Source organism: Molossus molossus, unplaced genomic scaffold, assembly GCF_014108415.1.
Source record: "Molossus molossus isolate mMolMol1 unplaced genomic scaffold, mMolMol1.p scaffold_m16_p_12, whole genome shotgun sequence".
In the NCBI taxonomy this organism is placed as follows: domain Eukaryota; kingdom Metazoa; phylum Chordata; class Mammalia; order Chiroptera; family Molossidae; genus Molossus; species Molossus molossus.
In genome coordinates this window covers 15,885,076-15,952,353 of record NW_023425347.1, presented here as the reverse complement: position 1 = coordinate 15,952,353, position 67,278 = coordinate 15,885,076, and the positions used below count along the sequence as shown (strand labels likewise).

Genomic DNA, 67,278 nt, shown 5'->3' with positions numbered 1-67,278 from the left:
AAAACAGGCAGACACTGCAAGGCTGGTGAGGCCAACCACAGGGTTGAATACCTCTAAGACCGTTTAAAATAAGATCAGGGTGTGTGTGTGTGTGTGTGTGTGTGTGTGGCAGGTCAGGAAAAAGGAGCAGTGGAGAAAGGATAACCTATATTACATGAAGAGGTTAGTTCATGGACTGCATCAAAGAAACTTTGGAATTTGTAATCAAATGGCTGGAAGTTTGTGGTACTGGTCAAAGCAAGCCTGTGGCCTTATTGTTTAGAGCTATGTCTTGTCCAATTAGTTGAGTGGCTACTTTATTTCAAGCTTAACGTGGACAGACAGGCCTGCCAGGCACAAATTTCTCAAACAGATGATGTTAGGGAGGACAGAAATTATCCACTGCAAGACTGTGAGGACAGATGACACCCAGCAGGAATGGCAAGCCAAATCTGCAGAATCCATAATACAATTGGCTAGCCCTAGGGGTCCAGCCTCTTTGAAGTGGAAGAGACAGCACGAATGAGCCATCACATCAACTCACCAGGCTGGAAAGGATGCAGAGTGTTCCTTCTCCCCCACAAAGAAATGAACATTTAAAAGATTAAAATATTCCTAAAGCAATTGTGCTAACAGGACCAGAAATCCTTGAGACTAATAGCAAAAAGTGCCAACACCTCAAAATCTCCTGACTTCCTGTCTACCTTTTTTTGGCCTCATAAGTGAAGGATGAGTTTTGCTAGATTAGGTAGCAGTTGGAATTAGTTTTATTCACCAGCAGTATGGGGAATAAAGGCAGAGCCTGCAGGAATGTGGGCTTCAGCAACAAGTAATCATTATTACAAAATCAAATTCCCCATCTCATCTCTGATAAGCCTGTATGTAACCCTAGAGCTGGGCTTCACAGTGTTATAAATCCAGCATACAAGGCATGGAGCAGTGGGATATAGAGCCCCTCGTGTATCTAACCGCTCTGCTCGGCAAGAGAGATATATGATGGCAACTTTATCCCCATTGCTTTTGCAATAAAATTCACCTAGAGCTCCAGGAAGAGTTAGGAATGTAATTCAGCTTCAATAAATCAAGACTAAAATTAAGATGGCCAGATATGTAGCAGCCTGCTCAGGTGTATGGAGAATTTGAAATTTAGTGCCCTGGTAATGGGTAGGAGCAGATTATCTAATTATGGAGAGGAAGAAGAAATACTGCTCTCTGGGGTAAAAAGCTAAATGCTCTAATCCATTAAACCTCCACATCTCTGCCAAAGCTAGATTAATATTAAAGTCCATGTAACATCTAATTTTTTTCAAAGAAATAAAGTCAAATGTTAGCAAAAATACATAAATGAAAAAGCTTTACTTCACAAGAATTCTAATTTGGCTACCTACCACTTATACACTTAAAATTTTAACACAATTTACAATTCTAAATCGACTACTTGACAATAAACAAATTACTTATGCATGTAATCTTTTGGTGTGATGTGCATATGTACCTGATTATAATAGTTTTATTCTTTCCTAACAATATCTGCTTAAATTTTTATTAACACACCTTGAAGCTATTTTAGGACTTTCAGCAGGGCTCTCAGATGACACACTGGCCATGGGTGACCTTTCTATCTATTCCGTGACTACCTTCTGCTTCATCCCTGCAGGAAACCTAACATGCCTAATTACTGGCTTCAGGAATGACTGGGTGGAGCCAAGGTTTAACAGGAAGTAAAAATGAGAATGCTCACAAATATGTTAAAAATCTCAGTGCAATAATCGTATAGCTGAATCTGCATGGAGATAGGGTAGAGTTTAACTGGGAAGTCAGGTCATGGATGGATGATTATGTCCTTCTTGAAGCTGTATTTTGATAGCAGCTACTTGAGATTTACAACCACAGAATTCCACAAAATACTTCATGACATCTTGGATGCTTTGAGTGTAACTGTCTAAAGACAAATGGCCTTTTGATATTGCCTGCAGTTCTATTGTTTGTTTTAAAACCAGTATGTATTTTAAGTAAGGAAAATGTCATGAATCTTTTTCCATTTGGAATTTTTTGTCTGTTCTTTAAAGTTGTATGAGGAATAGGGAGGTAAGATCAAGTAACTAGTCAGGGCAGTCAAATCAACCCCAGTGCACAATATGGTGACAGATTATGTCCTCGGACCCTGAAATCATACCATTCTCCTTCACTCCAGCCACGGTCTACTTGAGATGTTGGTTAGTATGTGGGTTAGTCTCTGCTTCCTCCCCAGCTCCTAAATTAACATGAGATAATGATTGTTGTCGTGTCTGGTATAGATCCCAGGACATAGTAGACACTCAGTAAATAGCATCTAATTATATTTATTTACTTTCAAAGAATGTTGAGTGGTTGTCAATCTCCCAAAGAATGCTTTATGTGTTGTTTGAGAAATTTGTTTACAGACCACTGCATTGTAATCTCTATGAGGGCAAAGATGTAATTGTGTTATTCCCAGGGTCTAGCACAGTGTCTAATACATTGTAGGTGCTAAATACATATATGAGGTATTACTGAATGATCAGTGCTGCAGGCTTCTGGGAATTACAGAAAGAAAATGGTTGGAAAAGGGCATACACTTTGCAGAAGAAATAACATTGACAAAGATGGCCCCACTTTGTTTTAGAGGAGTCTTATGATATTTGGGGAAAAAGAAAATAATATGGTCCATTTTTAGCTTAAAAGATGTGAGGACCAGTGATTTTTAAACTGGTAAGCAAATTGATGAATTCATGCTTTACCAAAAATCACAAGATGCTCTGCCAAGTTGTATTATCTCAGATAGGCTTACATTGAGCAGGTGCCTCAGGGAGGGCAGGTGGGAAAAGACTAAAGAATTAGTTTAAGAATTTGACCTTAAAAAATCAATCCTTTTTTGATCACTTTCTGTGTGCTAAGCACTATGCTTGGTTATGCTTATACATTGTCATTGCAAATTGAAAAACCACAAGGTTAGTAACCTTTATCTCTGTTTCATAAGAGGAATTTCATGTGCAGTGACTTATCCAAAGTCTCATAATTAATATATAATGAGATTGAGGTATTTGACTCCACTCATTTTTATTTATTTTGTGAATCCTCACTAGAGGATACTTTTTCCATTGATTTTTAGAAAGAGTAGAAGGGAGTGAGGGAGGAAGAGAGAAAGAAACATTGATGTGAGAGAAACATAGATTGCTTGCCACCCAACTGGGGCTGGGGTGGAACCTACAACCCAGGTATGTACTCTTATCCGGGAATTGCACCCAAGACCCTTCAGTGCAAGGGCTGATGCTCTAACCACTGAGCAACACTAGCAGGACAACTCACCTCTTTTTTTTTAATCCTTACCAGGACCTTTTTTTTTGCATTTATCTTCAGATAGAGTGGGTGTGGGGGGGGGGGGAGAGAAACATTGATGTGAGAGAGAGACACCGACTGGCTGCCACCCACACGACCCCAACCAGGGCTGGGGACAAACTGCAACTGAGGTACGTGCCGTTAGCAGGAACTGAACCCGGGACTCTCTGGTCCGCGGGCTGATGCTCTAACCTCTGAGCCAAACCAGCCAGGGCACTTACCTCTTTATTAAAAACATTGCTTTTGTGCTGTAATTCACATATCATAAAATTTACCCATTTAAAGTGTACATGTCAGTGGATTTTAGCAGAGTTGTGTAACCATCTCATTTATTCTTGAAGATACACACGCAAACACACACACACGTTTTATGCAATGTCTAGGGCAGCTTTTTCCTAAAGTTGGTTAAAAACTAACTTAACAAATTGATTGAGCAGAACTTTACTGCCACACCAGTAAAGTGGTTTACAGGTTAAGTTTGAGTCAGACACTTGTCTTAATCCCAGCCCGTTGCTACTGATTGTGTAACTTTAGGTAAAGTTTCATTATCTGCAAAAAGGGGATAAAAATTAAAGGGAATTTGCTTAAAATGCCTATAAATATTAGCTATTATTGTTGTTTTTAAAAGTGCACATTAACAGATCTTCCTGGTAACTGAATATCAAGGGATCCTGAAATAGCTTCTGAATAATGAAAATTGTAGTCAGTGAAAAAGTATTTCTTTTATTGTATTCTAATTCTTTGCAAATTGATAATCCAAGGAATGTCAACAATTTACTGGTAAAAATTATTTTACAAGTTGATTATTTGGTATTCAGAAGGTATTTTCCCAAACACTATTTACTGTGACAGAGCCAGCAAGCTGCCTACCCAGTCTTCCCTTGTTCCTTCTTCCTTATTGGCAGAGCACGGACTTGATTCTGGATGGCTGTGTTGGAGGTAAAGGACTACATTTCTGGACTCTGTCCCAGCTGGGATGCCAGAGATGTAAATAGATATTGCTCAATAGGACTTCCAGGACTCAGTTGGAAGAGAACTCTTTTTGGCCTTCCTCTTTTCTTCTTTCTCTGGGTCTTGATCATGGACTTGATGTCTGGAGCTATGATAGCCATCTTGGACCACAAATTGAACTTGAGAAAGAAAACTACTTGTTCAGTACGAAGAAGAAATGTGGGAGCTGGGTGCGTAATACCAACTGTGGACTCTTACCTTCTTTTACATGACAGAAGAACAACCTGCTTTATTTGGTTTTTGTGCTCTGTACAGCTGCACCTAATTCCAGTTCACACTTTTAGCTTTTCTTGGTCAGCTTAAAACGGACTTAAAAGAATACTACATTCTGTCAACAAGCGTGCACTGAGCACCTGCTGTGTGCCATAGTTCTGGGCAAGGGAAAAGGGAATTTCTACTCCCAGGGAATTAACAGTTTGGTGGAAGGAAGACTCATATAATCAGTGCCAGAAACAAGGGTAGGGAGAGATGGGTTGGTCTGGACAGACTTGCTTTAGGAACATAAGAAAGTTGAATACTGAAGAGGCTATCAAGGGAAAAGCAACGGGCATTTCAGGCGGAGAAGAACCTGACAGAAATGACCCATGATGCACAGCAGCATTTCTACGAGGAAATGTTTTTTTGATTTAGATACTGAGAACATTATCTAACCTTTGCCAGAAGGAGCCAGGCCTTCGTGTTTATGCCATCCCCTCATCCAGTAAGCTCTACGTTGGCAGAGGGAAGTCTTAGCGCATAGTGACACCAGGTAAAATCTGCTGAAGCAATGCTGTGTGTGTTAACAAAGAACTGGCTAACATATGTAAGGATTCAGAGGGTTAAGACTCACAAGGTGCCCTGGCCGGTTTGGCTCAGCGGTTAGAGCATCGGCCTGAGGTCCAGAGAGACCCAGGTTTGGTTCTCGCTAAGGGCATGTACCTCGGTTGCAGTTTGTCCCCGGCCCTGGTTGGTCGTGCGGGTGGCAGCCACTCGATGTGTCCCTTTCACATCGATGTTTCTCTCTCTCTCTCTTCCTCTCTCTCCCTCCCGCTCTATCTGAACAAAAAATGGAAAAATGTCCTCGGGTGAGGATAAAAAAAAAAAAAGACTCACAAGGTAGAAATGGGAAGAGGGGACATTTGGCAAAGAAGTACAGAAGTCCTCCTACACTTTCCTCACAGTGGACCTACACGGAAGGAAAAAAATGAAATGGTTGGGATGGGAAGTCTGGGCAGCTCATCTCTTGTCTACCCTGTCTGTGCTGCTCACCTGCCGTCCAGGGGGAGAAGAGCAGTGTAAGGTCGAGGAATAATTCGCAGCAGTGAAACATAATGTGGAATACTCAGACTCAGCAGGGGCACGAAGGTCATAGACTGGGCCTGCCTCTAGGGCACACATGACTCCAAAAGTGGCTTGAGCCCTTCAGTCTCTCAAAATGCAAACACAAGTTTACAGTTTCTAATTTAAAGGCCATTTTATAAAATTAAAAATACTTCCAAGGGCAATGAATAGTGAAATCTAATCCTGTAAAAACTGTCTTAATCTATTACAATATACTTACTTACACACTTGGCCCAGTAAATCTCTTGACCAGCAACATGAAGAACAAAAATGGGGGACTCTTCCAAACAAAAAGAGAAAACTTGACTGACAGTCATGGGATGTATGTTATGTTAGGCCTTTTCACATACATTCTCCCCTCCAATCTTCATAACTTACAGAGTTATCTTTAATTTTACATTTTATTTTTAATTTTAGATTAAGTAAATATGGTTAATTGATTTGATTAAGGTCACACAGCTAGTAAATGATGAAAGCAGGATTCAATCAAAGGGCTATGCCTGTCTCTGCTCTTTCCACTTGATCTTTGAATCTTATACTAGTACTTAGATTCAGCATCAAAACCCAAATATTAAACAACAGTGTTAGAAGACTATTTTTCTTATTACTTGGAAATATGTTTCTTTAGCTCTCAAAAATTGATTACATATTTACTCAGCCAGTAAGAGGTATCCATTGTGTAGATTTGTTAAAGTGTTTCTTAGTTCTTCACATATAGTGCTTCAACTGCAGCCTTTCTGTGAGAGTTGGCTTTTAATTTAGAAACATCTAGTAGTTATCAAGTCAAAGATTAGTGGGATAGAGGGAATTTCCCATCTCTTTTTATCCACTGCATATTCCACTAAGCCCAACAACAACAAAAAAGAACCATTAACTCAAGAGAATGTATCTTATTCTAGTTCCCTCTAGGGCAGTTCAGTAGTTAGTTTCACCTCAATGAATACTGACTACAGAAAAGAAAGAAACAAACAAAAAAGATATTTTTCAACCACATTTACTGGTTCACATAAATACTTGAAAACAAATACATCTATCTTCCCTTTTGCTATCCTTGGCACAATTAATTATAGATATTAATAAACAGACTACAGTAAATACTCCTAAAGGGAAAATGAATTGTAAAATATGAAAGATGGGTCAATAAATAGCCAGAGTGGTCAATCATTAAAAGGATTATTTAAAAATTAAGCCACTGATTCACAACTTTTATTAAAATAAATTTCATCTATAAAAACAAGGTAATTTATAACTTGATCTTAACTCAAGTTTAGACAGCAGTTGAATTTTTACATTAAAAAATTGTAAAATTTCAACAAAAGAAAAGTAAAACATTCAGACACAAGTTTATACTTTAAAAATTCTATCAACTTCAGCAAATAAAGAATGACTGCATATCAATTTACATTAGCCCTCTGGTCCAGAATACACTTTCCATTTAAAATAGTTTTAACCTCTCTTCTGTACGGCATGGGTAGCTTCTAGTGGGAATTAGTGTATAGTCTGTTCTTGATGAAGACAACACTAGACAGATGTTGCCTGATGCCTGGATAATGCTGAATGTGACAAAACCAGCGCGACACATTAAGATATTTCTCCTTTTCTTGAACTGTCAGGTCAACCTAAGTAGAGATTAAAAACACACACACAACACAGACATTACATAAGCACAACTATTAATATCATCTGAGTAGGAGATAGAAATTGGAAAAAAACACAAAAAAAACAGCAACCCAGTTCTCAAACCAACATGTTCAGATAGGAATGAAAAATTTCAGCCACTTGGAAGAGCTATCCATTTGTTTAATGTTTTTATGTTCCATTCAAAACCAGATGTGCTTTCTAGGGAAATCTCAAGTTTTCAACAAATGCCAATTTTATATTAAACCAGAATCTGGAAGCCCAGAGAGTTTGTTTTTTACTTTATTGGAAAGAAAAATAGGAGAAAGAAGACTAAGATATAATTCATTCTCTAATTTTTCAGCAAACCTAATGAAAGGTTTATTGGCATCTAATATACTTAACAAAGAAATACTATGTAAACTCAGAGAGGGAGGGAGGGAGGGAGAAAAGGAGGGGAGAGGGGAGGGAAAGAGAGAGAGAGAGAGAGAGAGAGAGAGAGAGAGAGATTGATTTATAGATTGTTGGTGCATATACGTGTGGCCTACTGCTTCCTTTCTACTGAATTTAGGGAAAATGTCACTCAAGAAGACAATGACCCATTTAATTTTAAGTAATTATTTCTTGGTACTAAGAAGGAAAGTCTATTTCCAGCAGCAAATGCCTTAGAAGAACAACAGACCTTCTAAATTCTGTTTGCAATGAAGCTGAACTCTATCTTCGGTGGATGTAACAGTTCACAGAATTTACTATCAAGCTACAAGAATACCCAGAGATTTGGTTGGAGAAAGAGGCAATAAAAACAGCTGGTGCCAATCATTTCACTGGGCTCAAAATCCAAAGTAGGGGACTTACAGACGTTTCTCTAAGACATATCTTGGATTGGAATTATGAAGAGTTGTCATGTAAACAGAAAGCCAATAGGACAGTAACTCACAGCCATGGCCCATGTTGTGAGAAAATTATGACTGACCTTGATGTGTTACCTTTGCTACTTTTTTGGTGGACTATCTTACTTCTGAACTTACTGTAAATAAACAACAGATTTTCTCCGCACCAAACTTGGTTTTCTTAGAACATTTGGATGGGATCCCCACCAACTATTTCACTTACAATGCTGGTTTTCCCTCATCCTTTTCTAATGGACTAGTTCGGGTCTCCTCCCCTACTTTGTACAACAGGAAACACAATGCAATTGTTCAAGTTACCACTTCCTGCTTCTTATTGGTCTACATGCCAGTGTGTCTACAGTGATGCTTGGCTCTCTTTAGCTAACCATTCCTTTCTTATTTCTATTGGCACTCTATAACTGGCTTGAACTTTAAAGCCAGACAGATAATATTCTTAGTCACTAATTTTCCATGAAGACATGTGAGAAACACTTGAAGGGACCCGTTCCAGATCAGGGAGAAATGCTGGTTTGCTACCTTCCCAACTGGCACCACACTGCCTGGGAGACATGCTTTGTGGCCAGCAGTCCTAGATTTCTCGGCAGCTATTTCTTTTACTTTTCCCTTCTTTCTAAAAGAATGACATATCTCCACTGGTGTTCTGAATTCCAAAACAAACGGATTTTTGTTGATAACAATCTTACACTCAAGCAGCACATAACGTTACAAAGGATTATAATAATCTTGAGTAACAGTCTGTTCACAGGGACTGCTATCTACTAGTGAAATCAGTTAAAGAAAGCAATGAGTCACTGGTGTAATAATAAACAGCCACACTAACTGGCAGTTTAACAAAGGAAGAACAACGTAATATTCCTCAAAGGGAATTTAGATAGATCAAATCTTAGAGTAAGTAGGCCACAACTAAGATTGGGCTCACACTGAAACAAAATAAAGTAAGATTATTTGATGACTTGAAGGTTCCCTGACTGCTGTTTTGTACACTGCACTGATTACATTTTAAGTATTTAATAACATGAACAAATAAATGAAAGAATGAGGGCAAAAATAAATATACTGCCAAAGGAAACAGAGCACGGGAACTGTCTGATGAATATGAGCAGGTAGCCAATCTGAACTTTACATCTACTCTCCCTGAATTTAATACCTAGTAATCATCTTTTTCTCATCTGGGTATACTTACACCTAACTCAACAGGATGTCACTTAACACCACAGCATGATTCTGTCACAGGTGTTAAGTCTGTGAGGCTTATTCCTGAGAAAGTATTTATTTCTCCCATGTACTTTGCCTGTACTTGGACCAGGGTGGGAGAGATGCTTTGTTCATGAACTCATTTTATGAACCCAAAAGGATGGTTAACATACATATTTTTCCACTCAATTATGTTTTTAAAAAGATAGCATGATAGCCTTAATTGTAATATGTTAGACACTGCATATAATGAGGATATGCATTTCAAAATAGGAACTATAACTAGGAACAGATCATTAAATGTCAATGTAACCCTAGAGGTAACATGCAGCACTGAATGAGACACTTCTAATCTGCTTGAAAACCAAACACCCTGGAAGGCACCTAGACTCATACATAACTCAGTAACTGTGCAGTGGGTGCTATGAATACTTTGCATTATGGAATTATGGCCTTGTTCACTCTGGTGGCAAAGAAATTCGAGACAAGCTCCCACCTTCTCAGAGTATTTCTTTTCCCTATTGCATGACCTGCGTAAGCCAGAGGAGAGAAAAATGTAAATATACACTTGGTTTGCAAGAGTTACATGTCATTATCATCTTTTTTTTTTTTTTTTTAATTAGATGGGAGAAATGCTCTCCTTAATGACAGCCTGATGCTCAACAGAGCCAGACCTCACAAAAGCCCTGACAGGCCTTCGTTAGCCTGCTGAGAGGCATCACATAGGGTTAGAGATGACATTTCTCTAATATTAACTTTAAATTAAGTAATGCCACATTTAAATATGTTTTTAAAATGTCAGTAAGTGTTTTTTTCTAGACATGAGTCGTTCTTATTCTCCTCTGTAAGATAGCTTTGCTCATAGCAGTGTAGTCTCACTCAAATCAAGTCACAGACTTCCCCAAGTTGAGAGACTCCTGGGTTTGCACCAGAGGGAAAGATACCTTAACAGCAAGCCCTCTTTGCCTGAAGGCTCTATGAGGTAAAACAAGCAAACAAACAAAAAACACAAACCACTAAAATATTTTGAATCAGAATGGAATAGAAAGAGGCTGGTATGATCAAAGCATTTCATCTACTTAAACTGTCTTCACCTTTAAATACTTTGGATTTGATTATATCGAAGTATATAATTAAAGATCATACTTTCACTACATAAAGTTATACAACCTACAATAGGAAATAGTAATAGGAAGAGAATGCTAAATATTGCTAATCTCAACTAGCATTTTAGCTGCACAAAGTATTGTGCTAAGAGCTGGGAGATGTACAAAGGGGAATGCGACACGATTCTCTTCAATCTCTTTATTTTGCTTAAAATTGAGTCTTATTCCTTTTCAGTGTGGGGAACCTTCATGCTATTTTGTTCCTGTTGAACCAGTGTAATTATTATAGCCCCACTGTCATGGACAAAAGTGTTGTTTTGGAAAATAAATCATATGGTCATCGTACTTATAAGCAATATTTAGAGTCATACTTATCATAAGCTTTCTAAAACAATAAAAATTTCCTTGGAGAGCCAAAGCCATCCAAATTCAGCAGATATTTTTCTGACGATTTCATGATTCTATACTCTACTTTTCTCTATATGCCTTTTTAATTGGTCTCATACTATTTTAATCAGAAATTAGCACTAGATTCCATTTTCTCTTACTCACTGTTTTCATGTAAAACAGTCTTATCTCTTCAATGAGATCAACAGTTGTTTGAAAATAGTTTTACACTTTTTTTTATGTCCCTCCAGTATAGTATAATGGGCACACATAGTAAACTCTTACTAAGCAAACTTGTAATAATAGAGAGAACTATGCTGAATTAAGGATCATACTAGGCCATTATAATAATATTACAGAACTTAACACAATCACTTAGGGAGCTTAGAGAAATAATGCTTAATAAGTCATGTAACTCCAAATTGAGGAATTATCGCTTGAGTGGGGATGAAGAACAACTATCATATATTACTATGGCACTGTCGTTTATGAAGGGCTTCCCCACACATTTTGACACTTGAGTCAGGAGATGGAGTTTATCGTGGCCTTTTCAAAACCTGAGTTCTGTGTCTTTGTATATAAAGGACTCGATGTTCATAAGCATTAGTTTCCTTTCTCTAACAGGAGGACAATTTGACTAGTCTTATCTCTTTCAGAGCTTTGAGGTACAATGAGAAAATATATATAAAACTCTGAAAAACACAAGAGATATGAGAATTATGTTCTTCAATGTTTATGAGGAGGACAGACTATCTATGTGAACCAGGAATTATGCCAGACAGTGGTGTTACAAATATAAATTGCTACAATCTCTAACTCAAGCAGTTTATAATGTAAAAGACAGACATTTTCCAAGAAGTCTTACAGTGAAAATGAGACCACGCAGAACTGAGGTAGTCTGCGAAGCACAAAAAGAAATGGAGGAGCATTGAATGTGCTTTAGGAGCCCGAGAAGACTTCACTAGGACATCAGTGCTAGAACCGAGGGACACGATGAAATACAAATGAATCCGGGAGGAAGACAAGGGCTGGGCCAAGTAGCAAACAAGGACCCTGAGCAGAAAGAGCGAAGACTGAGGAGACTCCAGGGAGTACGTTATGGCTCAGAGAGAGGCATGTGGGGAGAATGATGGCAAGCAAGGGAGGCAGGCCCACATGAAGAAAGGTCTCCTATCTAGGGAGTGATGAGCTACTTATTTTGAGAAAGACTAAGACACCTTCATGAGAAAAATTGCCCCAGTGGCAATAAAGATCGACTATAAGAGATGAGAGTGGTAGCAGGAGGCCACTGCAATAGCCCAGACAGAAGACAATGAATTCTGAAACCAGGGCAATGCCATCTAGGATCATAGCAGGAGACATATAGGAGAGATATGCACGAGGTGAAAACAAGATCTTACTGATTGAATGCATGAGGTGAAGAATACAGAAAAATGTATGAGTTCGATGGATATTGGGAGAAGATTTTAGGTAGAGAGATGTAAGAAAGCACAAACTCTGAGTCAAACTATCTGGTTTCCAGACCTGGTTTTGCCACTTACTTGGGTGATCTCAAAGATATTAGACCTTTCTATGCCTCAGTTACTTCATCTGTAAAATGGGAATAATAGTACCTATCTCACAGGGCTGTTATAAGGATTAAATGAGTTAACATTTACAAAGCATACAAAATAGTGCCTATATAGTGCCATATAATTGTTTATAAATAAATTTAAGGAACAATTTAAAGTAAAGAGATTTACCAAACAGAGAGAAAAATTGAAGATATGAGAAAGAAAGCATATAAAATTTGGGACAAGATCCAGAAAGGGGGCAGAAGGTAGAAGGGGAATTGAGATAAGAGGCCAGATGAATGGATAAGCTTAGGAAAACAGCAAGATGATTCTTTCTGAGCCCAGAAGAAGGAGACAAGATGAACGAGGATGTGCACATAGGCAGGGCTGAAAGGTGAGTGTATTCAAAGGCCAGCCTCTAGTTTCTAGCTGAATAAGGGAGGAAGGCTCTGTGATAATGACTGAAGATAAATGGGGAGGCAGAAGGGCTAAAGGTCTGAAATTGTGCCTGGAAGGAATAAAAGAGCGGATCAGTATGACAGCACAGATGAAATTGAATAGTATAAATTTATAGTGGTACCAATCATGGTGTTGTAATTTCTCCAACAGAACTCAGCGTGGATATAGTATTGAAGGCATTTATTTAGATTAACCAAGAGTTGGGGATTTCCAGGAAACGGTGGTGAACATGCAGTGGAACAAAGAGGTTGAAGATGCTGTAATGAAAGGATGTAGTTGAGGTTATACAAAAGGGGATCTAGGTTGGATTGGGAAGAATGTATACAGGTCAGAAAAAAGGGAAGGGGTTACTTCAGATAATGATAGGATTTAAGGATAAGAGGTCACAGAGAAAATGGGGTACTGGAATTAAGGTGGAGAAGTGGGGTCCAGGTGATGATGATGATCAAGTCCAAAGGGTGGCAAGAGAAGTAGTTGCAAAAAAGAGCAAGAACAGGAATCAAGCAGGTCAAGGATCAGAAAATAACTGTTTGATGGACACATGGAAGAAATATTTGCATAAGGTACCTTGTATAAAAATCATTCATTTCTATTTGATAAACTGAAAATTGATTAAATTCAAGACAAAAATAATCATCTGAACATTAGAGGAAAAAAACGCAGAAACTATTCAAATACTCACTACGAAGCGATGCAGTCCGTAGTACAACAGGATATCCGCTAAGGTAAAGTTATATCCTGTAAGGTAGACTTTATCTTCAAGATACGAATTAAGGTCCTAGAAAAAACAAATGTTTATTTAAAACACAGTAATACTAAAGTTAATTACTATATCATTTGACTTTAAAACATTGAAAAGGCTATTAGAAAACAAAATTCTGAAATTTAATTTAATAAATTATCTTTGACATTAATAGAGGCAGATTTATTAAAAAATCACAAATCATATACTAAGAACCTCTTTAAAAACAATAGGGCAAACTTTGTTAGTTTTAGTTTAAAGAAATAAGATAACATTAAAAATGATGTTCAAACTTATCATTTCAGACTCCCAATTTTTTTTGGGGGGGGGGGAAGCACATTTTGTAAATCATGCTCATGTTAGATTTATTTTTTTCATTAAAATATAAAAAGCTCCTCAACAATTTTTAACTCTTAAAATAATTATAATTTATTGCATTTTTATATATGTATATTTTTACATTTTTTCTATTTATCTTCAGATAAAGTGGGATGGAAGGGGGAGAAGAGAGAGAAACATTGACGTGAGAGAGACACACCAACTGGCTGCCTCCTGCATGACCCTGAATAGGGCCGGGGACAAACTGCAACTGAGGTACCAGAATCAAACCCTCGACTCACTGGTCCGCAGGCTGACTCTCTAACCGCTAAGCCAAATTAGCCAGGGCTGTTTTTACATTTTTAATTGTGGTAGAATACATGTAACATAAAGATTTACCATCTTAACCATTTAACTGTATAATTCAGTGTTAAGGGTATTCACACTGTTGTGCAACCAATCTTCAGAATTTTTTCATCTTGTAAAACTAAAACTCTATTAAACAACTCCCTATTTTCCCCTCACTCCAGGCCCTGGCAACTGCCATTCTGCTGTTTCTATGAATCTGACTATTTTGGATACTGCATGTAAGTGGAATAATACAGTATTTGTATATGCAATTAGCTTATCTCACTTAGGATGATATTTTTTCAAGGTTCATCCATGTTGTAGCCTTCCTTTTTAAGGCTAAATAATATTCCACTGTATGTATATACCATACTTTGATTATCCATCCATCTGTCAATGGACATCGGGGGTGTTTCTACCACTCAGCTATTGTGAATAATATTGCTATGAACATGGGTGTATATATATATCTGTTTGAGACCCAGTTTGGGTATATGTTATAAGTGGAATTACTGGGTCATATGGTAATTCTATTTTTAATCTTTTGAGGAATCACTGTACTTGTTTCATAGCAGCTATACCATTTTACATTTCCAACAATGCACAAGGTTTTTAATTTCTGCACATTCTCATCAATACTGTTCTCTTCTGTTTCTTTGGTAGTAGTCAATCTAAAGGAGGTCAGGTGATTATCTTCCTGTATTTTTGATTTACATTTCCCTAATAATTATTAATCTTGAGCATCTTTTCATATGCTTATTAGCTCTATATAATTTCTCTGAAGAAATGTCTATTCAGGTCCTTTGTTCATTTTTTAATTGAGTTTTCAGTTTTTTCTTGATTGGGTTTTAGGAGTTTTTTATATATTCTGGATATTAAGCCTTTATCAGATATATAATTTGCAAATATTTTCTACCATTCTATGGCTTGCCTCTTTACTGTTAATTGTGTCTGTTGATGAACAAAATTTTAATATATAAACTTTTAATACATTTGATGTAGTCCATAATTTTTACTTTTGTTGCCTGTGCTTTTGGCATCATACCCAAGAAATCATTGTCAAATCAAATGGTATGATATTTTCCCCTATGTTTTCTTCTAAGAGTTTTATAGTTTTAGGTCTATGTTTAGGGCTTACCATTTTGAATTAATTTTTATATATTGTGTAAGGTAAGGGTCCGACTTCATTCTTTTGCAATAGGGTATCTAGTTTTTCTAACACCTTAAAGACTCTAGTTTTAAAAACCATTTAAAGCTACAAAAAGTTCTCTGTCACGTGTTCTCCAGAAAATTACCATCAATATTTTAAAGATTATGTTAAGTATACATAAAAGAATAGTTCATTTAAAATCATTACAAAAAAACAACTACTAATAAACAATGAGCTCCCTAAATAGTCAATAGGTACTTTTGAAGAAAAAAATATTTAAAGTACATGTTTAAAAAATGATTAAAAAAATCATAACAGGTCCTAATCTAAATGTGAAGTATTGTCCAACAGACCAGCATAAATAAATCAATTAATTTCCCGAGGAAAAAAAAAATCTAAATAAAAAATATATAAATACTTTTGAGTCCTCTCAAATTTAACAGCACAGAAATTTATGTTGAATTACCTTTAAATTAAATAAGACAACATATTCATATAACCTTTAGAAAAAGGTTTATATTATAAATGGATTATATGAGGTTATTTGCAGATATTCTGACAGGCTCCTCTAAAGACTAGTTATAAAACACTGCCCAGTAGTCAACTGCCTTTATTTTGAAAAAATAAAGAAAGAGAGAGAGGGAGAGAGAGAAACATCAATGCGAGAGACAAATATTGAACGACTGCCACCTGTAAACACCCTAACCAAGGATCAAACCTGCAACCTGAGCATGTGCCCTGACCAGGAAACCCACAGGCAACCTTCCGGTGCACGAGATGGGATACTCAACAAACAGGGTCACACGAGCCAGGGCTGTTTATTTCCTCTTTTATCAAAGTCTTTCCAATGTTATCGCCAAACTTTACAAATATTCCCCCCTATAGAGTTTCATCTGATTCTTTTTTTCTCTAAACATCTCATAATATTGAAAAAGCAGTATAATAAACAACTATATATCCTCTATCCAGATTCAACAAATGTTAGTGTTTTACAATGCCTGCCTTTTGAAATTACATATTACTTGAATTATGACCCATTTAAACTCAGAATCGTGGTTTTAACAATGAAATGGAACTTTAGAGAGTAAGAATGAAACCCTTTAATAATACCAAGAGCTTTCAAAATAAGAAATAAAACGATAAATACCCAGTCTAAATGGGCAAAAAATACATATAATTTTTCTAATTAATGAAAATGCTCATAAGCATTATGAAAAAAATGCCATAGCATTAATAATTTTAAGAAGAAAAACACAAAGTAAAGAAATTGCTTTTTGGTTTGTTTTGGTCATAAAACTGGGGTGAAGGAAAAAAAGGGTAATATTCATGCCAGCAAGGCTTCTGTGGAAGAGGTTATTCTCACATACTACAAACTGTAACAATACACTTTTCTGGAGGGCAAATGAGCTACATAGCCTTAAAAATGTACATAGTTTTGGTGCAGCAATTTCCCTGTAGGAATAAACCTAAGGAAACAAATGGGAATGTGTTAAGATATTTAGCAACAATCTAGTAATTACATAGGGATCAATTATTTAAATTCTGGTACAAATATATGATGGACTACTAACAGGTTATCAAAAAGAGTATAGCCTTGCTGGTGTGGCTCAGTGGTTGAGCATTGACCCATGCACCAAGAGGTCGCTGGTTTGATTCCTGGTCACGTCACATGCCTAGGTTGTGGGCCAAATCCCCATTGGGGGGCGTGCAGGAGGTGGCCAATCGACGTTCTCTCTCATGGATGTTTCTATCTCTCTCTCCCTACCTCTCCCTTCCTCTCTCTCTCAAATTAATAAAGACAAAAAAATTAATAAAATAAAAAAAGTGTGAGTGAATATTTATGGGTATGTACACATTGACAACACATTGTCAGTAAAGAAAATAAAACAAGATAGTATCCAATAACTGCTAATTAAAAAAAATACAAAACATGTATACATGAAAAGAAAAAGCATGGAATGAACACAAAAGGGGTTCGATAAATATCTGATAACTGGACACAAGTGTTATTAACAGTTCTCTCTTGATGGAACTACACGTTTGAAATGTATTTCACTTGCTTATTTATATTTCCTAATTTCTATAATATCTATTGCCTTTGAAATAAAAACACCATCATAGAATAGCAAAAAGCAAAGCAAAAGCACAATATAACCCTTTCTCATCTCTGCTCAGATGGCCAAAAATCATATTGCAGTCCATTATCTATCTAATTGTCCCTGACTGGTACAAGCTCTGTGAGGGCAGGAACTGTCTAATGGGTCACTGTTATTTATCACCACCTCCTAGAACTGTACCTGGCACATCACTGTAGGCACAGAAGGCACAACCCAAATCACCCAGCTCCTCATACACTTCAAAATGGTGATAGTTTCAGTCAGATTGTCCCAATTGAAATTTCAGATATTTATACATCCCAGATACAACATTTTGGTGAAATTACTTTTTCTGCTCCTAATAGGAAATCTATCTTTTGAACTTAAAAGCCCAATTCCATGAAATTCTGTTCCTATCTTTCAGAATTAAGTACTCAGGTGAGGATTAAAAAAAAAGAAGAAGAATTAAGTACTTTATTACTATTTTTTTTGGGAAAACTATGAGAGATTGTTATATTTATTTTTATTTGCCTGAATTCTCACATTCAATTAGAGAGAAGACATGCTTGCTTCTGTCTGGAAATGTTGCTGAGCATGGCAGAGGGCAGAGGGGGTCAGTGTGGATATTAAGAATGACTAGTCACCATGACAGGCCTATAAAGGAACAAGGCCTGAAATTTATTTTCTACCAGTTCTATTGATGGTATCTATGAAGAACATAGTTTAAACCATTTTCCCCAGAGTGATAAATGAAAAACTACCAGGACTATAAGACATTCTTGCACAACTTACATGATCAATTTATATGATAATAGATATAAAATCAGGAAACAGAAGGGGTTCCTGCAACGATATTGGTTGTCTGGATGATCTCTAAGGTTCCTTTATATTTTAAGCTTTCATAAATTATTTTTAATTTGCTTTATTTTTATAAAAATAATTAACAAAAATAGTTTCATTTGGAATATTTTTCATTCCTGGTGACTCTGGAGCCATATTCAATCAATAGATTCTTTTATTCTAATATTTTTTAGAAAGAAAATATATATCCTAATGCATTTAAGTTTCAAGGGAGGAAAATGTGGGCTTTCTAATATCACTCAAGTTTTTTTCAAACTAAAACCCTCAAAGGTTCCGATTCCCCTTGTCTTTGAGAAAGTATTTTATTGATTAGGGAATCAGAATTGCCTAGTGGGAAAATAAACATAAAGCCATCACATTAAAAAAAAAAAAATCTTACAAAGTTATAATTATTGACTATGATAAGTGGTATGAAGGAAAAGTACAGGGTGTGGTATTATGAAGGATACTCATACAGAACAAGGAATAGCATCTGTTTAAGAGAGTAGTCAAGGACGTTCTGAGGAAGGGGTATCCAAGCTGAGATCTGATGGGGGAAAGCTGGCAGAGTCTGTTCAGGCAATGGTAATAACAGGTGCAAACTACCCTGAGGCAGAAGGAAACAAGAAGGCCAATAGCTTCAGCTACTAGTACTCAGGAAAGAGAAATTCCTGCTATTAATAGTTCATTCATTCAGCCTATAAAATGAAGTCACAATACCTTCAACAGAATGCGGATATCATCTTTATTGGAGTTTCCATCTACTTGAGTTACTCTGTATTCTAACCATTGTTGAACGACTGCTTTTTCTTCTGCAGTGCTCCCAAGCAAATATTCTTTGTTTGCTTCCTTGACTAGATGAGCTGCTATAGTAGTCAATCCTGTTAGACATGGACCACTGTTTGTTTGAAGAACTGGAATCTAAAAAAAAAAAAAAGTTCTTCAGATAAAATTTTATCTTTTATTTAAAAAATTTTTTTTTTCTTTATTGATCCTAGAGAGAAGAAGGGAGAGGGAGAGATAGAAACATTGATGAGAGAGAACATCAACTGGCTGCCTCCTGCATGCCCCCCACTGGGGATCCGGCCCACAACCTCAATCGAACCGGCGACCTCTTGATACATGGGTCAATGCACAACCACTGAGCCACAGGCTCTTCAGGTGAAATTTTAAAACAAATACTATCATGACTGTAATTCTAAGTAATCACTATATCCCTCAAATGTTTTTCAAATACCCCAAGATTTTAAGGGTTTTTCAAGATGGCAGCACAGTTGGTGGATCTTTCTAGTACCTCCAGAACCAAACTGGAAATAAAATTAAATTAGGGAAATATTTACCCTGAATTACCAACTGAAGACTAGCTGAAGAGGAGATTTTTAACAAGGAAGGGCAGAAACCACCATGAGCCTGGTAGGAAGGATGTAGTGGTGAGAGGCTTGCCTCGCTCCCACAGGTGGCAGGCTGAGGGTGAGAAGAGAGACCTGGCCTGTCTGGGGCTTTCCCTGAGCCTGGAACCCCATGTTATGCTCCCCAGGCTGGAGCAACAGAGCTGAGAACAGCATCTCACATAAAATCAGCCATGAAAGGGGGCGGGGCTTCTATCCTCCAGGGAGAGACGCAGCCTGTTGGAGACAGCCACTAAAAAAACCAACCAAATCAAAAAACCGCCAGAGCATAGCATTTTCATTTGTTGCCACTCACCCCAGGCTTTGGTGAAGGGAGGGAGGTGTGAACTGGAGTGGCCTGAGGAAAATCTGGGGTGGAAGGCACTGGGAGGAAGATGTGGAGGAACAGCAGCCAGGAGACCTGAGCTCCATGACCCCCCACCTATACCAAAACAGCCATTTTTCTTGACAGGCAAAAGCCTACACTCAGGAATCCCGCGCACTGCACCCTGCATTTTGATCCCTGCTGAGGAGGCTGCAACAGAGGCCAGGCCTAAGGTCTGGGCAGTCTCAGGGGGTGACAATGACTGCCTTGAGGTGGGGCCATTCCTCTGACTGTCCTGGGAACCTGAATGGTGCTTCTCATTGCAGGAGAGAACATAAACTCCTGGCTTGCAGCAGACCCCACCAGACTGCATACAAGGGGCTACACCTTGCCGAGGTCAGATTAATATTCCAGGACAGACTCAGACCAGTGGCTCTGGAACAGGGGAACACACACACCATCTTCCCTCAAATCAGAATGGCATCTCCCTCTCAAGGGAGACCCAGAGGTCATCTCATCCTCCTGATTCTGCCAAAAGGCCTTTCAAGAAACAGCTTATCAGTGACTAAGTTTGACAGCTGGATGGCAGGCAAAGGCGAGTGGAGGCAGAGCCCAAAATGCCTTAGGACATTTGCTGACATGCCCCTGGCCCCAGTGAACAGCTTGGCCCCTCCCAAGTGCGTCAAGCCCTGTAGAGGCATCCACAAACAGTGGATCACTTGAAGCTTCGAACAGGTTGTAGAGACCCAAACGTGGATAGCTTTTGACAATAAGTAGCAACAAAGTACCTCCCAGGAGTCCCCAAAACGACATATAAAACAACCTCCCTCAACATCACAGCAGAATACACAGAGAGTTCCCATAAGGCACAAAATGCCGTTGAGGCGAACTCCACTTCGCACATATTTGCAATATTTTCTTTTTAATTACACTGTTATTATTTTGACTCTGTTTTCCTTTCATAGCTCTTATTTTTCTCTTTCCCTTTCTCACTTTATTTTATTTCTTGTTCTCCTTAGTTTTCCCCATTTCTCAATACTTTACTTCTGTTTTCCTTTTCAAAAGATTTTCCTTCCTCTTTTCTATCGTTTTCCTTTTCCTATTCTTTATTCTTATATATTTTTCCCTTCTTTGTTTTCATATTCTCTTTTCTTCCCACTTTTTTTTTTTGGTAATATTTTTATTATTTTTGCTGTCTTTTCTCTTTCCTAATTTTCTTTTGTTTTGTGGTTGTTTTGTTGTTGTGGTTGGGGTCTTTTGTATGTTTTTGTTTTGTTTCTAGTTTCGTTTTGTTTGTTCTGTCAGCACCTACACAAGAGCTTGCACTGACGTGGTCAGGGTTGAATCTTGCAACCAGCCAGCCTGAGGGGAGATCATACTCATTAACAGGACAACAACCCATCAAGACCCAATTACAGTAGGAGAGCCCAAATAACCCCCACAAGGGACATTCCTAGAGCATCTAGCTCAGGAGATCAGAGACTGCACCACTGGGTCCCATAGGACACTTACTATATAAGGCCACCCCATGAAGACTAGGAGGCATAGCACTTCTATCCAATACATAGAAATAAACACAAAGAGGCAGCTAAAATGGGAAAACAAAGAAACAACCCCCAAATGAAAGAAAAGAAGAAATCTCCAGAAAAAGAGCTAAATGAAATAGAGGCAAACAATTAATCAGATATAGAGTTCAAAGTAATGGTTATAAGAATGCTCAAGTAATATAGTGAGAATTACAAGGAACTTAGTGGGAACTACAACAACATGAAAAAGGAAATAGAAACCATGAACAAGAACCAGTCATAAATGAAGAATACCATATCTGACATCAAGAATACACTGGAAGGAATAAAAGCAGACTAAACAAAACAGGGGATCAAATGATTTGGAAGACAAGGTAGGAAAAAACACATCCATTTAGAGCAGGAAAAAAGAAAAAAGAATTAGGATAAATTTAAGGGAACTTTAGGATACATGAAACATGACAACATCTGCATCATAGGGTACCAGAAGGAAGTAGGCAAACGAATAGAGAACCTGTTAGAAGAAATTATGACAGAAAACTTCCCTAACCTGGTGAAGGAAAAAACCACAAGTTCAGGGAAGCACAGAGAGTCCCAAACAATATGAACCCACAGACCCACACCAAGAGACATCATAATTAAAATGGCAAAGGTTAAAGACAAAAAGAGAAATTTAAAGGCAGCAACAGTAAGACAGAAAGTTACCTACAAGGGACTTCCCATCGGACTATTAGATGATTTCTCAACAGAAACATTTCAGGCCAGAAGGGACTGGCATGAAGTATTCAAAGTAATGAAAAGCAAGGACCTGAATTTAAGACTACTCTATCCATCATGGCTATCATTTAAATTGAAGGCAAAATAAAGAGCTTCCCAGACCAAAAATATAAATGAAAAAGACTAAATGAGTACATTACCATCAAACCAACATTGCAAGGAATGTTAAAGGGACTGCTGTAAGAAGAAATCAAGAGAGAGAGGAACATATGTATTTTAAAAATGCCATAAATAAGTACCTTTCAATAATAACCTTAAATTTAAATGGATTAAATGCTCCAATAAAAGATATAAGGTAGCTGAGTGTATAGGAAAACATGACCATAGAAATGCTATCTACAAGAGACCCACCACAGAACAAATGACTCACAGACTGAAAGTGAAGTGATGGAAAAAAATTTTTCTTTGCAAATGGAAATGAAAAAAAGCTGGGGTAGCAATACTCATACCTGACAAAATAAAACTTCAAAACAAAGGCCATAACAAGAGACAAAGAAGGTGACTACATAATACTAAAAGGACTGATCCAACAAGAAAATACATATATTCACCCTGTATAGGAGCACCTAAATAGACACATATATATTAAAAAAACTCTAGGTGAACTTAAAGGGAGAAATCAACAGTAATACAGTCGTAGTAGGGGGCATTAACACCCCTTTGACATCACTGGATAGATCTTCCAGACAAGAAAATCAACAAGGAAACAGAGACCATAAACAGCTATTAGATAAGATGGATTTAACTGATATATTTTTTTCTTTTTTATCCTTACCCAAGGACATTTTTTCATTTTTAGTTCTGATACAAGGGGAGGGAGAGAGAGAGAGAGAGAAACATCGATGTAAAAGGGACACATTGAGTGGCTGCCACCTGCACGACCCAACCAGGGTTGGGGACAAACTGCAACAGAGGTACGCGCCCCTAGCGGAAACCGAACCCAGGTCTCTCTGGACCACAGGCCGATGCTCCACCGCTGAGCCAAACCGGCCAGGGCAGATAAGATGGATTTAACTGATATTTACAGATCATTTCAACCCAAAGCTGCAGAATATACATTCTTCTGAAGTGCACATGGAATATTCTCAAAGACAGCCCAGCCAGTGTGGCTCAGTTATTGGGCATCAAACCATGCACCAAGAGGTCACTGGTTCGATTCCTAGTCAGGGCACATGCATCCCTAGTTGGGGGGCATGCAGGAGGCAACCAATCAATGTTCTCTATCATCAAAGACAGACCACATGTTAGGACACAAAATAAATCTGTTTTTAAATCTTTATTGTTGGATGTAAAATGTATTACAGATATTCCACATTTTTCCCCCATTAACCCCCTCCTCACCACTCCAGCCCCCTCCCACCTTTTCCCACACTATTGTCTGTGTCCATTGGTTATGCATATAAGTTCTTTGGTTTATTTCTTCCCACCCACCCCCAACCCCTTTCCCTTTGAGGTTTGTCGGTCTAGCAATGAATTTGTACTTCTTAATCCCTTCACCTTTTTCACCCATTCCCCGAACCCCCCTCCCAACTGGTAACCAACAAAATGTTCTCTGTATCTATGAGAATGTTTCTGTTCTACCTGTTCATTTTGTTTGTAGATTCCATTGTTGATAAATATATATTCATTGCCATTTTGTTTGTTCATACATTTTATCTTTTTCTTCAAAAAGACCCTTCATCATTTCATATAATAACGGTTTGGTAGTGATGAACTCCTTTAACTTTTTCTTGTCTGGGAAAGTTTTTATATGTCCATCGATTCTAAATGCCAGCTTTGCAGGATAGAGTAATCTTGGTTGTAGGTTCTTGCTTTTAATCACTCTGAATATTTCTTGCCACTCCCTTCTGGCCTGCAAAGTTTCTTTTGAGAAATCAGCTGACAGCCTAATGGGAACTCCCTTGTAGGTAACTAGCTGCCTTTCTCTTGCTGCTTTCAAGATTCTCTCTTTGTCTTGAACCTTTTGCATTTTGATGATGAAGTGTCTTGGTGTGGGCCTCTTGGGGTTCATCTTGTTTGGGACTCTCTGTGCTTCCTGGACTTGTATGTCTGTTTCCTTTACCAAGTTAGGAAAGTTTTCTGCCATTATTGTTTCAAACAGGCTTTCGATTTCTTGTTCTCGCTCTTTTCCTTCTGGCACCCCCAAGATGCGAATGTTGGCACGCTTGAAGTTGTCCCAGAGGCTCCTTACACTATCCTCATTTTTTTGGATTCTTTTTTTTGTTCTGATTGGGCATTTTTTGCTTCCTTATATTCCAAATCGATGGTTTGCTCCTTGGATTTACGTACTCTTATTATTGAAGCTGTGTAAATTATTCTTTATTTCAGTTAATGCCTCCTTCAATTCTAACTGTGTATCCATGATTTCTAACTGGCCCTTTTTTATGCTCTTGAGGCCCTCCCTAAGTTCACTGAGGTTCTCACTAAGTTCATTGAGCGTCCTTATAAGCAGTATTTTGAACTCAGCATCTGTTAGGTTGCTTATCTCCATTTCGCTTAGTTCTTTTATTGGGGTTTTGTTCTGTTCTTTCATTTGGGACCTGTTTCTTTGTCTCCCCATTTTGGCTGCCTCCCTGTGTTTGTTTCAGTGTATTACTTATCGAGAGGTATGGGGATCGCTGACACCAGATGCTGCTTGTTTGAAAGAATTTAGGAAAAACCTGAAGCAGAATCTAAGACAGGCCAATCCTATGGTTAAGCAAGTGGCAACAGCTTGGGTGGGCTTGAAAGTTGGGTGGGGCGGGGTGGGGCCTCAGGGGGTAACCAGGGAAGGGCTACCAGTGTGAGCCAGGTTGCTGGAGTCCCAGATATGGCAGCTGTCTGCCGCCCCCGGGAAGGGCTCACCAAAGGAACAAAGGCCTCTTACAGCACGTTTGTCCCAGTGAAAGCCCCCTCTCCAGCCCTCGCTCCAGTGCCAAACAGCTCAGTTCTTCCCTGTATGACTCTGGTGCCCCTCGAGCTGCCTCCCCTCCAAGCTTAGAGGGAGAGAGTCCGATAAGTCCGTGCGCGGGCCCTTTAAGGAGCAGCCTGGGGCTCCAGCCGCCAGCTTCCCTGAGCCTCAGTTCCAGCTGGTTTTTCCAGCCAGAAGTTATGGGGACTTCTCTTCCTGGCACTGGAACCCTGAGCGGGGCACCTGGTGTGGGACGGGGACCCCTCAGTCCTCAGGAAGGACCTTCCCAGCCAAGGGAGCCTCCTGATTTTTATCTGCCACACTTGGGTGTGGGACCAGCCCGTCGTGGCCGCCGCCCCTCGTGCCTCCGCCCCTCTTACCAGTCTGGATGTGGCTGCTGCTTTAATTCCATAGTTGTAGGACTTCCATTCAGCTTGATTTCAGGCGGTTTTGAATGATGGTTGTTCTGTAGTTTAGTTGTAACTTTGATGTGGTTGTGGGAGGACGCGATACCGCGTTTACCTACGCTGCCATCTTGACCGGAAGTCTCACAAAATAAATCTTAACAAATTCAAGAAGACTGAAATCATATCAAACGTCCTCTTGGATCAAAATAGCATGAAACTAGAAATCAACTATGATTAAAAAAAAAAAACTCAGCCTGGACAGTGAGGCTTAGTGGCTGAGCATCGACCCATGCACCAAGAGGCTTCTGGTTCAATTCCCGGTCAGGGCACATGCCTACACTGTGGGCCAATTCCCCAGTATGGGGCAGGCAGGAGGCAACCAATCAATGTTCCCTTTCATCGATGTTTCTATCTCTCTCTCCATAACCCTTCCTTTCTCTCTAAAATCAATAAGGAAAAAACCCTCAAAAATATTCAAAAACATGGAGTCTAAATAGCATGCTATTAAACAATGAATGTATTACCACTGAGATCAATGAAGAAATAAAATACACCTTGAAACAAACAAAAATGAACACACACATACAAAAACAACAAAATCTATAGGACAGAGCAAAAGCAGTGCTGAGAGGGAAGTTCATAGCATTACAGGACTACGTCAAGAAACAAGAACAATCTCAAATAAATAATCTCACCCTACAACTAAAAGAATTAGAAAGAGAATAACAACAAAAGCCCAGAGTAAGCAGAAGAAAAGAAATAATAAAGATCAGAGTGGAAATGACATTGAGACTAAAATACAATACAAAAGATCAATGAAACCAAGGGCTGATTCTTTGAAAAGATAAACAAGATTGATAAACTTTAGCCACACTTATCAAAAAATAAAGAGGACCCAAATAAATAAAATAAAAATGAAAAAGAATTTAACTGACATCACAAAAATACAAAAGATTTTAAGAAAATACTATGAGGAATTACATGACAACAAATTGGATAACCTAGATGAAATGGCAAAATCCCTAGAAACATACAATCTTCCAAAACTCAATCAGGAAAAATCAGAAAACCTGAATAGGCCAATAACATCTGATGATATTAAAAAAGTAACAGAAAAAAAACAACAACAAAAACCCAGGAAACAAAAGTCTGAACTGGACTTCACAACTGACTTCACAACTGAGTTCTACCAAACATTAAAAGAAGAACACCTATCCTTCTGAAACTATTCCAAAATGTTCAAGAGGACAGGAGACTTCAAGCTCTTTTTATAAGGCCAGCATTCTCCTGCCTAAACCAGATAAATACACCACAAAAAAGAAAATTACAGGCCAATATCCCTGATGAACATAGATGCCAAAATCCTCAATAAAATATTAGCAAATCAGCCAGGCCAGTGTGGCTATTAGCAAATCAGCCAGGCCAGTGTGGCTCAGTAGACTGAGCATCACCCCATGAACTGAGAGGTCCAGTTCAACTCCTGGTCAGAGCAGATGCCTGGGTTGCTGGCTCCATTCTCAGTTGGGGGTGTGCAGGAGGCAGCCAATCAAAGTTTCTCTCTCACAATGATGTTTCTATCTCTCCCCTCTTCTCTCTCTAAAAAATCAATAAAAACATACTAAAAAAATATTAGCAAATTGGATCTAGTAATACATTAAAAGTATCATACACCATGACCACGTGGGATTTACCCTAAAGATGCAAGACCAGTACATTTGCTAATCAGTAAGTGTGCTATATCACATAAAAAAAAATAAGGATAAAAATCACATGATCATATAAATAGATCTAGAAAAAGCATTCAATAAAATCCAGGACCCAAGACAACATGGAGGGACCTGGAGAGTATTATGCTAAGCAAAATAAGCCAATCAGAGAAAGACAAATACCACATGATCTCACTTATTTGTGGAATATAATGAACAAAAAATAGCTGATGAATAAAATAGACCCAGAGACATAAAAAGGAGTATGCTTCAGACTGATAAACTTCAGAGGTGGGGGGGCGGGGGAAGGGGGGTGAGATAAACCAAAGAACTTATATGTATGTATGCATAACCAACGGACATAGACAACAATTCTTGGGGGGAGGGGATAGGGAGGAAAATGTCTGGGAGGAAAAAGGAGAAACATCTGTAACAAAAATAAATTAATTAAAACTAAAAAAAATCCAGTACCCATTTATGATAAAAACTCTTAGCAAAGTAGGAACAGAGGGATCATACCTCAACATAATAAAAGCCATATATCAACACAATAAAAGCCATATATGACAAACCTACAACCAACATCATTCTCAATGGGCAAAAACTAAAAGTGTTTCCCTTAAGATCAGGAGCAAGAAAGCAATGTCCAATTTCACCATTCTTATTCAACATAGTACTGGAAGTCCTAGCCATAGCAATCAGACAAGAATTAAAAAATGAAAGGCATACAAATCGAAAAGGAGGAAATAAAACTGTCATTATTCTCAGATGACATGATATTGTACATGGAAAACCCTAAAGACTCCACCAAAAAACTGCTAGATTTAATAAATGAATTTGGCAAAGTAGCAGGATACAAAATTAACATTCAGAAATTGATGGCATTTTTATACACCAATAATGAACTCTCAGAATGAGAAACTAAAAAACAATCCCATTTACTACTGCAACAAGAAAAATTAGATATCCGGGAATAAACAATCAAGAAGGTAAAAGACCTATAGTCAGAAAACTATAGGACATTGAAAAATAAAATACAGGAAGATACAAACAAGTGGAACATATACTATATTCATGGATTGGAAGAATTAACATCATTGAAATGTCCATACTATCCAGCCGGTGTGGCTCAGTGAATTGAGCACTGTTCTATTAACTGAGAGGTCACAGTTCAATTCCTGGTCAGGGCACATGCCTGGGTGGTGGGCTCAATCCCTAGTAGGGGGTATGCAGGAGGCCGCTGGTTGATGTTTCCCTCTCACATCAATGTTTCTATCTCTCTTTCTAAAAAAATCAATAAAAACATATTTTTTTAAAAAATCAATAAAAACATTTTTTAAAAAAATCAATAAAAACATATTTTTAAAAAATGTTCATACTACCCATACAATCTACAGAGTCAACATAATCCCTCATAAAATACCAACAGCATATTTCACAAATTTAGAGCAAATATTCCAAAAATGTATATGGAACCAAAAATACCCTGAAAAGCCTCAGCAATCTTGAGAAAGAAGAACAAAGTTGGAAGGATCACGAGATATCAAATTATAAAAAAGACACTGCAATCCAAACAGCCTGGTACTGGCACAAGAACAGGCATATAGACCAATAGAACAGAACAGAGAATCCAGAAACCAACCCATGCCAAGATGGTCAATTAATATTTGACAAAAGAGGCAAGAACATATAATGGAGTAAAGATAGTCTCTTCAATAAACAGTTAAAAACTAGACCATCAACTTCCACCACACAAATGAATAAACTCAAAATGGATAAAAGACTTAAATCTAAGTCATGAAACCATAAAAATCCTAGAAGAATACATAGTAAAAATCTTAGACATCTCATGAAGCAGTATTTTCATGGATCCATCTCCTAGGGCATAAGAAACAAAAGAAAATAATAAACCAATGGGACTACATCAAACTAAAAAGCTTCTGCACAGCAAAAGAAATCAACAAATGAAATGGGAACTCACTGCATGGGAGAACATATTTGCCAATGATACCTCTGATAAGGGATTAATTTCCAAAATATACAAAGAATTCATACAACTCAACAAAAGGAAGACAGAGAACCCAATTAAAAAATGGGCAGAGGAGCTGAATAGACACCTCTCCAAATAAGACATACAAATGGCCAACAGACATATGAAGAAATGCTCAACATCACTATCATCAGAGAGATGCAAAATAAAACTACAAGGAGGTATTATTACCTCACACCTGACAGAATGGCTACCATCAGTAAATCAACAAACAACAAATGCTGGCAAGGATGTAGAGAAAAGGGAACCCAAGTACACTACTGGTGGCAATACATACTGGTGCAGCCACTGTGGAAAACAGTATGGAGTTTCCTCAAAAAATTAAAAATGGAACTGTTGTTTGACCCAGTGATCTCACTTCTGGTGCTTTATCATAAGAATCCCAAAACACCATCAGAATGAAGATACGCACCCCTATGTTCATAGCAGTGTTATTTACAATAGCTAAGATTTGGAAACAATCTAAGTGTCCATTAGTAGATGAGTAGATAAAAAAGCTGTGATACATTTACACAATGGAATACTACGTGGCTGTAAAAAAGGAGCTCTTACCTTTTGGGACAGCATGGTTGGACCTGGAGATTATTATGCTAAGTGAAATAAGCCTTTATAAAAAGACAAATATCACATGATCTTACTTATATGTGGAATCTAATGAGAAAAATAAATTGATGAATAAAATAGGTCCAGAGACATAGGTACATGCCACAGAATGACAGATCTCAGAGGGGAGAAGGGTGGAGGTAACAGAAAGAAATTAACCAAAGAACATATATGCATGAGCATAGCCCATGGACAGACAATCGTGTGGGGAAGGCCTTGGGTGGTGCAGGGGCTGGGCGGAGAGGGGCAACGGAGGGAAAAATGGGGGACATCTGTAATACTGTCAACAATACATAAAAAAAATTTTTTTTTACTTTACATATGTAATTTAGTATGTGATCTAAAACAATTACCTATCTCATTAACTAGGTGAGGACTGTGATGGTGACTTGGTTGTCATGGACTGCATATTTATCAATTTGAGAGTCATTCAGAGGAAGGTCACTCTAAATGTTGGTCTGTATTTTATATTTAAAAAGAACATTGCAAAATATAATTGGGGCTACTGATAAGAAAGTCTGGGCTTCAGGTAATCATCTTAAAAATAATCCTGCTGTTGATGTTTCTCCTAGTATAACAGCAATACAAAAGGTCAGATCATAAGAAATTGGTAATTGATATAAATGTTCTTGATGCACAACTAAGTAAAGCATTGTAAGAAATGGAAAAAAAAAGGAAAGTATCATACAAGGGGGAGACCAACCATTATAAATAACAAGAATACAGTCGTCCCTCGCCACTTCTCACTTCGACTTTCGTGGCTTCACCTTCACTCTATCGCGGTTCTTTCAAATATATTCATTAAAAAGTTGACCGAGACATAAAAAATGATATAGAGTGTGCTCAGTTGTCTGAGTCAATTATACATCCCTGTATTACAATTAAAATTAAAATGACTATGTATTCGAGCACCCCAGGAATCCTTCAACGCCAGGTGCAACCGCTAGAGTCTGGAATGGATTAACCTCGATAAAGGAGGGATGACTGTACAACCTAAATGACCTATGCAAACCAAATTAGTATATATTCTTGGGAAAACTGCTGCTCTTTTCAGCCATTAAATAGTATCTTATACTCGTCTAGTGATTTACACTTTTCCTACTTACATCTAGGTCATAGGACTCTGTGAAGTATAAGGGGAGATAATTAACATTTCATGGCTATAGAGTCAAAGGTTACGCCCTGAAAGTTAAAGGGAGTAACTCTCCACTTTCCACTTCCTCAACTAGTACTAGTTAAGTTTTTGATAGAGTCAAAAGTTAAACGTGGATTTTCAACTGTGAGGGGTTGGTGCCCTAAACCTCCACACTGTTCAAAGGTCAACTGTATTTCCCATTCACTACTTAGATACATGAATTCTCACTTTTGCCTTCATACTCAAATAAAACTACTACCTCTAAGATAACCAATAACTTCCTTTAAAAAATGTATTAAAAGAAAACAATATGGAACCTTCTAAAGGCGCTGGTATTGTTCTTTTTGACTATGTGATTATCTGGATGTGTTCACTTTATGTTAACTCTCTGAGATTTATATGCTTTTCTGAATGTATGTTATACTTGCATGAAAGAGAGAGAGAGAGAGAGAAAGAAAAAAACCAAAGAACTTGCAAATGTTGAATGTGTGTGGGGGTGGAGAGAATTAATTTTAAAGAGAATTATTAGTAAAAATAAATTATGCACAACTGTAGCACACTAACTCAAAAAATTCCCAGTTATCTTCTCATATAATCATCATATCTTCTAAGACAGGTATATAATCTCATCCTCATTTTACAGATAAAATACCAAGGTTACTAGGTTTGCAATGGCAGAGTCAGGATTTGAACAAAATACAACTGGCTCCAAAATCCATTCTCTTTCCTTTACTAGGGCCTAAAGTACAGAAGTCTTTTGCAATTGCAATCATGGGACACCTATGATTTTCACATTTATCTTAGGGTTCCATGGTCTTCAATTAATCACTTTCAATGACTACATAAGTAATATTCTAATGTGCTAATAAACCATAATTTAATGAACCGCTCCCCTAGAGCTGGATCTCTGAATTATTTTCAGTTTTTAATTATTATTGGTAATATGAAAGAGATTGCTGTTGGCTTACTGCTGACAGTTGTCTTAAAAAAAGGACTGAATCTTTTCACATTCTCATCCTTTCCCCAAACACAGAAATAGATAATTTCAATAGCTGTCTTCTGCTTGATGATGATGATGGTGACGAATAAGAAGAAAGAAGAAAGAAAGGAAACCACACTTGGAACTCCATAACCCTGATAATTGGGTCTCAAAATATAATTTTGGGTTTCCTTTGCAATCAATGCATCACTCATATTGCTCTACTTATTGTCCCAAACTTCTCAATCTTGCATAATTTACTGGTCTTACACAATTTAAATACCAATTTTTCTGTGAAGTTTACAAACCCATACTTATAGTCAGAATTAGCTTTCTCCTCCGCACTCCTAAACAATGTTTACCTCCATTTACTAAACATTCTGTTCTGCTTTAAATTAGCTGCCAATGACTATTCAGATACTAGAGAATAGGATCCCTGAAGGCAAGACTCATCTCTTAGCAAAGTTCCTTAAAAAGTAGCAATCAAACTAGGAAATGGTGGCTGAAGGGAAGGATCAGCATGAGGCCAGAAGAAAAAGAAAAAGCATGTCACTTTGGCTCAAATGCCTACTCTGCTACCAGTCATTGGGCTGATCTTAAGCAAGTTGTGGATCCTTCTTCTAGACTTCAGTTTAATCTAACATGCAAAAACTACAATACACTCTTTTCAAGACAAGATTTTAACATGGGACAAATGAAGAACAGAACAAGTAAGAACCAAAAATAAACATCATCTGGGAAAAAAATCTCAGGTAGGTAATAAATGTATTTAGTCATGCATCCTGTGATGATGTTTCTGGTCAATGACAGACTGCATATACAACGGTGGTGCCATATGACAATAATGAAGCTAAAAAATTCCTACCACTAGTGACGTCATAGCTATTATTAATAGGAATATTTATAGTGCTATTTCTGCTTCCAAGCTAATCTATTATGTCTATTATGAAAAAAAAGAAGCAAACCACCATGGACATATTTCTAAAGAGTGACTCTTGGAGCCTCAGGCAGGTTCTTCAGGAAGGCATTGTTATCAGATGACAGGTCCATGCATGTTATTGTCCCTGAAGACCTTGCAGTGGGACAAGACATGGAGGTGGAAGACAGTGATATTGATGATCCTGACCCTGTGTGGGCAGAGGCTAATGTGTGTGTTTGTGTCTTAGTTTCTAACAAAAAAGTTTAAAAAATAAAATATTTTTAAATAGAAAAAGATCTTATAGAATAAGGAATAAAGAAAAAATATTTTTGGAAACTGTGCAATATGTGTTTTAAGCTAAGTGTTATAAATCAAAAAGTTTTAAAAATTTGTTTATAACAAAACATTACAGTAACCTAAGATTAATTTATTGAAGAATTTTTTATATCTAATATAGCCTACATATACAGTGTTTATAAAGTCTACAGTAGTGCACAGTAATGTCCTAGGCCTTGACATTCACTCACCATTCACTGACTCAAGAGTAACTTTCAGTCCTGCAAGTTCCATTCATGGTAAGTGCCCGATACAGGTGTACCATTTTTAAAATCTTTTATACTATATTTTTACTGTACCTTTTGTATGTTTAGAGAGAGAAATACTGACCATTATGTCACAATTGCCTCCAGTATGCAGTACAGTAACATGCTGTACAGGTTTGTAGGGTAGCAGCAAATAGGCTATACCATGGAGCTAGTGTGTAGTAGACTACAAATAAATCTGTTTGTGTGTCACTCTATGATGTTCTCACAAGGATGAAATCGCCTAACCAGGCATTTCTCAAAAGGTATCCCTGCCATTAAGCAATGTAGACTGTACATCCAAAGTTGTCCTCTCACATTCTCCTCCTCTAATATATTCCCTCCACAGCAAGCAATGTTCCTGATAAAACACAAATGTCCTTCAATGGCTTGACAAATCTGAGTCCTTATACCTCACCAGTCAATCTCATACAGTTTAATTTCCTGCCTCATTCTCTGCATGTTGCACAATGAAACTGATACACAAGGCCTCGGAAAAGCCTTCCCTGAATCTTCCAGATTGGGCCAAGATCCACTGTGTTCTTTAAACCGTCTATGCTTCAATGTAGCACTATTCAGTATTGTAATAAAAACAGCTGCAATGTTTGCCACTCAGCTGAAAAAGCAAGCTTCCTGAGGGGAGGGTGCGTGTTAGTTTTAACTATCACCGCTGTATTCCCCAGGCCCAGCACAGTACTTAGCACTAGGCACCTTGTTAGATCTCTGGAGTAGTTGCGAAAAGATGAATGAAAGATAATTTTACAGTAACTGCTGTCATTTGAACGCAAATGCAGAGCCTCCGGGCTTTGAGAATTCTCTTCGCTTCTCCTGAACAGGATTATAGCAATTTGCCAGAGGGAAAAATTCGGGCCGAGCCCGACCGGAGGAGGTTCCCTCTCCCCATTCCAGGAGCTCGGGCGGCAGCAAGAGACCCAGAGGCCCGCCCCGGGGCGCAGACACGTGGGGAAATGAAGGGCCGCGTCCTCACTCCGTCCGCCTCTGCCGGCCAGCTCGTCCTCCCTGGGCTCAGCAGACCCCGCTCCCGTCCACCTCTTCCCCACAGCTCCACCTCTCACCTGCCGCTCGCCCTGAGCGCTGTACTTGTTCCCTTTACTCAGCCCTAGGGACTTCTCCAGCAGCGTCAACTCTGCGGCCGCCGCCATCTTTCAGAGCGAGCTCCCGGCAGGGGCGGGACCAAGACAGCAAGGATCTCCTGCATTGGCGGGGAAGGAAAGCCCAACCCTCAAAACTGCCTGGCTATTGGCTGAACGGACGGGGCGTGGAAAGTGCGCAGGAGGCGGGGCCAAGAGATGGGAAAGGGCGTGGTGTGAGACAGGTGCCGCGGTGGGGTGGTGTCCCAAGGTCGAGGGGCTCTTGAAGGCTGAGATTTGGTTGCAGCAGTACAGTCTGCCAGCTTCTAAACGGCAGGCTGTTGGCTTGACTGCCACAGTTAACTGGTTAACTAATTTGGCATGCAGACACTTTTTATACATAATTGAAACAATTTACCTCAGTTTGGCTCACGAATCTAAATTTGAACAATGAAGTTGAATAGTAAAGTTCACAATCTGTTGGGGGTCTCCAACATATAGCGTTATTCACGGGGATTTTTATTGTGTTTAATTAAATTATTTTAATTTTTCTTCGGTAAATCTGCAGCTCAATAGTAGCAGTGAAATATAAATTTTAAGATTATTTATAGAGCACTGGTTATGTTAGTATCAAGTGATTCCTGTAGCCCAAGAAAATCAGCCATTAGTAGTTTTAAGAATCTTTATTAGTAATACTGGAAAGATAGTGATATGCTTTATGTAGCTTCTGTTACATAAGTAAGCAGTGCACATGATGTTTTCCCCTTAAGTTGCTATATTTTTATATTTCAAAGTGGAAAATGGATAGTATATTTTGAAGGCTTGAATATTTCCAAAATATTTCTGAAAAGAATGTCCATATTGCAGAATGAATAAACAAAATGTGTATTAGTCTGAGAGAAATGGAAAAGAAATACTACAGGGTAGTTCATCACTAAATGAGAAATATAGAAGTTTAGTGGGCAGTGTTGTACTGTGTGGTATCTTCCCTACCCCAGAATACTGTGTGACATCTTTCCTACCCCAGAATACTGGTAGAAGAAATGGAAGGAAAAGAGAATTTGGCCAAATCATCATAAAAAATACAAAGAAAATTTCAGTATAATTGGATTGTACATGAATTATCTGTTTATTTTCCACTCACAGAAAATTGAATAACTACTTTCAAATAGGCTAGTCATGTAAAAAAATTCACATATTTAATTTCAGTGTTTAAGTACACTTTTTGCTTGGAATAAGACATTTAAATTTTTTTCAGTTATTTAATTCCAGTGGTTTGTATATATAAAATAAGGCTAAATGACCTAAACTGAAATTTGAGTTCTAGCATAAAATGTATGATTGGATATTCACCCAAAAGATAAAAGCAATAACTTTTGGGGGTAATATTGGACAAATAGGTAGAATATTACTTTTTAATTTATGCTATTTGATTTGAATTACTGCAGATAGATTTTGTAATTAAAAAGAAACTTTGTTTGCTTTAATGTAGTTTCAAGCTTCTTTTTTCCCTTCAAGTCCTAAAGGTTTTAAACCTTGAATTTCCTTTTCTTTTCTGGTATTCTTATTTTTGTTATGGATGTTCTTGACTGGGGGAAAAAACGGTTGACCCCTGCAGCACTTCTGAGGTGAAAAGGAAACAAGGTAATACCACATGAAAGGAGGCTAATTTAAACTAGATTTCGGGAGCCAGAGATTATTCATCAGTAGCTAGTTATGTCACTTTAGGTAGGCAGTGAACCCCTTTGGGACTCAGTTTCCTCAAGAATAACCCAGTGGGCTTTGATTAGGTATTCTCTCTTTTCCCTTTTAGTGTTGACATTCTGTCTTTCTTATTTAAAGTGGACATGCATTTTGGTAGTATTGATGTAATTTTGTAATTTTAACTTTGTAATATAACTGCAGTACTAATGCAATTTTGTATAGTTGGCTGGAAGGATATTTTGTTGTTCAGCTATGATGTATAAATATAGTGGCTTGCCTACTTTGCACAGAATTTATGGATAGCCCTAGGGAGAGGAGTCTAGGTGTCTCTGTCATACCCTCTACTCTTTTTTGGGGGGGGGAGGTATGTGCCCCTAGCGGGAACCAAACCTGGGACTCTCTGGTGCACAGGCTGACTCAATCGCTGAGCCAAACTGGCCAGGGCCTACACTCTACTGTTAATATTAAGAAGATGAGAGGAGCCCTGGCCAGTTTGGCTCAGCGGTTAGAGCGTCGGCCTGCGGTCCGGAGAGACCCGGGTTCGGTTCCCGCTAAGGGCACTACTTCGGTTGCAGTTTGTCCCCGGCCCTGGTTGGTCGTGCGGGTGGCAGCCACTCGATGTGTCCCTTCACGTCGATATTTCTCACTCTCTCTCCCTTCCTCTCTCTCCCTCCCACTCTGTCTGTGCAAAAAATGGAAAAGTGTCCTCAGGTGAGGATTAGAAAAAAAAAAAAAGAAGATGAGAGGAAAGTGCTGCTTGTGCAAATGCTTAGATAGTCCTTATGCTTGGTTTTATGCTCTGCTATTGCCATCTTAAAATTCTTAACAGTTTTTTTTAAATGGACCCACATTTCCATTTTGCACTAGACCCCATGACTTATATAGCCCATCCTTCATGGAAAGCTTATTACCTTTGCTCTCTGAGTTTAATGAAAAATAACTTAAAACTAAAATCTAGATAAAGAATTTAAAAATAAGTTTAAAAAAGCAGAAGGAAAGAAGTAATAAAAATAATTGTGTTACAAAACAATAACAAAAGACTAGAACTATAAATACATTCAAATGACAAACATTGAAAAATTAGCAAAATAAACAAACCACAAGCTACTGTATGTAGTGAGAAAATAAAAATGAAAGCATAAATACACAAAATTAGAAATGGCAAGAGGGGAAAATCTACCACAACAGAGAAAATTTTAAAAATCATGAGACCTATTTTGTACAAGTTTCCGCAAATAAATGTGTAAACTTAGATGAAGTCTTCCAGAAAAATGTTTCTGAACTATTTTTTTAAAATATGTTTTTATTGATTTTTTTAGAGAGAGGGATCAAAACATCGATGGGCTGCCTCTTGCACACCCACTACTGGGGATGGAGCCCAGAACCAGGGCATGTGCCCTGACCTGTAATCAAATGAGGACCTCTTAGTCCATGGGACGTCACTAAAACCACTTAGCCACACTAGCCTGGCTGAAGTGTTGTTTTTTTTTTAGTGCAACTTCATGTGAAAATGAATGGAGGAAGCCTCATTTGAAATGGAGTTGGGAAGCCCTGAGTGGGAGTGCTCATGCACCGCTCCTCCTCCTTATTCACAGAGCTCAGCAGGAAGAAGCTTGGTTTAGTTCCCCAGCAGGAGGAAGGAGATTTTTCTCCTTCACAACACAGTCAATGAGAAGCCACAATAACCCCCAACTCTCTCTCTCCTCTAATGGACTTCCATTCGATAGCACTTTCCCAACTCCTTTCTTTCTTCTATGAAAGCAAGCCCGTTTTCTCCAAACGTGTGCATGGGTTTGCCATAGTTTGCGATTCCCAAGTTACAAGTCCTCTGATATTCCCAAATAAACTCACTTTGCTGGTAAACAACCGGCTTTCATTTTTAAGGATGACAATAAAATTGACACCAGTGGGACCAGAATTCTTAGACAAATAATTGCTATGGAAGAAATAGAGGAAGTAGTAAAAGAGCTTTCCCACCAAAAAGCACCAACTTCAGATTTGTCCAAGGGGAAAGTCTAACTGACTTAAAAGATCAAATAATCTCAATGCTGATGAAACTATTCCAGAGCATAGAAGAGGAAGAAAAACTTGGAAATTTGTTTTACAAAGAGAGTAAAACATTGATCCCTAGCCCTGTCAAAGATTTCTCCAAACAAGGAAACTGCAGAACATTCTCAGTTCTAAATAGAAATGTAAAAATCATAAACAAAATATTAACAAATGGAATCTAATAGCACATTTATGAATAAGTGGAATTTATTTCAAGATTACTAGGGTGGTTCAACATTAGGAAATCTATTAATATAATTCATCATATTAATACAGCGAAGGAGAAAAATTATATAATCTCTACAAGCTCAGAAAAGTCATTTCCCTTTATTTAATCCTCATTCACATTAAGAACACTCAATAAAACAGCAATTTATATATATGTGTGTCCCAAAGTCTGAAAGGTAGTGGTTTATTTTTTTATTTAATGAGAAAACATTAAATAAAGTAAGAATAAGGTAAGAATGCTCATCATCTCCACTATTTTGTAACATTGTGTTAGAAGGTTTAACCAATACACTTAGATGAGAGAAAATAATTAGAGGCATACAAATAGAAATGAAAGGTCAGTTATCTCTTTTTGTAGATTACATGATTTTATAGCTTTAAAACTCAAAAGAATGGAAAAGTACAAACAATAATAGAATGTATCAAAGCAGCAGATTATAATATCAACATTTAAAAAAGAATAGAAGTTATAATTAGACAAAAGACTATGCATATTAAATCTACAAGTAAACATAATAAGAAGTGTTAGTTATATGAATAAATATATAAAAATAAAACTCTTCAAAGTGTATTTGAACAAATGGGGAGACATGCCATATTAGCAAATTTTAATGAAAAGCCACACATGTGTGTGTGAATCTGGAACTGGAGACAATAAAAGTTTCATTTGGAAGAACAGACAAGCAAGAAAAGCCATAAAAATTCTGTGGGTTAAAAAAGAGCAATGGAAGATGTGGGTTGGGATAGCCCTTTAAAATATTAAAACATTATTTTAAATCCCCTACAATCAAAACAGGGTAGTATTGATGTTGAATAGACACATCAATGGAACAGAGTAGAAAATTCAGATATGGTCCCAGTTGCATTTGTTAATATGCAATAAAGGGAACATCTCAAATTAATGGGTGGAAAGATGGACTTTTTAATAAATGGTGTTCATTAGCCTCCATCATATACACTGACATATTACAAATGCATTAGAGATTAAATGTAAAAAACAAAAGTTTACAAGCACCTGAAGAAAACATGGGTAGATTCCTCTATACCCTGGGAATGTGGGAAAACATTCCTAACCATTACTCAAAATCCAAATGCAATAAGATTGAAGATCCTCACATTTGGCTGCATAGCAATAAAGAAACTTCTGAATAGGAAAAAAAAAAAAAAGTAAAAAGAACATATGAAAAACTGAGAAACACTTGCAACTTATATCATTATAAAATATCCTTAAAGTATAAAAGAACTAAGAAGAGAGAACAAAAAGACCAGACTAACTATACAGTGAAATGGGTAGAAATATAAATAGACATTTCACAAAAATATATACAAATGTCCATTAAAGCTATAAAAAGATTCTAAAATTGACTTATTATAAGAGGAACCCAAATTATAATTACATTGATACCATTTTTCATCTAACAGATTGGCAGGCTACTGTGAAGAAAGGGATACTCTCACACATTTCAAGTAACACCAAAATGATACAATCCCTAATCCTTATCAGAGGAGCTGGGTGATGTCTACCACAATTACAAACACATGTACCATTTGGCCTGGAAATCCTACTTCCAGGAGTTTTTTTTCATGTTATACTAGTGAAAAAAATGTGTAAGACTATTAAACATTATCCTGTTTATGATAGTAAACATTGTAATCATCCAAATGTTCTTCTTTTTTTTTATCCTCACCCGAGGACATTTGTCCAATTTTTGTTCAGATAGAGTGGGAGGGAGAGAGAGAGAAACATCGACATGAAAGGGACACATCGAGTGGCTGCCACCCGCATGACCAACCAGGGCCGGGGACAAACTGCAACGGAAGTATGTGCCCTTAGCGGGAATCTAACCCTGGTCTCTCTGGACCGCAGGCCAATGCTCTAACCGCTGAGCCAAACCGGCCCCGGCCATCAAAATGTTCTTAAATAGGGGACTTGTTGAATAAATGTTGGTACATTCCCATGGTAGAGTACTACGCAGCTCTAAAGAGTTATGAGGAACATACCTATTTAGTGGTATAGAATGATCTTCAGGACATATCATTAAATGAAAGAAGCAAGGTGGAGAAAGTGTATATGGCAAGCTATCATTAACTAATAAAGTTGAGGGTGGTACAAATATATGCAAATTTTTGCTTTTATTTTAAAAATGGAATTATAAACCAAAACTTTTAAAAAACAATTACCTGTGAGGGAGAAGATGGTATGAAGGGGACAGAAATAGAAAACAGACTTTTTTTACTATACCTTTTCATATAGATTTGACTTTGGAACCAAATATATATTTTTACATAATTATAACTATATTAAATTAAAAAAAGAAATCCCTGAAGAACTGAAAGCAAAATAAAACAAAATATACATCAAGTTGGTGACATGATCACAAAGTGTGGAATTCTTTTAAGTGACTATAACACAATAATTTAATTACACCATCTTTGTGAGATATACTCTAAGGACAAAAATTTATTAAAAAATGTATATTTTTGGCTTGATTGTCATGTTGGCAGTGTTGGTGTTGGTATTGTGTCTCTGGCTCTAAGGAAACCAGAAAACGTGTGCCGTGTAAGAAGGCACATGGACTGTGGCTCAAAGCAAAGGGGTGACTGCATGGCCTTGCTGGAAACTGAGGTTTTGGGTGCAGCACAAAAAAGAAGCAGAAACATGATGGGTGAATTTAAATCAAAACTCCTCAGTTCTGAATTTTAATTAAAATATCAATATGAACTCGTGATGATTTTTATCTTAATGAAAATAAAAAGTATTTCCTGTGAAGTTTTGTTTACTTAAAAGTCTTAGCAACAAGGGCAGCTCCATGAATCAGTGCCCTTTGGAGAACTGGCTGATTCCAGACCTGGGACAGGACATGTACAAAAGACGAACCTGGATCACCTGTCATAGTAGAAAGAAGTTAACAAAGAGTAATGGGATGTGTCAAAGGGTAGGATGGAATCATTTGAGGGTCAATGATAATTACAATAGATTAAAACACTTTAAATATGTTTAAATATATGAATTCATAATAATACTAAGAAACAGAAATAAGAACAAAATCAAAACAACCTTTATTGGTTACCTGTGGAGGATTCTAGAGATAAAATTCATTATTTTGAAAAGTGATAAATAAAGGGAACAAATGAAGAAACTTTTTTTTCTTGATTATCCTGTAGGGACTCTATCTTAGGAAAACCACACACTGATGAGGATAAAGTTTCTCTTTATAAAAGGGTTCCAGTTGATAAATGAAAATAAAACAATAAAATACCACTGTTTCACACCCTTCAATGAAATAATGGATCCAGGCAATGATTATTAATAATTGTTCACAACACAAAAGTAGAGACTAATAGATGTAATGTGCTGAGAGAGGCACACATCATCACCTATGAAATAGTCTTGTCATTGAACCTGAATCTGATCAAGCTTTTTGATCTAAGAACCAATTTCTGTTGAGCATCTTTTCATATGTCTGTTGGCCATCTGTATATTCTCTTTGTAGAAGTGTCTTTTCAGGCCTTTATAAATTGTATTATTTCTTTTTTTGGTGTTGAGGTTCATAAGTTCTTTGTAAATATTGGATATTTACCCCTTAGATGTATCATTGGCAGATGTGTTCTCCCATTTAGTGGGCTGTCTTTTCATTTTGTTGATGGTTTCCTTTGCTGTGCAAAATCTCTTTAGTTTGATGTAGTCCCACTTGTTTTTTGTTTAAAATTTTTATTTATTTATTGATTTGAGAGAGGAAGAGAGAGACAAACAACCATTTGTTGTTCCTCTTATTTACGCATTCATTCGTTGCTTCTTGTATGTGCCCTGACTGGGGATTGAACCCACAACCTGGGCTTGTGCCCTGCCTGGGAATCAAACCAGCAACTTTCAGTGTACTGGACGACACTCCAACTGAGTCACACAGGCCAGGGTGCATTTGTATATTGTTTTTGTTTTCTTTGCCGGAGGAGATATCACTAATCATAAGAGAAATGCAAATTAAAATCACAATGAGATACCACCTCACACCTGTCAGAATGGTTATCATCAATAAATGAACAAACAACAAGTGTTGGTGAGGATGTGGAGAAAAGAGGACCCTTGTGCATTGTTGGTAGGAATGCAGACTGGTGCAGCTACTGTGGAAAACAGTATGGAGTTTCCTCAAAAAATTAAAAATGGAACTGCCCAGCAATTCTACCTCTGGGAATTTACCTGAAGAAATCCGAAACACTAATTCAAACAAATGTATGCACCCCTATGTTCACTGCAGCGTTATTTACAATAGCCAAGATTTGGAGGCTGCCGAAGTGTCCACGAGTTGAGGAGTGGATAAAAGAGTTGTGATACATTTACACAGTGGAATACTACTCTGCCATACAAAGGAGGGAAGTTTTATACTTTGGGACAGCATGATGGACCTAGAGAACATTAAGGTAAGGAAATAAGCCAGTTAGAGAAAGACAGGTACCATATGATTTCACTCATATGTGGAATTTAATGAACAAACTAATTATCAAGCAATATAGAGACACACTCATAGATGGAGAGCACCAGGCAGCTCTGATGCAGGGGGTGTTGGGTGGGGTGGAGGGAATGAGCAAAAAAAAGAGAAAAAAGAGAGAGAGAAGTTATGGACATGGACAACAGTGGTGATTGTGGGGTGGGAGAGGGAGGGAGGTGGAAGAGGGCATAGAGGGGATAAATAGTAATAAAAAAATAAAATATAAACAAATAAATACACTTGAAAAAAAAAGTTTACAGTCAATAAAAGTGGAAAAGAGGAACATGATAAATGACACTGTGAAGAGGCAATCAGCAAATTCTAGACCACAGAAACCTCTACAGAACAAGTAATCTGTTTCAATAAATACATTGCAAAGAAAAAAGAAAAGAGAGGAAAAGTGGGACCTATAAATTTAAAGAGTTATAAGGACATATCAAGCAACTGCAGTGTATGATTTTTTTTTCAAGCCTAATTCTAGAAAAAAGCTGTTAAATTTTAAGAAAGGCGACGGTCAGCCATGACAGCGGCAGATGTCTACTATACTCCATTTGTATACCAGGGATATTAAATTACTTGCCCCAATTCACATACCTAATAGATATATGCATGAATCACCTGTGGGTTTTAAAAATGTAGATGTCATGCAATACTCCTGGAGATTCTGATTTTTTTTGTCTGGAGTGAGAACAGACATTGGTAGTAAAAAAAAAAAAAAAAAGATCCACAGATGACTGTAATGTGCAGCCAGGGTTGAGACCTTCTTTAGTAGATGGAGGATCTGAGATTTCAACTCAGCTTTCTGGTTCTGAAGCCCACACACATCTAACTCCCTACTGTCTCTCTCCCTCTCTCTTTTTAATCCTCACCTGAGCATATTTTTACATTTATGTTCAGACAGAGTTGGGGGGCGGGGGGAAGAGACCTCAATATGAGAGAGATACATCGATTGGTTGTCACCCGCACGACCTCAACTGGGGCCGGAGATGAACCACAACCGAGGTAGAGGTACATGCCCTGGGCCAGAATCGAACCCGGAACTTTTGGTGCACAGGCCGCCGCTCTAACTGCTGAGCCAAACCTGCCAGGGCCCTACTGTCTCTTTCCTCCGTTGTTCTGCCTAGCCGATGCCAGCTCTTCCTCACCCAAGGGTAGGCATAGAAAAGGGGGGAGAGGTATTTTAATTAAAATAATCATAAATGTGTGATTCAGTGAGTGAGCATCCTCCCAGAATTGAGAGGTCCCCGTTCGATTCCTGGTCAGGGCTTGAGCCCCAGAAGGGGGCGTGCAGGAGGCAGCCGATTGATGTTTCTCTTTCACATCCATGTTTCTATCTGTCTCCCCCTTCCTCTCTCTCTAAAAAATCGATAAAAACATATTAAAAATAATCAATAAATGTATTTCCAGATGATCCTTATCTTGGCATTCCCTACTCATAATAAAAATAACTTAATGATTTAATTTTGTCAAATGGAACACTTCAATCTGCTGTCATCAGAGTCGAGTTTAAAATCCACAGTCCTTTAGGATACGAATTACACGTCAGATGCAATTAATCTGGCAAGTGGAACAGGGGCTGGCCGCCTTCCCTGATGGAGCCGGGCGGACGCGCTCCGGGTGCCACACGCATCGGCTACAGGGAGCTGCGCGCCGGCCACCGTCACCGGCGCAGGGCGCTCTGGGCGGCGCCTTGCTGACAATTTTCAATTTTACGAGAGCTTAACTTTCAACTTCAGGATATGTTGGGGTTAAACCCATGTTTAAGCGTCATCAGCTGTGTGGTAACTAAGGTGACACAGGTGCTACGTGTACTTTCTTTTCTGTCCCACGTGTGCCCGGAGCCATCGCCGTGTGCCAGGCACTGACCTGAGCACGAGGGACAGACTGAGGAGCACCCCCCATCCGGTTTACCATGTCTCGAGGGAAGAGATTGGAACACAGACAAGCGGAATTGTGTGATAGGCAGTGATCGGGAAATCGAGAGAAGGACAAAAACGCGCAGAGGGCACTTCCTCTGGAACTGGGGGAGGTCAGGGAGGTTGCCGCGGGTCGTGGCGTCCAAGCTGAGATTCGAGGGAAGAGAGGAGCTGGCTAGGTGAGAGGTACAATGCAAAGGTGTTGGGGGTGGTCCGAGTTGTGGGAATTGCATGTGTAAGGCTAGGAAAAGAAGAGAACAGGACTCTTTGTAGGAGCTGCTGGGGGTGAAAAGGTGAGAGGTGAGGCCGGACAGGTAAGCAGGTGTGGTCCCATGCGCGTCCCCTTCTCACCATGCTGTCTGACGGGTCCGGACCTGGAGAGGAAGCTTCAAGGATGCAGCTTCTAGGGAGAGGACGTGGCATGGGAGTGGGACTAATTAGTATTATGGGAATTATACTAAGAATTGTTACTCTGATTTACCTGATGACTAACCTGGGAATAGCAAACAAAATGTTTGAAATCTTGCCGTTTCAATTAAATTCTGAAGAAACTCCAGCTTCCCCTGAAACAGTCACCACTGCATGACCGGAATGTCTTAACAATGTACTAATTCAATTAGGTAAAATATTTCCCCCGAAAGTCTCTCATAGACAAGTCATAGATGAATTGCAACAGGTAGGACTAACGGAGGCACCCTATACTCCTGTGCCTCCTCCCCAGACAGAAGGAGTATTTCACAAAGGATTCCGGACCCTTTACAGGAGTATACAATGAAAATAGATTAAGAATAGTTAACAAAGACGGACTACATGTCCCTTACACTAGCTTGCCTTTCATGAAACAGTTAGCATGCCAAGGTCCTCCCTGGTGCCTGCGGTCCAGAAAACAAGAATGTTCTATTCTATTTCAATTGAATAGATACTATAAGAAATGTTGCCCTTATCTCCTTGGAGATCTTAAACAAAACATAGCCGATCTAGAAATAGAGAAAAGAAATAGGGATTATAATATAGTTAATCAATAACCTTAGACAAAGAATCAAAAAATCATATCTGGGTGCCAATATTTTGCTGTTACAAAAATAAGTCTATCTATCATTCTGTTCCTTCCCTCTGTCTAATTGAAACTAACCTCCTGGAACTATGATACTTAACTTTCTGCTTCTGTAACCGCAAATGCTTAACCTATGCCAAAAAAGAAAATATATAAGCACAAAGAAAATTACAATAAATCGGAACAGTGTCACACTGCCTCTGAGTCGCGTAGTCATCTGTCTCCCGGCGCCGACGCCTTTCCACCTTCGGGACCTCCCGGATCCCGCTGCGGCTGGACTGCGGCAGTCCGAAGGGGCCTATAACCTGCATCGAGAGGCCTTTACTCTGAAGTCTCAGACGCCTCGAATTCAGCATGTCTGAGCTGAAGTCCAGATTGTCTCGTATGCTCTTTCCCCATGTCGGCCCTTCCTCTCCTCGTCCCCATCTTGCTGAATGACACACATTTGCCCAAATTACAAGCCGAGGTGCCATCCTGGACTCTTCCCCCTCTCTCACGTCCCGCCTGCAGGCCACAGACAGGAGCTTCAAGCCCATGGGGAGACTGGCTAACACTCTTTTTTTCTTTAATCCTCACCCGAGGATATTTTTACATTTATCTTCAGACAGAGTGGGAGGGAAGAGAGAGAAACATTGATGTGAGAGAGACACATCGAGTGGTTGCCTCCCGCATGACCCCAACCGGGGCTGAGGATGAACTGTAACCAAGGTACGTGGCCTTGGCCGGAATCAAACCTGGGACTCCCTGGTCTGCAGGCCAGTGGTCTAATTGCTGAGCCAAACTGGCCAGGGCAAAACTGGCTAAAGCTCTTGACACTGAGTCTGCCTTCGGCCCAGACTGCCTGCCCCTTGAATGCTGCCCTTTCTGCACTTCTCCATCCTCACTGCTCATGTAGCACAGACGCCAACACAGACCCTCTGAAATCCTTCAGCGGTCTGGTCTCCTGGCTAGGATCCTGGATCCATTTTGCCTCATTCTCATCTGTCCTCCATCCTGCAGCTCTAAAGATCCCTTTAAACTGCCAATTTACCTTGTCACACCCCTGCTGAAAACATTCCTGTGTTTTCTCATAGAACTTAGAATTTAGTCCAGATTCCTTAGCCTGGCACTGAGGTCCTTTATAATCTGACCTCTGCTGACTTCTTCAGACTCACCTTAGACACTACTTGCCTAGTGTTCTGTGGTCCACCCCTGCCTGTCCTCAAAACTCCTGAAAGCCCCATGTGCTTTCCTACCTTTGGGCTTTTGCCCCTGCGGTTCTCTCCCCCATCCTCCTACCCCAGCACCCTCTTAGGGCTGAGACTCTGAGCTCTTGTAGCAGCCATGGTAATGCTCCCTGCACAAGAATTACCCCACTGTATTAAAACTGTCTTCTTGTCTCCCTACTGCCCACTGGCAAGCTTGCAGAGGACATAGACTATGCCCCGTTTAGCACCTGGCATGAGGGTCAGAAAGAGGGGCACTTGATAAATTCATTTATTGAATAAATGAATGAACATGCAAAGATACAGAATGAGATTGAAAGCTAGGCCAGTGCAAAACAACCAGTTTACTAAAAGAAAAATCATTCCTGTCACGAGTCCCTCAGCCACTCATTCACTGAGCCTCAGGAAGTGGCTATTTATAATCTCATCACCATCCTCATCCTCATCCTCATCCTCATCCTCATCCTCATCCTCATCCTCATCCTCATCCTCATCCTCATCCTCATCCTCATCCTCATCCTCATCGTTGGACTGTTGGATTTATTGATCATGGTTGTGTGCCAGGTTCTGTCCTAAGCTCTTTACTTGTATTAACTCGTGGATCCTTACAACCTTTGCAGCAAATACTGTTATTATTCCCATTCTAGAGATGAGGAAACTGAGGCTCCAAGAAGGGCAAGAAAGTGAATTTTCAGAGCACTGTAGAGAGCGAAGTACTTTAGAAGAATGGAATGATCCCCTTTCCAGATTCCCCCAGGTTTTGTGGCCTGCTCCTGTCTGACGTGTTCTCTGCAGCCTCATAACTCTGAGTTGGAAGCTCCAGGCTCTTCTCGGGGACACTGGTTCATCGGAGCTTGAGTAGAGCTTGGCCTGAGCCACCCGGGGTCAGTGCTGGATGTGGTCGCTCGCCTGCCAGCGGCGCTGAGCTGAGGACGTGTTAGGGCAGAACAGTTGGCACAGCTGTAATGACGGCCCTGGGGGCAGATAGTCACAGCCCTGGGGGCAGATCATCTTCTCAGCCTCTCTGGAGGAAGGCCCAAAGGTGGAGCATGTCCTCTGTACCGCCCTCAAAGTGAAGAGTTAGCCTGTGGCCAGCACACACGTACAGATCCATTCCCCGGGCAGGTCAATTCCTTCGGTTCGAGAGGAGCACAGGCTGTTGGAAGGACATGTGCTCCTATAGCTACTTCCTCTCAGACCCTACTCAGGGTCACTTTCTCTCCAAAGACCTTCCTCATCCAGTTCTACCTCTACCCTCAATCCAGGAGAGCTGGCTACCCCCCTCCCTTTTGAGGTCCCACTGAACCCCATACATACTTCCAACAGAGCATTTATTTCTTCACATTTGAGACTCCTCCCACTAGACTGTATGTCACTTGACAGGTGACTGACATGGAATAGTTGTTCAATAAATATTCTAGAATACGTGAATGAAGATTAAATGGATATTAATTATAGGAGTGAAATCTTAGGAAGGCAGAATAGCACTGAAGAAAGGGGATGGGCTTTGTAGGGTCCAAACTATACGCATGCACAAGGACTAGCACCCCCCACCGTGGTGTCGAAGGGCTGCCCTGTCCCCGATCGCAGATACCGCTAGATTCCTACCCCAAAGCCATTCTTCCGTACAACAGGGCACACCTGCCATGATACAGCCAGAAAACATAGGGCAAAATATTTGTTTGGCCCTTCTCTACTAAGAAGTTGTTTTTACTGGCTCTAAAAAAAATTCTTCTTGGACTCTTTTGCTAACTTCAGCTCATTTTAGACCTTTTCTTTCCCAGGATATTCATGTGTTCATTGATTACAGCTGTGTACATAACAAGTCATTTTACAACCTCAGAAGTTTAGAACATAAAAAGTGACTTCTCACTCATGTGGGTCTCTGACAGACACAGTCAATTAGAAAGCCGTAGTGCACGGCCTCCACCACCCTCTAAGGCCTGAAAGTCCTCCTCTGGGCTTTCGATCTGAATGCAGACGGAGGAAGGGGAGGGCACTGAGGGCCGTGCCAGGCACTGTGGGCTGGGTCTGAAATTGTTGCACCTCACTCTGTCCACATGCCATTGGCTAGAACTCAGCCACGAGGCCACACCTGACCGAAGGGAGGCTGGGTCGTGGAATCTGTCTATCCTCTGGCTATACTGACTTTGTCCCCAAGTTCAACTCTCCACACTCTTTGACCTGGTCTGGACCCCAGACGACTGGACTTTGACTAATATGGGACAAGCATATCTTCAGTGTAAAGCCAAATGTGATTATCAGTGAAGAAGCACTACTGCAAAAATTAGTCTGCAAACTGAGCACATTTCTTCCTCCAACACGTTCTACGGAGGTACACTTAGATATCCCCATCTTGGAGTGGCTCATGCTGGGGATGGGTCTACGTCACTAAGGAAGGAGATGCTGCTTGGAATTCCATAGGTGACCTGGGTGCCCAGATCTTAGTCTTGGTTTCTGCATTTAAATTAGGCATCTGAAACCTGTGTTCCATACTTCACTTGATTTTTATATCAAGCACTCTCCAAATTGAGGGGCATTTTTCAAATTCCCTTAAAGTTTGTGAACAAGACTCTCCGAGGAGGGCTGGCTGTCTCTGCTCCTGATTTGTGTGCTCTCACTAGCTTGCAGCCCTTTCCAAGCTCTGGTGTTCAATTAATAACAAATGATGTGGAGCTGACAGGTAGGTGAAAATGGAGAGTACCATGATATTAAAAAAAAAAAAACCCTCAATCTATAATGCGACACTATGTGCAACACTTTGTCAGGTTTTGCCTGTAGGTATCTTAATTTAACTTAAATATTTTGTTCACATCTTTTTAACTCCGAGGATGGAAACATAGCCCATAGCATCTCTCTAGCAGACTTCGTAGCATATATTAGTTGTGATACAGAATACCAAACTTTTCCAGTTATTTGGGAAAACACATTGAAGAAAATAAAAAGGATAAATATACTTTTCTTGGTGGAGGAATTGTCTGATTCTCAATGAAAATTAGAAGGGGTCATAGTTTGGATGAAGATCAACATTTTTTTTTCTCACAAGCAGAGCCATCCAACTCTAACTGCCTCAAAATTAGTGTGCTCCTTGTCATTGTAAGTATTTAAGCAATAACAGATCATTTGCCAATAATTCCTTGGAAATGATTCTTAGCAAGTATGCAGAATATTGAAAGAATACTGTAGCAGTATTTAAACTGTATGCATTTAATCTGTTTCACATATTAAACTTCAATGCAATATTTATTTTAAAATACTTATTGTGAAAAATTTCAAACATACACACAACTAGAGAGAATAATATATAACGAACCCTATTACTGATCACCCAGTGCCATGTAATTCAACAATTATAAAATTTCTTTTGAATTTTATTTTATTTTTTAGAAGGTTCTTGATTGGATGATGGCTGAAGTCCCCATGATTCCTTTCTATAGGCAATAGAAGCTTTCCTGCATTGAAAGGCATTTTCTTGGTATAAACTGAAAGAGAAGATTTTAATCTATGTCCTTCCTGCCCTGTTCTTTTGGCTGCTGGTTCTCATCACCTCTGCTCTCCGCTTTGCTGTAACACCTGCTCACGTCTCCTTGACAAACATTGTTCCTGTCTGGGTGTCTGCGGAGAAGTGAGGATGGCAGGCTCGCATCCATTTCTGCGCTCTCCCTTTGCTGCACGGTCTCTGCCGCACGGTCAAGGTGAGGATGAGACTTCGTGAGCATTATTACTCCAGAGAAACTCCTTGAAAACTGTTCCTTTGCACTGAAAGACCTGTGAACTAAACTGATACGTTATCTGGACCCCACTTCCCCAACATACAGTGATGGGGTAGACATGGGATAACCACTGTAGACATGCTCGTTCAAAGAAGGCGAAGGCGCTTATAGTCGTAAGGGTCTGACACCCATCGGGGCACGTGTTGTTCCCCTATTCCAGCTCAGGTCTGGTACCTGGGAATGAGTCGCTGTGGCTCTCGGCTCCATCTCCTGGAATAGACCTTTTTTTTTTTTTTTTTTTAACAAAATGTGGTACTTGTTTGAAGCTGAGTAATTTCTTGGTTTACTTCCTAATCATAGAAATTTTATCATTCAAAGGAATTATTTCATTTTGTACTATCTATCCCTCTCAATTTAAACTAATATAATTCTTTAAAAAATTCACAGTTTTGCCTTGGCAGGTTCGGCTCAGCGGTTAGAGCCTCGGCCCGCGGACCAGAGAGTCCTGGGATTGTTCCGCTAAGGGCACGTACCTGGTTTGCAGTTCGTCCCTGGCCCCTGTTGGGGTCGTGTGGGTGGCAGCCAGTTGATGTGTCTCTCTCACATCCATGTTTCTCTCTTTCTCTCCCTCTTTCGCTCCCTCCTGCTCTATCTAAAGATAAATGCAAAAATGTCCTCAAGTGAGGATAAAGAAATAAATAAAAAATCCACAGGTTTTATTGGGCATTGCTTGGTAAGCCACTCCATTAGACAAAAGCAACACCTGAAATCTCTAGAATACACGCTTCTGCAGCTTAGGTTCCCTGTAAAACAGCCGAGGGACAGTGACTTTAAAATCCTTAGGGAGACTGTTTTCTATTCGGAAGGGGTGCTGCCTTCTGAGATCTTAACAAAGGGCTTTGCAGTCACGCCCTTGGTTTCATCTTTAGACAAGTGGCCTTGATCATGCCTTGGATTCATCTTTGGTCCAGATGGTGTTTCCTAATGTTACGTTGTTTGTTATCTGGAAAGGCTGGGAATGAGACAAAGCTTTACTTGTGAACCTATAAGTCCTGGTTCCTTTATGTTTAGCAGTCTTTAGCTTCTTCCATTTCTCTCCTATCGTTTTACTATAAGCAGCAAATAGAGGCAGGAAGCACTTGGAGCGCCCTGCTGGCAATGTCCTTCGCTGCTTTATTCCTTTCAGAGGCGCACTTTCGATGTCCACGTTCCCACAGCAACAGTGTTCACTCCATTTTCCTCTACGACATCACAAGAATCTCCTTCCTCTAGCTCCCCAGAACACTGTCTTCATCCTTTGAGATGCCATGGCAGCCTGGCTGGGGCCACCGAATCCTTTGAAGGCCTTTGACTCTGTCCTAGGATTTTGTTAGGATGTCAGCCACTTTCCAGACATCAAACCCCGATTTCTATTTATCTACGTAGTCCCTAGCCCAGCACCTGGAAAATGAATATTTGATGTGAAATTAGATTTTCAGTTATTTTCAGATCAACCTACATGCTAATGGTTATTTTTCTTTTTCTTTTACTAGATGGGGATAGTTGGGAATCTTAAAGTTTTATGCAGGAGAACAGAGTAGTAGTTTCAATGGCATTTTGAAAAGTTTTCTTTTAAAATTACTTAAGTACACAGTCTGAGACTCCATAGAGGCATTCATGGGGACCAGATAATAGTTTAACACACACACACACACAATGATCAAAGTCGTTTGAAATCCAGACTGATTTTCTATTTTGTGGGAGATGGAGGGTTGATATAAATGATAAGACTTTAATTCATTTTAATTTAAGACCATTTTTTGCCAGCAAGGGCAATGTAATCCACTTCAACCATCAAATCATTGACTGTACATTGTATTTATTCATTAAAGTAATCATTCAGTAGGAATAACATTTTAAAATATATTAAATGGTAAAAATGATGGGTTTATAAAAGTTTTCGTTTCTCGTCTCAGCGGTTTGTAATAATAGTGATTCCTTCTGTAGAGTGTGCCAGAGCCTGCATGCTTTTTGGGGTGTCTGGGTGCATGTGCATCCTTTGTGGCTGCCCCTGATGTCCCTGCTTGAGAAGGGTGTGCAGGCGACCGCAGTACACAGCAGGGGCAGCAGTGCACAGCAGGGGCAGCAGCGCGCAGCAGGGGCAGCAGTACACAGCAGGGGCAGCAGCACACAGCAGGGGCAGCAGTACACAGCAGGGGCAGCAGCGCGCAGCAGGGGCAGCAGCGCGCAGAAGCACTGGCATTGCATGTTTAGGGGACAGGTCTGGGCAGCATGGAGCTGCATTTCTCCATTGTCCCCAGGACTGCTCATGCCCAGTGTCTAGCCTACGAGGCTCTGTGGTCTGTCCTCAGTCGGGGAGACCTGCAGGAAAAAAATTCACTGAGAGCCCTCAAATTTCAAAAGTAGATGATACATGAATGCAATCACATAACTGTTATTTTCTGTCATAAATGAATTCTTTATGAGGATGGCTTTCTGTGGTATTTTTTTTAAATGGCTGACATTTGTTCTAAAAATAGCAGCACATTTAAAAACGTTTTATTGCAGCCTAACCTGCCTACAGAAAAGTGCACTGATCATAAATGTACAGTTTGATGAAATGTGACCAAAGAACACACCTGTATAACTTGGACTTGCATCTGGATCAAGAAGCAACATTTCCTGCAGCCTCTGCAATCCCTCCAGGCATGACCCATTCTAACCCTCATAGATCCGTTTTCTTGTTAAACATCTAAATATAATTACATGGGAAGTACTCTTTTAAAAGCATTTTTTAAGTTTTATTAAAGCATAACTGTCATACAATAAATTGCATATATTTGGCATGTGCAATCTGATGAGTTTTGACATGTGAATGCCTCCATGAAACCATCACCACAACCACGATAATGAACATACCCACCCCTTCCCAAAGCCTCCTCATCTACGCTCTCCCGCTTCTTCCTCTCCACTCCTCAGGTCACCTCTTTCTGTCATCACAGATATGTTTACATTTTCTGAATTTTATGTAAGTGGCATCATACATATTGTACTCTTTTTTTGGTCTTTCTTTCCCCAAATTATTTTGAGACTCATTTATGCTGTTGTGTGTATCAATGGAGCTTTCTTTTTTACTGCTGAGTAGTATTCCTTTGTATGAATATACCACAATTTTTTTATCTGTTCATCTCATAGTAAGTACTTTTTGACATCTGGGTTCTATTGCTCAACATCAGGTTTGTGAGATTCATTCCTAGTAGGACATTTGTGGTAGAAAAGGGGAAGTTACTATGTACCACTCCAAAGAATAAAACTCTGCACCGGAAATGATGAATCAATGTACATTTAGTGTGAGGTCATGTCAACATTAAGTCATTCACATACTAATTCAAGGCATTTATTGAGCATCTACTTTGTACAAGACTTTGGGCATTTAGTGGGGTGGTAGATTGTATTGCTGTTCCTGATGTTTCCTGCCCTCTCTATGAGAGCACTATACATCTCTGTCTCTAGCCACGTGGTTTGTAGAGTCTCCCTATGTGAGGATTATACAGGGTGGGGCAAAGCAGGTTTACAGTTGTGAGTATGGGAAGCACAGAGTTTACACTGGTGTTATTTATAAATTATTGTATTATTTTCCATACGAACAACTGTAAATCACTTTTGCCCCACCTGTAATTGCCTGCCCACTGATGTCAGGGGAGGACATCTGACTTATTTCAGCCAATGAAGTGTGAGCAGAAGCTTGAAGAGCCACCAGTGGTTTGGAGTTAGCTCTTTTCTCTGCCCCAGGTGACTGTGCCCAGACAGGGGTGCTCCTTCAGCCTGGATCTGAATGGAGAGGGCACACGGAACAGAACGGCCGCTGACTGGTGGCTGACACGCGGAATGAGCAAGAAGTCTTTGTGCCTGTGGGCAGCAGCTATAGATAAGAGCTGAGCTCCTCCATGCACGAGCAAATCAACTCAAATAATTGACCAACTGGCTGTTTCGAGGATAATGTGACATTCCCATATCTACATTTTTAGACTTTTTCAGTTTTAATCAATCTACTTATTTTTTTTTTTTTTACTAATATATTTCCTTGGCCTTTAAAAAGAGTTTACCTTGAATTATAAAATAAGTCATTTCCTGAGTTCCTGTTACCTTCTTTAAAACTTCGTCATCTGATTACATTTCCTCAGAGAACTGTTAGGTTTCAGACATTTGTCTTCCAACGGCGCTTTGCGGATCTCAGGAACGGTTCTTAATCTCCCCTCGGCTCCCCACCATGAACTCTAGGCCTGCTGCTCCAGATTCTGCTTCCATCTCCCTGCTCACCCTCTACCCCGCAGTCTTGTTCTGCTTCAGCCACAGGGTTGCCTGTACTGCCCCAAACCAGTGCGAACCACAGGGTTAGGAAACTATCATCACAGAGCCAAACCCCTATGGAGAGCCATTCATCTGACAACCCAATAAAAGAGGTCTCACTAAGATAGACTCGACTGTACTTTCTTCTGCTCACACCCTGGGATTGTTAATGTTCTTGTATTTCACATTTGGTCTGGGCTAAGTGCGCAGCTGTGTAACTCTCGGGAAGAAGTCTCTCCTGTCTTAATATTCTATGAGAAGTCATCTCACACTGTGCTTATTTTCTATCCTATATTTAAAAATTAAAATCTATTCATGAGCTATAAAATACATGTTCTTTATTTGGGTTTATCATGCTTATTATCATACTTGTTGCCACTGGATGATTTTAAATTCTCATTTCTAAATGCTTATTTCACCAGCTATTACTATTACATATTTGGAAGAATCACTATAAAGGGCACCTCGAAAGTCTAGCTTATGTGCAGGTGCAAAAAAATACATTTCCCCAGTGGTTCTAGGCTTTCGTTGCCCTTTCAATGTGTTCCTGAGCCCGTTCCTCGCCAGCTTGGCTGCTGTTTGGGGACTGACCAGCTGGTGTCACTATGGCACCGTGAATGCAGGCGGGTTTCAGGGCCCTCGCACTGAGATTTTGGATCAGCTTTCAGCAGCCCTGGGAGAGAGCCTCCCTCCCAGCCAGCGCAGCCTGCGCCGACCTCGTCTCTCCCCCTGCCTTTATAGTTTATAAAATTGAGAACTGGCTGACGGATTTAATTTTGATGGAGAATTACCTGTAGGCAAGAGGGCAATCAAACCCATACTGCTAAGGAGGGGAATTGGGGGGCGTGAGATAATGAATCTATTATCTCTGTTTAGCAAATGGAGAGTGTCAGGCTAATAATTCGTCAGTTTCTTTTTCCTACGCTATAAGCTTTCATTTCCATCTTGTTAGGTACAACTAACTTAGCACTGTCTGTCTATAAAGGGGCTGATTAACTGGGTGATGTATTTTCTAGACTTATTTCCTGTATCCTTTTCTATGCCCACCCTTGATCTGTTTCGACCACCGCAGAGTCCCAGACGGACTTGGGATTTCAAATCAGCCTCTTTCTTGGTCACAAAGTGTTAGCAAATTATGATTGGTATGGGGGAAGGCTGCGAGTAAGAGCTAATAAGAATTTTGGAATTGTCTGAAGGTAGATGGATTTATACCACCACTTCCTATCACCACCACAAGTCATGCACTGATCTTAGAGGACACGGGACCAGACAACACTTGATGAGCTAAAGCTGTGTGACAAGGACAGTCCTGCCGACTCAGGGTCACTACCTGCACACCTCCCATTAGTCTGCTAGGGTTGCCATAACGAAATATCACAAATGGGGTAGGGGGTGCTTAAGCAACAAAACTCATCTTCTGAGCTTTCTCGGCTCAGCTCGTAGATTGCCATCTTGTGTGCATCTTGTGCCCAGGGGAAGGCCGTCCCTCGGTGCAAATGTGCGTTCCTGGTGTCTCTCGTGTGTGTCTCGATTTCCTCTTCTGTGAAGACACTAGTCAGATTGAATTAGGGCCCATCCTAAGGGTTTCATTGTAGTTCAATCACTTTTGTAAAGGCCCTACGTCCAAATACAGTCGTATTCTGAAGAATGGGCATGGAGCTACAATTTAGTACAGCCCCCACGTCCTGGCCCCTCTGGATTGAAGTTGACTAGTCTGGGAGGCTGATTATTTAACAGAAATATTTCCCCCAATTTCCTTAGCTTCTTTAGGCTTCTTTGAGTAGCATGTTATAGGCTTGCCAATAGCCTGAAATTTTCTTCAGCACCTTGAGATCATAGAGAACTTCTGGGTGTCCAGGGAGCCTCCCTGAAGACCAGAACCTGGGAGAACAGAGGGATCTGCTCAAGCCCACAGGAGCCAGGGCCCAGGCCTGAGGTTCCTAAAGAGATTTTGATTGATTCCAAAGTAACTTAACTTGGTCTTCTTCTATTTATCCCCAGGCTGTAGATATGCATTTTTAAGAAACCCTATGCTAAGATGCTCTAAAATTTAAAGTATTGAAAATAGAGTTAATGCAAAAATAATTGAATTGAGATTGTGATTTTGTTATACGGTGTGCATGGCTTTAACCTTTTACGACAGAAATAAAGCAACATGAATTAAAATAGTGTGCAGATATTACACTCTATTAGAAAATTAATAACAATACTGTCATGTTAGAACATTTAAGAAGTATAGACAAAAGGAAGAAAACTCAATTAACTATAACTCTTAACATAGGGTTCTTTATTTTTCTTTGGAAAGATTATGCTATAAATACTGCTTTTCAACAAAGAGAACAAGTTTAACTGAAAAGAAACCTCTCTTAAATGGGTAACTTAATGGATTTCATGAATGAATTAATTCAATGTCTTCAGTAAATGTTTTCTGAGCACAGAACATGCCAGGATTGTTCTAGGGCTGGAGACAGAGCTGTAAACGATTAGGCACACTCCTTGATCCTGTGTTCTAGTGGAGCAAATAGCAAATTCATTAAAAGCTGCACTTTATTGATTCCACATGCAGATCATTTTTTAAAACAGCTCCGTTATTGAGATGCATCCTACAGCCACTGGTCTGTAGTGGTCACTGCCTGAAACATGACACCAAAGACTTCACAAGAGGTGTCAAGAGCTTGGCAGAAAACCCGAGAGGCAATGCATATCACTCTTTCAACCTCTCTGAACAAATGGTCATGGCCTTCCTGGAAGGTGGAGTCCACTAAGGCCCACCCACAGGATGCAGAGCTGGGCAGGAGCCCAGCCCTATGGGCTTAAGGTCTCTTATGGATTCTTTTATGAAATACTGTATGTAGCAAAACAAGCCTAACATGGCTCTCACTCAAAAATAATAATTCAAGAGAGTTGGACTCGGTGTAAATGTTTTAGAGATATTTTAACCGATTTGTTTCACTTTTTAAAAATGTACGTGCAGAAGGATGCATGAAAAAAAATCTATGCCTCATCAGATCTTTAAAAGCTCTCTTAATGAGTGTAAAGTGCTGTTGATGTGATAAGGAAGCGTCATGTCCTTGTGGAATTGGAGCTAGCTCTCCTCTTAGCGGTACACATAAAATACTGGTGTGTGCCACACCATACAGTGTTTCAGGTTCTGTGAAATCTGGTGCTGTATCAGGCGGGGATAGTGACTCAAATAAATTCAAGGTATACGTGGAGGCTGCATTAGTTTGCTCAGGCTGTTACAACAAAACACCATAGACTGGGGGGCTTGAATCACAGACATTGATTTCTCACAGCTTTGGAGGCTGACGTCCAGATGAAGACACCTGTAGATTTGGTTACCTACTGGTAAGGAGGACCCTACTTGCAAAAGGCTCCCTATTTGCTGTATCTAAGAGAGAGAGAGAGTATGGGGGGAAAGAGGAAGGGAGGGGGGATGATGAAGGGGAGGGAGAAAGGAGGGAGGGAGGGAGGGAGAGAGAGAGAGAGAGAGAGAGAGAGAGAGAGAGAGAGAGAGAGAGAGAATGAGCTCTGGTTAATAATTCCATCATGGGAGCTCTACTCTTATGACCTTATATAAACTTAATTCTCCCCTAAAGACCCTACCTCTAAATATCACCACACAGGGGATTAGAGCTTTCACATAGGAATCTGGGGAGAATGCAAACATTCAGTCCATTAAGAGTGGCACCTGGTTGGATAGAACTGGTTTTCAGGAGAAACCAGGGGCATCTGTATTTTTGTCCTGTGTAACTTTGGGGAAACGTCTTAACTTCTTTCAGCCCCTGTTTCCTCACGGGCCAAATGATACCTGCCCCACATATGTGGTAGGGATTTAATGATGGTCATATGATAGTTATTCATATGGTCAGTCATTTAACAACGGTCACTGAGGACCATGCCCCAGGTGTGTGCGTGGTACCGGGAGTGTAGCATTGAAGAAGGCCGAGATGGTGCCCTCCTTCAGCCGTGACATTTGATGGAGTACTCCTCCAGCTTTCCCCAGTGTCCATGGGGACCTCTCCCAGTTCCTTCTGCTTTCTATTCCCAGCTAACAAAAATTAAAGTATAGTGTGTCAGAAAGGGTGTGACGATTTTTCATCATTTGTTTAAGCCATATTTGAAAGAAAGAAATGGGCACTATTAAGTGAGGTTTTGATGCGTCTTGCTAAAGTTACTTGGGAATAATTTAGTTCCTTTAACATTGGAATTGGGCCTTGGCAAAATGTCAATCAAGGTGGTCGGACCTCAGTCTGGATATATGTCCTTTTCCATTGATGTTCTAGATATCACTGTTACTGAGGCACACAGAAGCCAATATGATGGCACCAGCTTTTGAGAAAAGAAAACGCTTTATTGCAAGGTCAAGGACAAGGAGTCAGGAGACAAGGCTCAACTCTGTATCCTTGATCCAGGGTTCTGGGGAGAGATTTAAGGAGTTTCAGCATTGGGTCTTCCTGAATGACAGACCCTTCCCTTCCAAAAAGATTCCGGTGTTTAGGTTGTGGTCTTGTCCCAGTCCTTTGGTTCCGTGGGTGGGGGTGGGGTGCAGAAAGTTGGGTTCTAGATGTCATTTGCACCATTTTTTCCTGTGCGCATGCTTTAGCTGTATGACTTGAAGTTTGTTCTGTTGTCTCTGGAAAAGCAACTCAGTATCTTGTAAGAAACAGGAGATGGCCAGTTTGAGGTGGTTCTGCAGTTACATCACCTTCTAAGGACCTGGGCCTCTGTGTCCCCAGGCTACCTTTCTGTCTGCTCTTTCTCCCCCACGCATTGGTGTTTTTAGGATAACTCGTACTAAGTGGTAAATGACTGATAAAGGTCTAAAGTATAACCCTTACTAAATGCTTTGTGTTTTAAGTGGGATCAGTGCTTTGAGGTAATAGTGATAGTTTTTACAATGGATTTTATGTCACAAACATGAAATAAAAACTTGGTCTCCATCACTACCCTCCTCCCAGCCCAGAGGCCATGTAGGAAAACTTAAATCATCACAGTTACAATCATTTACTTTCCAGGGAGGTTGGTTCTACTTATGAGGACATTTTCTCATTGTTATTCTATTTATTTTCTATTACAAATAAATAAATAAATTATTTATCAAATATCTCTCAAACACAAATACATTTTTAGGGAACATTTGCTCCTTAAATCTTAACAACAAAGGCCCTGATTCTCACACCAGAGAATTTTATTCATAATTAATTTCTTTGAGCTGCTTCTAATTTTTATTTTATAACATTTATTTTTTTTGTCAAGGCAATATATATGTGCTGAGACTTGCATAGAAAACCCTGAAATTAGTAGATATTAAGTAACATTTAACTTATAAACCTTTTTATTCTTATGTCTGATGATTCATTTTATTTAAAGAAGAACTGTAATTGATTGATTTAAACATAAGAAAAAAAACTTCTCTTTTTAAGTTTAAAAGAATTTCTCTCTCTCTCTTTGCTATTAACATCAGCCCACAGCGTTCTAGCCAACAGGAAGTGTCTGCCGTCCTGAAGAACAGGGGCGAGTATTTGTCATAACCGAGGCTTGGTTCAGGTCATCTGGGCAATCGTATTTTCATTCCGGGTCAGCCTAATTTAATGTGAAGTTGTGGAAAACTATGTTCTCAGCAGTGAACAATCACCAAATAAAATCGCTTCACTGCTAACGGAGGTTGAATTGCTCAAGACGTTGATGTTACAGTTGCTGCACTCTGCTGTGTTGGAGCGGGCTGACTTTTTTCTGGTCCTGCATTCTGTTACTCATGGAGCGGAAGCTGCTCTGGAAGACTTAGTCTTACAGGCACAGGTACAAGGGCTTCTTTTGTCCTTCTAATTCCGGGGACTTGTAGCCAAGTTCTGCACTTGCTCTGTGGGCTTCAGTGGTAGGGAGAAATACTGCAGTTGAAAACGGACAAGAGAGAAGGGTGAATCGCAGCTGAGGTACGTGCCTTTGGCCGGAATTGAACTCATGACTCATTGGTCCACGGGCTGATGCTCTAACCGCTGAGCCAAACCGGCCAGGGTGTATTAAGGGTTTTAAAAACATACTTTTTACTACATCTCTTAGAGACAGAAACTCCTGTTACAAACTTTTGAAAAGGGGGAGCATGCATAGGCTTTGTAGCTGGACACAGCTGGGCTTCCAGCCCACATGCTTTTGTGTGAGCTTGTATGATGCACTTACCCCTCGCCCACCTCAAGTTCTTCATGTTCAGCATGAAAGTGCTGGTACTCAGAAACAGTAGCCATTAAGTAAATGTTACCCTTTGTATAATTCTAAGTGTGTAACTCAATTACATGACTTGATCATAACAAAGGAATTTCCTGTTAAGGTTGATGAGTATTTCTTAAAAGTGTTATTTAAGCCCTGGCCGGTTTTGCTCAGTGGTTAGAGCTTCGGCCTGCGGTCCCGAGAGACCCGGGTTCGGTTCCCGCTAAGGGCACGTACCTCGGTTGCAGTTTGTCCCTGGCCCTGGTTGGTCGTGTGGGTGGCAGCCACTCGATGTGTCCCTTTCACGTTGATGTTTCTCTCTCTCTCTTCCTCTCTCTCCCTCCCACTCTATCTGAACAAAAAAATGGAAAAATGTCCTCGGATGAGGATAAAAAGAAAAAAAGTGTTATTTAATTAATCTTCACACACTTATAATGTTCACACAGAATAATTTGGTCAGAGGTGTTAGGGTAAAGTAGGGCCAGATTCCTCACCCTATAATGGAGATGTGTAAAACAAAGTATAGTAGTTTTCCTTATTGTTTTTAACTTGAACATGGATTACCTCTAAGCCCCTATTCTCACTGATGCCAGAAGACACTTACATTTGACAGCTAAAGATAATGCTCTCTTTCTCTTTAACATACTCTATTCAGATAAATTGGTTCAATTCAAAACTTCCCTATCAGGGTCTTTCTCTCCTCCACTCACTCTCTGAAGATGGCATCTGAATGAATTCGTGTATTTGTTACAGCCCAGGCTTGCTTAATATCATCTGGGCCACCAAGCTTATCACTAGGTCAGCTCATGCATGTTCTTGGGGCTTATATGTCCATTTCTTCCTGGTCCCTTTGTACCTTGTCAGGGGTCTGCTGAAGAATGGCAGGTCCTGGTAGGTCCTGCTAGTGCCTGATGGGGAATTCTGTGGTCCCTGAACCCAGAGATCTCTTGAAACTGTCCCTAGAACTCCATGGGCCATTGGCTCTCTCAGTACTTTCTCTCCTTAGAGTCTGTTCAAGGAGCCAAACAATCAAAAAAGAATTAGAACAAAGTGTAATCGGTGCTGTGAGAGAGTAAGTACCCAGTATGGGTTGTAAATCGGGGCGCTGAACCCAGTCTCTGGTTCCCGGGGAAGGCTTTCTGGGAAAGGTTGCTTTCCAACTGCAACTGCAGGATGTGTAGGAAAAAGTTTTCCAGGTTAAGGGCAGAGAGATCTGAGAGTTGGGGATGGAAAGGGGGTGGGACACACATGTTCCAGACCTATAATAGCATGCGACAGGGCCCAGTGGCTGGCTTATTTAAGAAATGGAGAGGTGAGGGTGAGGTGTGTGCAGGTGCAGCCGGAGCAGCAAAAGATGAGGTTGGAGAAGGAAGCTGGGAGCACATCGGAAGGCTGGTAGGAACCATGGGAAGCACAGTACCGTAGCCAGTCGCTGCTGAGAGCAATGGGAAGCCACCCAACGTTTTGAAGCAGAGGAATGGGTGGTCGGATTGTGGGAAGATGACTGGGCCGCACTACAGAGGGGTCAGAGGTGTGTACCGAACAGCACAGATGTTCAATAGAAGAAAGATCGGACAAACTCAGCAACATCTCCCTTCCATGCCGCGGGTCGGCAGGTTGGCATCCAAGATCATGAAACAGATTTTTTTTCCCCTGAAAAAATAGAAATCTCTAACACTAAAATTCTATTGGAAAATTATTCTATTTTAACTTACAGGAAACTCTATATATTCCAATGATTTCTTTCCTATTCACTGAAAAATATATTATAACACACACACACACACACACACAACTTCAGTGAATAATGACTCAGAGAGTAAAACACATACATGTTAAATCTTGCCAACTGTCCGTCACTGTAGTAGATATTATTGTTCACAAATAGGCACTCCCCTCCCGGGGTGGGATCATAATCTCCCCAGGTGCATGTGACATGTTTCAGACAATTAAAATGATCAGAAGTGACATGTGATACTGTATGACACTGAGATTTGGGGGATAGTTTGTTACCCCAGCATACCTGGCCCGATGAATATAATCTATTACCTCATTCAATCATATTATACCAAACATGGTTTTTTTTTTTAATTTTAATTTTTCTATTACAGTTTACTTTCAATATTATTTTTGTATTGGTTTCAGGTGTATAGCGGAGTGGTTAGACAACCGTGTATTTTACAAAGTGTTTCCCCGATGTTTCCAGGACCCACCTGGCACCATACATGGTCATTACAATAGTATTGACTATACTCACCGTGCCCCACTTTGCATCCCTGTGACTATCGTGTTACTACAATTTAAACGCAATCCCTTCACCTCTTTCTCCAGTCCCTCTGGCAACTGCCAGGCCGCTCTGTGTCTGTGAGTCTGCCAAACACAGGGTTTTAAAGCATCTCACTTTTCTGTGAAAATGGAAAATCTGAAAACAGGAATTAATTTGCTTTTGCAGGCACCCAAGTAACTTCTGGGTGAACTGGGGACGAGGAGGCGACCGAGGAGGGCAAACAGGCGTGGCTTTCTCCAGCCGGAGGTCTGGCCCGTCCCCTTCCCATCTCGCCTTGTGCTTGCCTCTGTAACCATCTCCCTTCCCCAGCTTCTTACCTTAGTCCTCCTTAAACTCAGCAGCAGATAACACACGTTGGAAGAATTCCCCATGAAGATGCATTCATTTGTTACTTTCCAGTAAATGGGCTGACTTGAATTTAGCATCTGGGCAATTTGCTTTAAGATGCTTCTCTGAGCCCTGGCCAGTTTGGCTCAGCGGTTAGAGCATCAGCCCGAAGTCCAGAGAGATCCAGGTTCTGTTCCCGCTAAGGGCACGTACCTCAGTTGCAGTTTGTCCCCAGCCCCGGTTGGGGTTGTGTGGGTGGCAACCAGTCAATGTGTCTCTCTCACATCGATGTTTCTCTTTCTCTCTTCCTTCCTCTCTCCCTCCTGCTGTATCTGAAGATAAATGCAAAAATGTGCTTGGGTGAAGATAAAAAATAAAAGATGCTTCTCTGCTTGGGCTGATCTGTTTACAAATTCTGTGCCACACTGGGTTGTGAAAGTGCAAAACTTAAGCAAACAAAATGCATTCTTTTTTTTTTTTTTTTTTACCAGCGATGTGTCAATATTTTTGTCCTATTTAAGGAGTAACAGTTAGTTTCTGGTATTTGATTGTATCAATGTGTTTTGGATGTCTGTTTGGTGAGATTCCCTGCATGCTATTTATTACTATCTTATGTGAGTTGGTCCTTGGCAGTAATTATAAACTGCTCTAAATTTTATGCTCTATTATTTCTTCCCTTGAATCTGATTTCCTTAATTCTTGCAGGGGTGGGGAACTATTTTTCTGCCAAGGGCCATTTGGATATTTATAACATCATTTGCAGGCCACAGAAAATTATCAAGAGGGGGTGGTGGGGGAGAGATAAACCACAGAACTTATATGCATGTATGCATGAACAATGGACATGGACAACCAAGCTGGGGACAGGACAAGGAAAGGGGGGGGGGTATCAGTGGGGGAAAAAGGAGAAACATCTGTAACAAAAATAAATTTTAAAAAATTAGCCTGCTATAGTTGGTCAGGCTAACTTGGTGCAGTATGTGATGTTGATTTCTTGGGCCCCACCCCTGCGGAGACATGTACAGTGAAGTTCATGAAAGAGAAACACAGCTTACAAGTTACGGTCTTTCCCATGTCACGGAGAAGAGTGTTTTCTCCCAGAGACCGTGTTTTCCATTTTCCTAACTTTTAGATATTTAATTACTTATTCATTGTCCCCAAACCATTTGAAGCAGTTTATGAATATTTGTCTTACAGATTTGAAAACACAACCACCCTACAAGGTTGTGGCGTAGGAGTTGTAAGTGAAGGTCCTGACTTTCCAGATTCTTGTCTACCTTGCTCAGCTCTAGCCACTCAATGTATGTGCAGAAGACATATTAATATCTTTAAAAATATTAGTGGAATTTGTCTAGGGTTATCATCCACAGATGAATAATGCCAAATGTTAACTTTATTTTTATTTATTTTCTTTATTGATTTTAGAGAGAGAAAGGGAGAGGGAGAGAGAGATAGAAACATCGATGAGAGAGAACATAGACTAGCCACCTCCTGCATGCTCCCTACTGAGGGTCAGGCCCACAACCTGGGCATGTGCCCTGACTGGGAATCGAACTGGTGACCTCTTAGTGCATGGGTCGAAGCTCAACCACTGAGCCACACCAGCCAGGCACCAAATGCTAACGTTAAAAGGTGGCCAATTGATGTTCTCTCTCATTGGTGTTTCTATCTCTCTCTTCCTTCCTCTTTCTCTAAAAAAAAATCAATAAAGAAAAAAAAAGTAAAAAGCAGAATATCTTGCAACCAATTCATCAGATTTTTGTCCAAGTAGCTTACAACATTGCACCTTTTCTTTGTGACTATGTCAAAGCCGGAGAGCCGGGTGCAGGGGGGAGTAGAATCCCCAAATTCCAGTGGAAAGGTTGGGTTTCTGTAGATGCACGAAGTTTTGTTTCTTTTGTGTTTCCTTGCTCTAGGGGGCCCCCAGGCTGCCTTTCTATGCTGAAGAGAAAAAGCAGTTACTTCACTTAAGCTTATACTTTTAAAGATCCTTCTCTTGAGATAACTGTCGATGTTGAACAGCAGCTGGGAGCTGAGGCCCTGCGTTCACCCGGGAAGCACTGCTGTCTCGCTGCCAGGGAGGCATGGTCCCCGAGCCGGCTCACCTGGCTTCGCAGCCCTTCCGAGGCTGGGCGACAGCTTGAATGTACCGTCATGTTTCCTTTTGAAAGCGTCTTGTTTTTCTTCATTGCTGACACAGTGCCGTTTTCCACTCTGTGTTATGCTTGTAAAAGCAGCTTTAATAACATCTTAGGGTTATGATCTAATGTGTCATGTCTTCAATGAAACGTGTTTTGTTAATTAATTTGCAGATGGATTTCACTCCTTCATTTTCCCTTCTTCCCTCTACAAAAGGAAGTAGAGTCTTCTATGATCCCTGGAAAGAAGGGCAGAGATGCTGTGTGGGTAGGAGTGTATTTCCCAAACACTCTCTATGCAGCGGCCTCTGCCAGCGTCCACAACCGAGTCAGTGAGGCTTAAGGCGGGTGAGGAGAGCTTTGGTTGGTCCAAAATTGGGTTTCCTTAGAAGAGAGGTACAGAAAATTTGCCTCGTTCTATTAATTGAATAATATAGAAATCCAAGTGACTTTGAGTATTTTTTAGAACATGACCTACCTGATATCAGTAAAATCTTCACTGTTTTTTTCCTTGCAGTCTGGTATGGGGAAAAGTTTATGCAATTTTGTGTTAGAACAGATGTAGGGCAAATTTCCTACCTTTTTGATCTTCAGTTCCTCAACTGCGATACTAGCTCTCTTTCCCTATGTTTGTGAGGGGTTAATGAGCTACTGTATAAAAAATTAACATCCCATAAAACACAGGGTAGTCATTCAATAAGTATTCATTTCTTTTCTCTTTCTTCTCTGATATTCTCTTTCCTTAAGGAAAATCTTACATGATCCTCATAGTGAGTGATGGAATGAATGAAGGATGGAAAAAGAAGAAAGAAAGAGAGAAAAAAAGAAAGAGTAAAACAATAGTATCAACCTAACATGAAAATTAGTTC

General features: G+C 39.8%; 1 protein-coding gene across 1 annotated transcript; it reads right to left on the bottom strand.

Annotated features, from left to right (window-relative positions):
* Window positions 1-6,655: 6,655 nt before the first annotated feature.
* EEF1E1 (eukaryotic translation elongation factor 1 epsilon 1) lies at window positions 6,656-34,860 on the bottom strand. Its single transcript, XM_036256621.1, has 4 exons — window positions 34,751-34,860; window positions 19,109-19,309; window positions 13,577-13,672; window positions 6,656-7,286 (listed from the first exon to the last, which is right to left on the bottom strand). Exons 1-4 carry the CDS (start codon window positions 34,835-34,837, stop codon window positions 7,146-7,148), a joined length of 525 nt encoding a protein of 174 aa, XP_036112514.1. The 5' UTR covers window positions 34,838-34,860; the 3' UTR covers window positions 6,656-7,145.
* Between the last annotated feature and the right edge of the window lie 32,418 nt (window positions 34,861-67,278).

What these genes read in the sequence shown, in the direction of transcription:
- EEF1E1 (XM_036256621.1), bottom strand. Translation starts at nt 34,837, where the DNA reads ATGGCGGCGGCCGCAGAGTTGACGCTGCTGGAGAAGTCCCTAGGGCTG. An exon ending in GCGCTCAGGGCGAGCGGCAG is followed by an intron (nt 19,310 to 34,750) that starts GTGAGAGGTGGA and finishes TTTTTTTTTTAG; the next exon opens with ATTCCAGTTCTTCAAACAAA. An exon ending in ATATCCGCATTCTGTTGAAG is followed by an intron (nt 13,673 to 19,108) that starts GTATTGTGACTT and finishes TGTTTTTTCTAG; the next exon opens with GACCTTAATTCGTATCTTGA.